This window comes from Bombus fervidus, chromosome 17 (genome assembly GCF_041682495.2).
Source record: "Bombus fervidus isolate BK054 chromosome 17, iyBomFerv1, whole genome shotgun sequence".
Lineage (NCBI taxonomy): Eukaryota > Metazoa > Arthropoda > Insecta > Hymenoptera > Apidae > Bombus > Bombus fervidus.
In genome coordinates, this window is record NC_091533.1 from 8,748,034 (window position 1) to 8,820,122 (window position 72,089).

Below are 72,089 nucleotides of genomic sequence, written 5' to 3' on the forward strand. Positions count from 1 at the left end.
ATGATTAATAATTAGATTGCAGACCTTATGCATTCGTAGGAAATGTATATAATGCAAAAATATACAAAACATTCAAAATGTCGATGACAATATTTAGGGGATGAAAGAAGTCCTCATATCCATATATACATAAAAATATGAATTTACATAAGCTATCGTAAATTATACGCAGATTTGAAATTTTGTAATCTGTTATAATCTCTATATTAGAAAAGATCCCAGTCATAAAATTTTTAATCATGAAACGCACTCACATTGGAACGTTGTTCTTAGCGAGCTGTTATAATTCATAAAATACCAACTATATGTAACTGCTATTGGAACAGTTAAAAATTTAAGGTAAGGCCAAGAACGTTTTTCATCATGGAAAATGTTTTCATTGTAACAGTAAATGGAAAAATATACGAGTACCAGTAATAATAATGCCATCGTCGTAGTCATCACTGTTGTCGCCGTCATCGACAACATATATGTATATATATATATTGTATATGTATATAATATGTAAGTTATATACTCTAACATTATTATATTATGCTTAGCAAATATTTTGTTTGAAGATTTTTTACCTAAAATCCACGTGGCAACAAATAACCAAGTTCCTTAATTACTTTCATTGTTCTGGCGGTTGAACTCTCGTACAAAGTCCAGGAAGAATAGAAATTAAAATATCTAACCTCAAAAATACTTAGTAAAGTAAAATCTATTTTCTTCCGAAAGTATCGCGTTTTACTAGTCATTCGAATTAATTCGCTAAGAAGTTACACTTAACAAGAACTAAAATCTTAAAAAAAAAGAAGACAATTTGAGACTATAACACAGAAGGAGCTCAGAATTAACGAGTTTTAAATAAATTAGAAATGCTGACTGACAGAAATACATAGTTAATCATATTCTGCGTTACGACTCGAAACAGTCAGAATGGAAAACATGGAATATCTCTAATTATTCATTAAATATTAATCGACGACTTCGTGGAAGAGGTTCGCCGCCATTTTAAAGATCGCTTAACTAAATTCTAACTCTCTAGTCGGTGTCACCTAAATGATTAAAAAAAAATGACAAATGATACGAGATAAACATTGAAAAAATGATAGAGGAATGAAAAGGAATTACTATACAATATACGAATACATATTAATAATACGAATTATGTGGCTTCTTTTTTGCTGCGCCGTGCGGACCAACGCAAGATGGATGACGTGATTTCAATTCTCTCTCTCTCTTTCTCTCTCTCTCTCTCTCCCCCCCCCCCTTATATTAGGAACAATGCACTTGAGAACATGAACAAATAACAAATGTATGGAAAGAAATATACAATATGAAAACATGAACGTTTGATGAAATCATGAAATATGAACATGATGTATCGAGTGATTCACATACTTATGACTGAAAAATCGATTCCGAGCAGATCAACCATCACTTAATAGGCAATATTATTTTGTTTTATGTCTACTAAACGAGTATATGATTGTTGATCGAATGAACGGGAGAATACTTGAGGTAAAAAGTATTTTGAAAAATTTCAATGCAGTCTTGGCGCTCTGATGTCTTTGTGCAATAAAACTTTGGTGAGAAATTAATGATATTAAATCGATGACACATGAGGCGACATTAAAAAGTGAGAAAAGAGCCGCCCTTGACAGTGGACTGCCATCGTAGGTACTTTATGATGTATAATATTGTGTGTACATGTATATCTCGTGTACGTGTATACGTGTATTTATACTTAATTGTAGTACTGTAAGTCATGTGTTATATATATATGTATCTGCGCGCGCGAAGGTCCTTACGTCGATAAAAGACACTATAACATTATATATGTACATTAACATGCGTATAGAGCTATTTCTGGGGACAAAAGGAAAGAAATAAAATAAGTGAATAAAGTAGAACTTGAGGATTCATCCGTCTCGAATAAGCGAACCATAACGCAATAAGTGATTTCAGTAGAGAAGAGAGTAATCTTGAAAGAGAGATTTTTAGGCTAATTGTTTGTTAATTTAAGGTAATCCTCGTGGTAAACGCTGATGAACGAATGCAGGGTCTTTGGTTTCGAGACGCACCGCGTCTCCTTAAGGTAATGGCACTACGACTTGCACGTAAGTTACTGGGAAATAACCCGTACGACCGTTCAGGCTACCCTCGAACCAGTTCTCGTCAATCTTCTTGGTCAAAGTGATCGTATCGTTTTCCTGAAATATAATACCATTGTAATATATAACCATTGAAATATATAACCATTGTTAGATACATTACTTGTTTAAAAACATTTTTTTTTTACATTTGAACAATTTTTCTAAACCTAATAGCTTCGGAGATATTCCGTCAAATATGTTCCCAACATCCAACCTCGGGAGTTGTTTTCACTTTTTCAATATGAATATCAGTACATAAAAAAGATATGTGTCAAATACTTTTTCAAGAAATACATCATATTACATAAGTTTCATTAAAATCTGTGATTTACACTTGAGAATGTTTCCATGTTAGTTCACTTTTATTTTCAATGCCTCAATTACGATAATAAAAAATTAAGTTACAAAATATTTACTTAAATACATTTACCAATTCAGATTACTCAAACACAAAAAGAATCAAAAATAGAAAATTGTGTTATATTTACTTTAAAGCCGAGTTCTCCAGGATTTTCTGCCTCGAAATCGTACAAAGCTGTGCAGCAAGGTTGTCTTGTCATCGGAGTCCTGGCTGGCGATTTGCTCGGAGATGGTAAGGGCGAAGCTGGAAACCACCAAGAATTTTAGAATTATATTAGATACAAATAGATAATGCAACAAAATATTAGGCTTGCTGTAACAGTTTTAAATTAGAGCACTACAGTATCTAACACAGTATCTAAATAATTTGAATTTTATCTTCAATAAAATAAAACATAATGCAAAACTAAATGTATGATAATATCTGATGATCAACTTAAACAGCTGTTTTCGCTAAAATCTAGATAAAATTATGAAGTACAGTGAATCACATTAATATTTAAATACAATAACGTCTGACATTTATATATGCAGTAAAAATTAAATTAGAAAATTAGATTTCTATTGGTTCTAAGCAGACTTTTTATATAATTTTTATAGAGAAATCTACAACAATCCAATAAATATTATATTATTAAAAAAATGATAGTAAACAACATAATGACCTTGACATTCAAGTTTTATTGTGAATCACTATATCTTATAAAATTAAGAAAAACAAAGTATTCCATAACAGCACACACAAAAAGAAATGTACAACCATTACATAAGCATGCATGTATATACCTAATGATCGTTAAATGGCTAAATTAGAATACATCGATAGAAGATACACAAGAAGCAAAATAGTAATTACTTTCTTGCCCTGTTTGCGGTGCACGAAAAGCGATAGAATTGAAATTGAATAATTAATCGATCGATCGAAATCTACGATAGGAGAAACCAACCCCATGCAAAATTTACCATTGGCAGATTGTGGCGGGTTTCCGGCTGGAAATAGCTCGAGCTGCGAGCGCTTCCCATCCCCATGAATCGGAGACCCGGCTCGACTTGCCCCTACATTGTGTCAAAAGGACAGACATTCAGGTATACGAGAGTATACACATAGAACAGTCGGATAACGCGTGTTAATGTAATGTGTCAAAGATGAGTTTCGTGAAATTACGTTAGTGAGTCAATATATACATAGTTCATACTTGCGTACAATTATTTCTCAAACTATCAAAAATACAAAAAAGTTATCGCTTAGCTTGGAAACAGTAAAATAAAATGCATTTAAGGTGATAGGTAAGTAATCGTGTTAAATGTTTAATTAAGTGAAGCAATAATAATAAGTGAAGCAATTTCACCTTTTATCACCTTTAAATATATATATATATATATATATATATATAGAATAACTTTCTAGAATTTGAAAAAACGAAATGCTAAAGCCAGAGACATTATATAATATTATTTATCAAAATTAACATGAAACTGGAGGAAAATTTCTGTTATTCAATTTGTTAGTTCTATTACAATCTCGATGAAACCATAATAAAAAAAAAGATTAATCTCCATATTGAAGTTCAAATATGATTTCATCGACTTTTATATCTTACTATTATGTCATATTTTAGTGTGTATGTAATATATTCCTTTGTGTGCAGAAGATAACAAAAATTTAATGTCCATTTGACAGTCAGAGAAATGGCGAGGGAAACTCAATCAGGAAAGAGTACAATGTATATGACTATAGAGTATAGTTGCAGGACACGTAGAAATGTTGCATGACAGAGGAAACAAGAAACAAACAGCCAATCCACCCGCAAGAGTCATTATCTTGGATGTGAACATATGTGTGAATGTGTTTTACCGTGGAAGGAGAAGTTCCCACCGTTCATAGCATCCGATGTAGGTAATGCATCGACGTGTAAATCGGCCAATGTCTTCGGAATAAATTCCATTTTTGGTTTGTTCGCTGCCTCGTCTTTCCTGTGATTAAAGATAAAAATATAATAGCATAATCATTACAAAATTATTGCGGATAATAAGTGAAAGATTATTTCATAGCATAAAATAATGATATTAGGAACCTTAAAACTATAGAAATTAAAAAAAATTTATATAATAAAGTAAAAGATGTATAGATATTGTTAATAAAGACTACCACAGTGCGATTCTACATCTTTGGATCGATAGAGATTCGTTAAAGAAGTTGCTACAAAATTGGCTTTAACTTCGAATTCCAAACCTCCACTGATCCAGAGGTATAATGTCGCATTGTGATGATCTGACACTTATATTCTATATATTTTCTTGTAAAGAATCATAAAAAATAAAAGATGTTCTAAGTCTGGTGAGATACATATACTGTATCAGTACATACTTCTCCAAAAGTGTCTCTGTTAATGTTCTTAGAATCTCAGTACACTGCTGATGATACTCCAGGAGACCTTCACTAAATGTTGCCAACTGTGCCACTTGTTCAACCTAAGGAAAAAGTAATGAAAGCAACAATATAGCAATATAACAATGATAAGCAAACGTCCTTAAGTTTTTATCATGTTAATTGCTCAATTCTTCCATGAAGGATTTGATACCTCTCTATATAAGAACTTGTTCAAGTGAAAATTAATACACATTCAATTAGGTTTTTACTTACATCATTTTCCAAAAGGTTGAACATGCCCAATTGTGCCAGATGGAGACTCTCTGCAAATTTCTCTTCTGCTTGACGAATCTCGTCGTCTGAAACGTGAGAACCTGCTCGCAAAGTTTGCGCCGGTGAAGGTATTAAAAATTGTACTACAGGGTTGCTTAAATGCCTACGTTTGATATATTATAAGATATACACACAACAAGGAGTAAAAGTTAGCGAAATTAAACCATACGAAACGCCTAAGTGCTTTGATCGTGTACATTCCTTCTTTCTCGAAACAAGCATTTATAATACAGATATTGAAATTTCGCTAGAAAATATATACAGAATAAGTACAACACATTCAACATTCGCAGTATCTTTAGTGCACTTCTGAATATATTTATATTTGTTATACTTAGTATTTTTGATATAATCATCTGAAAGGATTGTGAATTACTGTGATATAAATCTACATACATCTATTTTAGAAAAAAAATATACAAAGATACATCAAAGATGAAAAAAAAAAGATCATAACCTGGATTGTTATTTATATGAATATAATGTAACGTAATGATTATGGATTTAAAGGGAAATAATTAAAGTGTTGATTATTCTATATGTTTCTAAAAAAAGCAACTAAATCTAAAAATTTGAAATAAAGTGAGGAATTTAATAACTATTGCACATAGGGAAATCACGTACCAGTGTATGGTGAAGAAGACTTCACTGGACTTCCAAAATGAGGACTGGCTGATCTTTTTCCAGTTGCTAATTATTAAGAATGCAGACAAACAAACGGAAAACAAATATTTTTCTCTCATACTAAACTGAAAAACTTAATGATTGATAATTTGCAAATAAATATGGACCCTCATACGCATTAAGATCATCTGCAATAAATGATCCGCATTTTAACTTGATGAAACACCCCATATAAACAAATAAAAAATTATCATGGTAACATCAACCAACTATAATTTATCTATGACAAAGTGCACATGCAGCAGAACGTGCGAATGGAATGCCTGTAAACTAAGACAATGAACTGAAAATGAAGGAAGAACACGCATAAATCATTTAATAAAGCTGCATTTCTTGTCCGATTTTAGATTTTATCTTTACATGTTCTTTATTTTTAGATAGAGTGACCCATAAAACTATTTGAATATTTATAGAAATCTTCTATGAATGTATTATGTGTGTTACACAGAACTGTTTGAAATTGCATTAATACTGTAGTGAGATATGGCTATCATAACACAGAACTTTTATCTGTCATATATTAAAATATTCCTTCTTAGTCATAAATTGTTATTACCATATAAAATATAACATGATGAAATTAAATCTATTTAATTAGTAAGTAAATGCAATAATAAATAAAATGACGTGTAAATACTTTGTGTAGCCACTGTACATCTGTTTTATATTTACCAACGTAAATCATGATACTTTTATCTTACTACAATACCAATGAAATTTCAAAATATGTTACAAGTATAGTATATCCATAAGAGGTTTTCAGAAGTGTTTGAACGCTTTTGTCAGCCACTCTACGTGCGTATAATTGCAAACGACACGCATCGAGTTTTTGTACAAGGACATGATGTATGTACAAGGTGTGCAAGGACACAATGTGCACGGCCCCAATGTGTTGTGCTTAAATAAATCAATAAATATCGCATAGAGAGAGAGAGAGAGAGAGAGAGAGATAAAGTCAACTCGCGACCAAGTATACCTTTCGCTTGACGTCTCCGCTTGCAATCGAAGTCCAGCCTTCGTCCCTGAAGCTTTTTCCGGTGATGCTGAAAACAAAAAGGGATATCAATTCCCGTTCACGAATACATGCACTTTTCCCCTCTTTCTTTCTTTCTGTCTCGTCGCGTATTCTTGTCGCGTTAAACTGGGACAACGCTACTCAACGAGTCAAGAAGAAAAGCCAACTTTTTTTAGTAACCAACCTACCATCACTTCTTTCAAGTCTTTGGTCTGCAAATGATGCAGAGGCTCCAGGAAGTTTTGCTTAATGTTGTCGTCCAGAGAATATTTCACGTCCGCCATCTGCTTCATCGCCTCGCCCATTTCAACCAGAGCCTGAGCTGTGAACAGAAATTAGGAAAGATTAATGAGCCGAATGTTTGCTTGTACTTAGATGCATAATTTATGTGTCTGTTTTACTAGTTTCTTCGTTAGGTATGCAGTTACGAAAGTTATGGGTTGAGATGCGAATGTCCTCCGAAAGTTAAAGTAGCGGCACAGCTTTTTGGTGATAGGAAGTGAATATGAATGTTTTAAAATAACAATTAATTATTAATTAAGTCTAACTATATGAACTGAACAGACGTACCGAAAATACTATCCTCTCCCAATTTCTTTCCATAAGTAAGCATGCAATCGCCGAGAACACCTTCTGGTTGGGGGTAAGTAGAGGCTTTTGCCTGACCGCTGAGCTTACTGATGCCCTTGACCGCGGCCATCTTCGCTCTTGCAGTTGGATTTGGCTGAAGGAACTCTTTCGTTTTCATTTGTAACTCCTCCACCAGCTCATACGTGACATCCGTTTTCTACGATCAAAATTATGTCATACTGTACGCTCGGTTAAATGATATTACATTATCAAATTTCTATTTTTATTTCGTTTTCTTATTTTCTTTTTCCTAAATTCTATTTCTAAATAATATTTCAAAGTACATAAGGAGTTCATTTATTTGAAATAAAAGAGACGCGAACAAATTTCATCAGGAAGGTTTCATTGGCGAGAAGATTGATCGAAGGTTAAAGGCGATGCAACAAGAACACCTTCCGGAAACCTTAAAAATGTAGAAATGTATACTCACCCTCTCCATATCCATGAAGTCGACGTCGAGCTTGGTTCCTTCCGCTCCGCCCATCTTCTCTGTCATGTACTGGAAATACAAATTTCATTAGAATTAAATAATAAGATTAAACATTATAATTTTACCCTTCAAATAGTACTGTTGGATTGTGTATATATAACTATTATAACTTATGTTAGATTACTGAAACTTAGCATATCTAATTTTATTTTATATTTTACATTCTTCAAATTAAGTAATCTAATTCCAAATTGTTATGGTTGCCAGTGATCCAATAATACCAGTTAAGAGTTAAGTACGGTCGATCCGTGGTAATTTGAAAATCGTGAAAAGATTACATTTTGTTTATTCAGGAAGCCTTCAAATTCATGAAACATGAAAACCTTAAAATCTGCAGGTACACGCGAAAATAGCAAATAATTCTTTCCATTGTTGTTTTTCGAACTGAAGGCCACAAGAATAATTTTAAAATTCTATGTTTCTAACTCTACCCTCTTACATTAAATTTTTCTGGGATTAAATATATGTTTTTACGGATACAGATGAGCCTTTATAACTCAAAAACATCTACAAGATTACAGATTTGTCCATTATAAAATTTATATGAATGAAAAATGTCTCATATCATGATAAATCTTTAGCGTTTTTTATAATAATTCATAATAAAAGAGATCGTAATGCAAAAGCATGAATGGACGAGCGTAACTATTTTTCCGAAAGTAATGCTTGGTTTTACAGTAAATAATTAAAGGGTAAGACTCTTAGAATACGTCTGCTATAATCAAGAGGTGTGCTTGGAACCTATAAATAACGGTGTAACGCAGAGTTACTTAAATAAATGCAAAGTACTTTTGCATTTATCGTTACTGAAATAAATGCAAAGTACATTTGACTTACATGCGACCATCACTGCAAATTATTAATTTCACAATAAATAATGTCGACTACTAATTACTGATAAATGAAATTTAAATAAGTTATGAAACACATTCCTTTAATGTCTTTATTAGAGAAATTTTTATTGTTTTTAACTCTATGTGTGAGAGATTGAATACTTGAAATTTTATAATTTAGTAATTTTTTAATAGATAAATTAATAACGAGTTTTTCATAAACTTAATAAAGTTTCGCGATCTTCGTCTTCTCTCGGTCTTGTTTCCTTATAATTACGTATATTACGTAAATATTCTCTGACATATTTAATAAAATTTTTCTTTTTTATTATCTTCATTTTATGAATGTTTACTACACTTTTATTTACACTTTTATTATATAATGAATTATTTAATGTATTATATAATAAATTACATAATAACCGGCAACATTAATGCATATCATATATGTATACTCATTATTGCACATTTTTGTTAAATGTATAAACGAACATTTCATTAAAAACAAAAAGACCACTTTTGAACTGATTATAATTATGCAGAAACTGATTATTATTTGCGCATATTTTTAATTTCTTGAATAATACTCGTTAATTTACTAAATAATACAAGAGAATTTATATTACTTATTTTTTGTAAAAATCATAAATTTTTTACTCTTGTAAGTTTAACACAATGTCAATCAATTCCTTATTATTTTCAAACGATTATTTTTATTTTCATAATTTATTAATTTCGGAAAAAAATTAAAAAAACAAATTTTTGTATTATTTCCTATCTTTTTAACGCTGCTTTAATAAGTAGTATAATTTCTACTTTAATTATCACGCTCTCTTTCATATTTTCTCTATTAATTATGTTTCAGGAAATTGATTGTACATAAACGAGCCGGATAAGTTGGTTAAATGAATTTCTAAAGCAATAACAAAGTTATGAAGAACAATAATTATCTTCTTCATGATACACTTAAAACTGCATTTAAAATCTTCATAATGTGTCTCCAATCATATCTGAAACCTCAGTGATGTACTTTACAATTTGTTAAACTTAGTTGATTTAATTTAGTTTAGTTTAGTCTGTTTAATTTTCAAACTGTAACTTTCGTATCAATTTTCTGCTTAAAATTGTAACTGGTTAGAAAAAGCAGTTGGATTTATAAAAATTACATTTAGCATATTTTTTTATACCTATCACTTTATTAAATTATTATCAAGTATATAATATTTTTGTTAAAAGCTTTATTATTCTTGACGTAACGCAAACTTATCTCTACTAATCAGAAATAGTGAAAGTAGGAAGAGTGAGGTCATTTTTCGTTTCGATCAGTTGAATGATCCGCAATTCGTATTTTTGACTAGCACACTAAATATTTAACATTATCTAACAGGAACATTTTCAGTTTGTAACCGTTCACTAAAAAATAAATACTCATTGTTTTGTTTTTCTCGTATTTTCATATCTCGTATTATATAGACATGCTTTTCGTCTTATTCGATTTTTGCTTGTTAAATTCACCTTTGCCATTTGAGGAAAAGGAAGTACGTCAATTTAATCGCGCGATAGATTTCAATAGATTTCAATCTCTCCCTTTTTATTATTGTGTTCTGTTGCTCGCAACGTTATACATTTGAATATGCAAGTTTATGTTAATATTATTCAAGAACTTTTGTTCGATAATAAAAACAATGGAGATATTTATATTATACAGATACGATACAAAATGTATTTGTATAATATGACGACTAGATAAATCTAAAATGGAAACAGTTATATCAATAACTCGTACAGTATAGACTTCGATTATGTAATGAATTAATAGTTTCAAATATCTTTGTTTAATATTAATTATTGATTATTATGGCGGTGATAATTGCATGATAAAAATGGTTGAATATCGGTTGAGAGTTCCTTCGTACTAGTTGCCAAGAGTTCAGAGGTATACATCACTTTAGATCAATTGACCACGGGTATTATTGATCCGGAGAGCCTATCGTTTCTGGCAGCGGTATTTTCTTCCCTTTTCAAACATCTTACCATACTATATATATATATATATTGCCCTCGCCTCTGACCTACGGATGTCTCTCGTCCATAGGAAATCTCGTTTCATCTTTCAAGATCATCTCGGTTTACGAGCAATTAACCAACATTGACCAATCGACTATCACTATATATGTGCTCGAGATTTCTACGATGCTCTCTTTTATGGCGACAGACGGGCCAGTTTCCGGTTTACCCATCATATCCGGCCTACAAATGAGCTTTCTAGAGCGGTTATATCTTTTTATCCCTTAAATGTATCGTTTCAAAGTTGGACATTATGGAAGTGAGCTATTTTATATTTTTATATTTATCCAAATGATTATATAAATATAATTTCTATTTCATTCGTTAACTACTTCATTTATTTTAATCCATCTAAAAATTCAAGAAGATTTTCTTAATAAATACATTTCCTTGGACTTCTCTCTTACTTTGCATATATGAATAAAGATTACCACGGTGGCTTAATTCTTTTCATTTGAGAAACACGCAAGTAATTTCAATGAAACGGGAACGTATGAATGAGGATTGCAAACATTACTACGCGCCCTTTCGCAATAGCAAGCAAAATATTCTACACATCTTTTCTCGGGGAAGATGAATCGTCTACAATGTTTGAAACGCGAAATGAAAGCAATTCATTTTACATAATAACAACGAATATCGCATCGCGAACCCACCCACAATCTCTCTTTCTCTTCTCGTTTTTGTTCAGCTCTGTTTAATTCGAAATTATCTTCATTCACTATTTCATATAATGAATATAATAGAATTTTAAACAATATCGCGAGAATGTTGTTAATCACATGTGTACTTTAATTCTTTTCCTATTGAACAATTCATGATTTATAGGTAGCATTTCTATTCGTGTATTTTTATATGTAAAATTCATTTGCATAATGAATAAGTTAAAAGTCTCTCATTTTTATGAAGTTCTCCCGAGATAACTCTGGAAATAAATAATATCGTATCTATGTTTGCTAGAAGTCTAAAAAGCTAAAACTACTTTATCGTTATTAACTTTTAATCTTATAATTATAAAATCTCCCGGTTTAAAGCTAAGTTGAAAATCGTTTATTTCTACTAAGTGATCGCGTAACTTAATATAGCAAATCTAAGATAATCGCGAATATCGAGTCGTCTGTATTTGAGTCGCAAGTTACAGACGAGAGCAACACTATGGCGGGATCCTTGAAAAGTGTAAAAGCCAAGCAACACGATTATTTGACGAAGGTCCCATACGACCGTGACCTATATTTAACAGTGACCCACTTGTAGAGCGGCATCACGAAGAGAAACATAGGTAGCGCACCGTTGCCGATTACACGTTGTCCTAGAGTAAATCTGACCCACATCCGGTAGTTGCAATATCACATGCTGTTTGATTCGAATTTATGCACCGATTATATTGTAATGCTCGCGACGTTACAACTGCCGATGAAATATTCTGAGAATGGTTACCATGAAAATCCGGTTTGAAGGAATTATTCGGTAAATACAGTTACTCGTGTTAAACCTTTCCTTACAGCGCACATGGCTACGAATGTGGCTTTTGTACGTTTATTGTTAAACAGTTATTTTTTAGAATTAGGATACAATATAAATAACGTTAAGCTAACGTACAAATTTCAAATAGTAAAGAATAACAAAAAATAAAAACAGATAACTTGTAATTTTTCAACTCCGCTTATGAAATTTCATTTGTTTTGTTATCAAGTTTGTTACTGTAGTGCACGGATAAGTTCTTATTGATACTAGCAGCTTATAACTTGCCATTTTAAAATAGTATTAATAATATTTCGATCGTGCGCAAACGAGTTCATTTCTTATAAATCTTCTTCGTTTATGAAGGACGAAAAACGTTGACGTTAAGTACGAAAAAATCTTCCTCGTATCCTGCATTAACCTTCTCTATAAGGCGCACATGGCTGCGAGTATATTTCCTCTACTCGGTACGAATATTCACTTTGGATAAAAAAAGGGTTAGGATAAGATAAAAATGTAACCTCGACCATTGAAGAAATTAACAGATGTACAGATAGCTGATTTATTCCAATGTGTTTCCTCGAAAGAACTACATTATTAATACGTAATCAAACACAAAATCAAAACAATAATTTCAGATGTAATTAGAACCGAGCATATTATTATTTGAGCACCGACTATAATCGGCATTAGTAGTTCTTTACTCTCAAATTTTCGAACTTCTTTCAAATTATTCTCAAACTTCTGAATTTTTGTCAAATTATTTTCAAATTTTTCACTTTCCCTTAAATTATTATTTTACAATTGATAATGATGATGAGACACCATGATAAGATTATTTTAATCTCTAATTAACACGTACATTCTATCAAACATATTACCAAGTGCTTAGTTAATTTACTTAATGCGTTGCACATACATACATACAAGCAAATTAAAATGATATTTCCGGAAATTGATTATAAAGATGATTTCCTAATTTTTAATATAATAAAATTTCATATCTCTCTAAGCTGGTTAATATATAACATAACACAATTATGAATTAAAATATAATTATAACTTAGTTTTACATATTTCATGTTTATAAAGGGCAAGTGAGCATCTATTACCAATAGCACTTGCTAACGCAATTATTATTACCTATATGCGATACTTTGAATAAATCTATAATTCATGCAACATTTACGTTACACCGTTTCTATAATATTCGTAGTTAAAATATTCGTAGCTAAAATTTTAAATGTAACTGCTACGAAATCAATTACGTAAAACCCAAAACTAAATAATTGTTACACGCATATCAAAATTAATACGTAAAGCTATGTTATATCTATAATAAAAGTAAACATTTTATAAATTTTACATAATTTATACCATACCTAATATTTTAGATTGTTTATTTCTAAAAGAGGATCATTGGAATTCTTTTCATATTCCTTTTATTACAAGCATTTGATTCTTTAACGCAACAAATAAACCATTATATAGTTCCTGATTTTTTAATTATAAAAATAATACTTTGATGTTTGTAATTAGTATATAAAAAAATAAACTGACAAACCTAAATTATTTAAGATTACAGGATAATTTTATTTTGCAATTTTTTATAGTATATTTAAAATTATTCTTTTTTTTTTTTTTGTTGGTCATTAAGAACAATAAGTGAGTAATAAACAGTAACTCTAAAAGTTAATTAATACATTGACGAAAACCGTGCCATGATGAACTTTCAGAACTGCGACTTCAAAAGGATAAAAATACATTTGCGCCCTTGGTTGGCGAATATAAATTTTCATGAATCGGATATTGTCCTTCTATAATTGAAATAAAAGTCGTTCTTGCAACCTCGAGTATCATTTCCCAGACTCGTTTAAAAAGCCGGTAAATTTGAATTAAGCTCTTCCCCGTATAAAATACACGGAGAACCTCATTGAAACCGTCCGCTATTTGCATTACTTCATAGAACAATCTTGCCATAAATTCTTTCTTTCTTTATACGCTATACATATGTATAACAAAATAATTACATTCATCTGTTTCACGATATAACGATTTCAATCAATTTTTCAATGAATATTTTCTTTGTAATTACACAACAATAAATTGTTTGACATTGAGACACTGAGAAAAAAACTGTATACAAATTGTTCTATAATAGGTAGTGACTGCAACTGAAAATACCATAATGTAAATATGTAAATACAGTAGTACTTCATCTATTTAAATATACCTATGAATATCACTCATTGCAAAGCAAATCCTTTTATATAGTATAATTTGCAATTATTAAAATTTTATAATTTTTCAAAAATTATATAAGATTATATTTGTCCAATTATGTCTTTGCAATACTTTTCCTGGTTTGAGAAAGTTTATCTTTAACCATGTACAACTATGAACACGTTTCTCATCTCGAATTTAATAAGTGTCAGCCTAAATAAGAATTAATTGTTCCACTCAAGGAGCATTGTGACGAACGAGACCCCTGTTCACGGGTCAAAACACTGTACTAATGGTTGGAACGTCGATCGATATGAAATCGTAATTATTCTTAGTTACTTTCTCTATGGCCATACTTTACCTTTATTTAATATTGATCTTTTACGATTACGAACTAGAGGTTTAACGAATTAATTCATATTAATGTTGTATATTTGAAAAATGAAAAATGACAATAATAAGCTTCGAGAAGAGAGAATCAAACTCAAGTGGAGCCTAATGATATAACAGAGAGAAATCGATATTCAAAAGTAAATTACCTCGAATATTTATTCGTTTTTAATCGTCAATGAAGAGAAACTTAGCAAGTATAAGTAAAATAATATCGTAATTATGCGAAGAAATAGAAAAGGGAGAAGTTTATTAGAAAAGGACAAATATAAATTATTGTCGATAGTAAACCAGGCAAATTGAGTTTCAGGAAAGAAATAAATATTGTATTTCGATTTGCGTTAAAAATTCTACATTTTTTATCTGTTAGCTGAATTGAATTCAGTCAGCAATATTAGTTTAACTTCATCAAATTTCCACATTAAAAATGTTAAAAACGAATTTTATGAAAATTTAAATATTTCTGATGTAGAAGTTCAATAAAGTTAAACTAATGTATGCTTTTGATCTTTGTGAATGTATTTTTAATATTATTATTATTAATAAAATATACTAATAATATTTAATTCAAGTACTTCTATAAAATATTTCGTTGAACGTGAACGTATACAGAATTATTTTACGATAAAACCATGTATAACGGTAAAACTAATTATCGACAAGGACTATCTGATAAGCAGTTTAGGATATCGGTAAATTGATCATTAAGGAACGATATAACGATACAAATTGCACTGCAAGACTAATTTAATGTACTGATTGTTATGTTCTTCGTATTGTTCCCAGGACAACTTGCTTCTTTCAGTTTTCTGTTAAAAGCGATTAAGAATCAATAAATTACATATTATGAATGCATGAAATAAATTGTATAATTGGTCGTAGATGATCTTTCAATTCTATAAAAGAGTATTTTCTTTTATCCTAATGAATAACTTTAATGAGATATATTCCGTGGTATTATTTCAAGTTGAAACTTTATAATAATAATTTATTATATTATGGTAAACATATAAAATATAGTATTATTATATAAATAACTAACATAATATTATTTAAGCAAAAATTGAATATTTGAAGTTACAATGAATATAAATAAAAATTAAATCTAAAAGATTATTATGTTTTGGAATTTTTCAAAAAGAAAATAGTTTAAAATTCTTTTATTAATTATATTAATTATATCAATTGTATGTTGTTAACGTAGTTGTATGATCTTATTTATTAACTAAAAATTGAGTAAAACTTTTTCTTTTTCTAATGTTTACATATAACTAATGCTTCTATGGACAGTTTTCATAAACGATTTGTTCCAGTGGAACAAATTGTTAAAAGTACTTTGTAAAATATTATCGAGAATTAAAGCGAAAATAGCATTTGAACCTGCATTTGAAACCTCAATAGTGCATTTTAAAATCTATCCGTGCCGTTAGTTACCGCATTACAATCAATTTACACTTCGTTCGATAATTATATAAGATGAAACTTTGTTGCATTGTACACGGAATAATCATTATCGTCCACGGACAATCCATATATTTTCACGAATATCACTCTGACTTATTACAAAACTATAAAGCAATAGGAAAGGAAAAAGTGATGATCCAATAATTCGAAAATATGTTTAATGTATACTTTATGACCAAAAATTATACTTCAAGAATTGAATATAAAAAATACAAAAAATACAAAATACAAATATACAAAATACAAATATATATATATATATTTATTTATTTATTAAGATATATTAATTTATTTATATATTAATAATTTATTTAATTTATTTATATTCTACTCATCTCTTTGTCATTGTAATACCGAAATATACAATGTCTTCGAAATCATAATACGTGCATAATAATGATTTATCAAACGGTGAAATGCAATTGAAATTGCAGCGTGACCTAGTAAAAGTCAGCGATATACGTGCGACTACAAAGGGACAACGGTGATTCCCCGGTGGCGAAGTAAGCTTGAAAATCTGGCCTCAAAAAACTCAACGAATCTCGGTCAGTTAACCATGCGTAGGCGAGGATAACGCGACTTCGCCTCTCATATTCATAGTATACCGTAATTACATTACAAGAGACATTGAACACCGACACATAAGTAACATGCTATTCCATAGATTCCAAAAGTGTGGATCGCGAAATGATTTTTAATGGATAGCGTTAAATATCAGCATATAGAATAATTAACATCCCTTCTACACGAAAAACAATTATTCGTTATCCTTTATCTCTCATTATTATTTGAAACAATCAAATATTTAGTAAATAAATTATTTAGAAATAATTTACATTTCAAATACGATTTTGGAACGTTATTTGCAAATGGTTTTATTTTCAAATAAACTTTCTTGTTATTTTATTTAGTGTAAATACTTGATCTTTTCGTCTATTATTTCTTTTCTAAGTAAAAAGTAACCAATCCTGATTCTAAATCGGTCATTGGTGGTCCGCGTATTAAAACAGAACTGCTAATTATGATAATATGTTCAACTGACTCCATTGCGTGTTTAGTGCTGTACAAAATTGGGAACCTATGCTAAAGACTTGAAATTGTCTAATTTGTAACATTGTAACGTAGAATTCTGTTTAATATTTGGATATATTAAATTTTACGTTCAATTTTTCATTCCACGGTATTTTACTACGTTATTAAATTATAAAGTTCCCGTTCGTTTCATGAAAATTACGTTTGTAATAAAATTCGCGTTGATAAAAGATCTCCGATAAGGATTCACGAAACGTAATAAAAATTTCAACATTGAAACCGATCATGACTGCTGATTATAGTACAATGAGATATAGAATGTTATAATAAAGTGGTTAACAAAAACAAAATTCATGTACAAGTTAACTAAACATGTTAAAACTCTATTTTCTTGAAAACAAGGCCTTAGATTCGAAAAAATTATATGTATTCTATATTTTTCACTTATTTTTTCACGTGGAATAACCTCTTGCTGGTTATGTTTACTCGTACACAGACGATAAATAAACAAATTCACGTTATTCAGCAAACTTTCAAATTCGATTTTATCGAAAATGAAGTGGAATATGAAAAAATTTTATTGTCTATTCCTGATTTATTTTTTCACATAGAATCACCCCCCTTATTGATTGCACCATGAGAAATGCGATATAAACAAATATTAAATAAAGTTATACACTCACCTGATTTGCTTTGTTAATCTGTTTTTTTAACCCTGCGAACGCCATGGCGCTGATGATGATACTTCTATTCTTTCTATAAGCAGGAAGCCTGCAAGCAGAAAAAAGAGAAAAAAGGATAATCGATGTGTGTGTGCCGCGAAACGATCGCAGCAAATTTTCGAAAAACGAAGAGAGGAAGGGTTTGAATTTATGACTGGTCGGTTGGTTGCTCGCCAAATCCGGCCATCCACGGACGGATGATTTTCAATGTTATCGATCGACCACGTTTTCCAGCATCCTGACTTACGTCTGATGTAATAAACACCGACACACATGTACACGCTAATCCTTTCGAATATTTCATACACGTGTATACAGAATCAGTGTGACGAAAAAATTTCATCAGAAATGATTAAAAAATTACGAAAATAATTAAACGAGGGTATTCTGTTTTAAAATACCTACCACGTTTCAGATATTCTTTAAGATTTTTTTTCAAGAAATTGGAACACTTTCTGCATTGGCTTTTTGTATATATGTTTAGTAATGTTTGAGGAATATTCACGGATTTTTTCAAGTGAAAATTCTAAACAATCCTATTGCATTTCAATCATTTTTAACTTAATTGTATTCTTCTGGTGCTAAAAGATATCTCAAGTTTGAACAAAATACAAAAAGAATATTATTATCTTAAGATAAACATCTTCTAAAAGAATAAAGAAATCTTTTCTTTTTACTGAGATGAAAGCAAGTTTGAAATAATAAAATAAAAATTCATGGATGAAACTGATTGTATACTAGTGATAGCATCAAATTTAATATTATATGTACATATGTAACATATAAATCCTATAAATAATCTCATAAAATTCGAATGGTACTTGTAACATACAACGTTTCATTAATTCTACTTGCCAAATATTCGATCCTCGCAAGCTGGCTTCGAACCCTGGAACGAGTACTCGAAACGAATAGTTCAATATCAGCAATCGAATTACGAGAATTAGAAAGGCATTATCATCTTGTTGAATTTTTCTAAAAAAGGAAAAATCTATAGAACTGTAGATGATATCTACAGGAATTCGTATAAATTTTATTTGAACGTTTTGTACTTGTAAGTATTTAAAAAATGACTTTAAGCGATTGGAGAATTTGCGGGAAGGCGCTCGTATAGTTTCGAATCTATTCGATCAGTGTTCGATTCTACTTGGAACTACTCCATTATTTTTATTTGTTAAAGTACTTGTAGAAGATGCGAATTTGATGCGTTTAGATTCGAGTCTAGTTGAAAGTAGTTTCTTTCGAAATACTTATATGTAGAGTGTTCGAACCTCATTGATCAATGTTTGAACATACTTGTAATGTATACTTTCCAATATTGCATATATTTGTATGGATATGAAAATATAATAATAACTGTATCATAATATATTCATCATTTTATAAAACAATTACTATTTTGAAGAAACTGATACATAGAAAATGGAACAAAGGAACAATTTAGAAATATAATGATCACAGAAATAAACTTACATGATATAAAATTGGAACTAAATATAAATTCATAAGTACTAGCACACTTTCGAAAATATAAGTAAATCTGAAAGGCCTATTATCTGTTTAATTAGACAATTAATACCAGATTGTACCAAAAGTTCATACTGAATGTTAAGAAAAATTTATCTAGAATTTTCTAGAATATTTTTTTACCATCTGTAGTTTTACGAAATGAGTGTTGGCATGAAAAATTGTTCGTCTTGACTAATAAATCCCATCACATAGCTTTTATAGCCTTCTGGTGTATTTCATTTCTTATCTATTTCTTTTGAATAAGATTTATAAAGACCATGATAAACAATAACGAGACTCTGCCATATTTGTTGAATGAGACAGACAGAGGTGAACATGCTAGTGTCACGGATCAAATTTCTGTTTCGCACGTGTTACGCCAGATGCGATGGTTCTTGCGAGATTCCTCATAGTCTGGGCGCCAAGACCTATCCATTGTTACACTGACCCGCAACAGGCCTAAGGAGATACCATAAACCGAATCTGTTCAGTTTCATTTCTCTTCACATAAACATTTTCGGTTTACAGATGGTCCTCGTGTTTGTTGCACGCTCTTACCTATTACGGAGAAAGCAGGTGTCTGGCGAGATAACAGACTTTTCCCATGAACAAGGATGCCCATATCTGGTTTTCTTTGTCTTTACAACTTCATTTATTAACCAATGGGCATCGCGGATCATTATCCTCACTTTTCTACCGAAAAGTGTGGACGACGAATCCGCGTTCTGAGTTTAAAAGGGCACACCCACACCGAGCTTTCTTCCTTTATGGTACGAGACAGGTCCGCACAGTTCTTCTTGCGATCTTTTGTAATAAAAAACCTAACTGTGACAAATAAACTCGATTTTATACTGAACCTTTTGTAATCACTTAAAAATTACGCGACACTAGCTACGATTCAACACTTCTTGGACATACAAATCTCAACGTTGTCTCACTTCAAAAAAGAAAGTTGTTTCATTAACAAATTTTCGACATTTCTCTTTAATTCTCGTTAACTAAAAACTATCCAACTAAAAACAATATTTGTTCGAACGTTCCACTATTCCATAGAAATTCATATAATAGAAACGCTATCAACTTTTTGTACAACCTAATACACTTATACAGAGTTCGAATCTAATCGATGAATGTGCTACTCGCGGTGTGTTCGGGCTCATCGCTAATCTTGACGCAAATTTTCATAGAAAATTACATCATACGTTTTAATCCTAGCAAGATTCTTATAAGGCCTTTCCGTCATGGAGCAAAGACTCCAAAAATAGAGTGTCACGTTCATAAAGAGGAATTAACGAGTGGCGTCCCTCTTAATAAACCGCGCGATTCTTCGAGGAGGACAGAACAAGTGTCAGACGAATAAGGGCAAAGGTTGCATTGGAGGGAAAAGGATTCACCTATGCATTTAATAACGGGCTAATAATGACTGCTAACGGTTAACATCAAGAATAATACAAGTGTACACTGATGTTACATAGAACTAAATTCCCTTTCAATTGACTCGGTGCTGACATGACAGCGCTGGTCTCCGCTTTATGTTCACCTTTATTTGTGACAGTGTTAAAAACACCCAAAATTCTATCCATTTAGCTAAAATCTAGCATTTTTCTCGTCTCTCAAGATATGTAGAAATATGTCAAAAATATGTCTCTTTTACTATCCTCCATCTTATAAGTAAAGCTATGTCATACAATGTGTTCCGAAATAATAATTAATATTAAAATTAAAATACGAAAAGTTAATACTATATATTTGAAATCGAATGAAGGGAACTTCAGTTTTCTGAGATTTTAGTTACACAGGACATTCGCAATCTGGAAGTTAACCATCATGATAACGTTGAAAACACGAAGAAAGCAATAAAATATGTTCTCAACTATCCGCAAGCAAAATTGGTCAGAAAATGACCAATGAGCCAAAATTCGTGCAAAGAGCATCAAGGAAACCAAACGACTGGCGATTGCTCTAAACTCTAAACATTCCAGAATAATTTGTTTCCTTTCCACAAATAAAAGACACTCGGACCAAAGAAGCAACGTATATCGAGTATAATACACGGACTAACAGATAGATCGAACTTCTGAGGGATTCTTAGCAGATGCAGATGCAACGATAGAGCAGACATCTCACCTTATACACGTCCTTGTGGCACTTTTAAAACCGTTGATGATCTGTGCCGTGGATAGTCCACAACTGAGGAAATCGCGATGAACACGCAAGTGAAAACTCTAGGAGCCTAAAGCGTAGAGATCCGCGTGGACCGCGATCACCACGAGCACCAACGACTCGTACGTAGTTGGTTTTGCACACTGCGCTTCCGACTCGAGGGGTAGTTTTCAACGCGACGATCGATACACGGCGACTAAAATCAGTCTGTCTCTCTCAAACCAACATGATAGAGTATATCGCATTCTCCATCTCTTTCTACTTCCCCCACTCTTTCACGCGCACGCTTGCCAACTCCCTCTACCCTCACTCTCATGCCTTCCCTTTCCACGCATTATCTATTCTTGTCTCATGCACAAAAATTACATGAATATCTCTGTTCAACATTCGCTACATCGTATCCCCACTACTTGTCTCGTTTGCGATTCCTACTTCCACTTTGTCGTAATTGTCTCAAGCTTTTGTATTTACTGCACTTTCCCTTATTCCCTTTTCGTTCCTTCCTTCAACCTGTTTTCTCATCTCCGTGGGTTTTCATAGACTTCCAATGGGTTCCAAGTGCACACGCTTTTTTTCTTTCTACAGCTTTTTCTGCAAGCCGCTGTGTGTCGCTAGATTTACACCCACGCACCGTCTAATCGCAACCCCTTACGGGATCAGCCACGCATGTTTGTCGCTTGCGAAGGCAACAAAGGAAAGTAGCGTTGAGGATCGTGGAAAGAAAGCGAAGAATGGTGTTCATTTTGACTCGATTTATTAATTCCATGCAGAGTAATGTTAGGTATAAATTAGATTAGGTTATGTTTGATCGCTTATAAAACAGACAGAGTAGAAAGACATTGGAAATAATAGACAGAAAACAAAAAACGATGTTTCTGTGGAATTAATAGAGTAATACTGGATAAAAATTAAGTTAGGTTAGGTTTGACCCTTTGTGAAATAAAGAGAATAGGAAAGTAACATTGAAGATCGCATAGGTTTGTAGGTAAGTTACACAAAAAAACATATTAACAATATCTATTTACATTGTATTTTGAAAATCATTGCTAATCAGTCCCGTATTAATATTTAGGTTTAAGCAGAAATTCTGTTCGTAAGTCCTGGGACTGTACAGAATAAAAACACTATGTGAAGTATTGTATTCCGAATCATTGTTCATTAAAAATCGTTTAATCTTTTGGCAATAATAGTTGAAAGACGAAAATTGATAAATAAAGAAACTAAAACAAACATGATGACAATGAAAATAACTTTTACTTATATTATCACGAGAAATATAGACTAAACCACTTAAATGAAGATAGTATATAGTGTGTAAGATATAGTGTGTGTGTTTAATAAACATATTGGACATATGGCAATTACACTGTCTGGAATGAAATCATCCGAAATACTGGATGATTTTCAATATTATCGTTTTTAGTTTAGATCCCGGGTTAGTATTATATAATATATACGGTTTATCCAGCCAAAGGACTAAAATCGAGAACAGATTTAATTTGCCGTTAATTTGAGTGCTATATTTAAACTTTTGAATTTTACTTTTGTTACTTTATGTTCATTGTGAAGACATTTAAAAAATATAATTTTATTTACACAATTTGTTACATAAACTAAAAAGTTATAGACCTAGAGTCATAAGTATATCATTTTGTACGAATTTCCCATATTTGTCTGATGGGAATTTCAACTTTGGTTAACTTTGAAGATTATTAATGAAGGTTATACGGCATAACATATGTCGAAAATAAGCGACAGAAATAACAAGTCAACTAATTGAATACGAACCTCTACTTAGAACGATTTTATCGAGCAGAAAATACATGTAGCTTACAAGTTTTTGTTAGATTTGGCGCTGTTTCTTATTGATCCAGTTTGAACATTCGTCGAGGTATAATATCTTCCTTGCATATATTTGCCCATATTTACTATATTTTCTTCCTTTCTGTTTTTTCCTCAACTATATAAGTGATGTAAATCAATGTGAATCTCCTACTGCGTATGGGATACCTCAGAATAAGATTTTGAAAAACGTGTAAGAAGTTGTTGTTGAGAGCTTTTATTATTTGGGTAGATAGAAAAAATTTATTATAGAAAAATGGCATATTGTAAGATACAATTCAACGTTTACTTCGATACGAGAATTTGACGTTTTTGCTTTCCAAAAAACAATAATATCTTATTACAATTCTTATGGTTTAGAATTTTTGAAATCTTTTTATGAACGGGTTATTGACTCGAAACTTCGCGCCATCACATTATATACCTACAACACTAGTTTTGGCTTTCCTCCTACTCAGAATGTCGCGGAAAAGAGAAATTCACTACAAAATGTTCGATTCCAATTATTAAGTAACAAAAAATTACGAAAATGCGGAAAAATTGATCTTTAGTTTTTGAAACATTGCCGTTCTTTTCCGTTTTTATAATATAGCGAAATTTTTATTTTACAACTCGTTTCTATTTTTCGTTATCAAATACTATGCTAGATCATACTTTGATATTTACACTTCTTTTGTAAGAGATAATTTAAAATATTTTGCTAAAATTTTTTAAACAAACCAATCATTTCCAAAAATTATAAAACTGAATCTATAATTTCAATTATCGCTAATCTATTATAGTGATTAATGTAACTATATATAATCAATGAGAAGTAAACAAATATTAACAAGATTTTTGACACTCAATGAACAAGTTTGAGCAATTATATTGTTAAAAATACATTCCAAATAAAAACCACAGGAAAAAATGTGATAAATCCATTTTTGTTAGTTTTTTAATTTGATAATATTTAGTAGCTAAAAGAATATATTTTAATATTAAATAGACGAAAACGAAATAATTATATACAAACCCATGAAAAAACCTAATATCTATTTAATTTCAATTAATCTTTCTCGTATGTCTATAACGCAATACGCATTATTGGTGTTCTTCGTTAGGACCGACACTAGCACCTTGGGAATTCAAAGGATTTTACATGAAAAGGTCACGGTGTTACATGCAACGAAAGGGGCGCGAGAAAATATATTTGTTTGAAAACTCATGACTCCCATTGGCAAAGAAAGGGCAAAGAAGCGATACGAAATATTTTTATCGCAGTCCTAAATGAATATTTATCATGATATTTATCGTGAACTCATTCTTCGAATTACTATTACCTTAATATAACAACAATAATTATAATTTCGGTTACAAAATAAAATAAAAGTATCATCTATAAGTGAGGAAATTAAATGTTAAAATTTCGTAAATCTCAGACATTTGGTCAGCGAAGAATCATAAGAGAAATACGATTAGGTCATGGTACTGTTATCATTCGATAACATTCTGTCGCTTTGTACGCCCCCTATACTGAGTATGCATCCGCTATACAAACCACCCCCACGCGGGCCTCTTGAAAATAGTTCTAAAAATATATGCCGGTTCAGCAGGAGACAATATTAATCTACCAAAATTGAAATTACTCATACTTTCATTTTTCTAGAGCAGCTTTTCATTATGAACTCTCTTTAACGTTCGTAAAATAAACACGGAAAAGGAAACAATGATATCGCAACGAAGCGTGAAATATCTGCAATTTTCTGTTAATTCTTTGTGTTCAAATAACATTTTTCTATTTTGTTAAAAATATAACTCCACGATCATGAATTTTATTTTAAAAAATTGAATACCATCTTCTTATTATGGAATTGATTTGTTTACAATTGTATCAACCATATAACGTTATCATTCTATCATCAATATGGTATAAATATAAATGTTGTTAGGGCACGATATTCATTTTATAATTCATTTCTTTGCAAAGATTATAAAGAAATTAATTATAAAGAAAAACCTAATCTATCTACAATATTTGTATTTATTTTATCTCTTGTGATTGTCGCTTTACTAAGTAAACAATAAATATGTATACAGATTAAAAAACAAACCTATGTTATGTCACTTGTAACAATTTATCATTTATCAAAATCTATGCTAACAAAGATAAACCTGTACTTATCTATAATTAATTCCATTGAAAGATCTAGAATTGTACAAAAGTAATACATAGCGAATTTTCAATTCATATATACGAATATTCATGCCAACGTATCATAGTTTTCTTTTTTTTACTAATGGCCCTTTAATATAAAAAACATTGTGATGGCTATTTTGATAAATGGCCTCCTTATATTGATTTTAGAAGTGGGATACTAATGATAAAAAGGTTAATGTTAAAAAATATAAAGAGTTTACATAAAAAGAATGAAATGAATGACATTTGTTTTTGCCCAATGAAAATTCCAAAAGCGAGAGCTACAGAGTGTCCTAGTAATCAATCGGCAAGGGAAGGATTCTACATGAAAAAAAGATTCGAAAACATAGAACAAGTTTTGTTCACGTAACGTTTCGTTTCCGAGAAAATGGAATTTGAAAATTTATCAAGTGCTAGATAAATTCTTAACTAAGCACATACAAACTCTATTTTCTTGAAAACGAAACCTTTACGACGACATTTTATTCTACACTTTTTACTTATCTATGCATACAGGATAATGTCCTGCTGATTGTCTATTTGTACCCAGTCATTAATTAGCCAAATTACATATACGAACCAAATCTCCAAATTTGATTTTATCGAAAAGGAAATACTATATGAACAAATTTTAATCTATATTTTTAATTCATTTTTCATGTGGAATCGCCTTCATGCCGATTGTACATTATTACTGGAACATCCTGTATATACTTTGAATGCACATCGTATACTACGATCATCAACAAATATTAAGTCATTCATAATTAATCAGTTATTAGCGACTAGAAAGTATATTTCTACATGTATAATGTACTTACTTACACATGTACATATCTTGTTATTAGATATTCAGCGTGAAAACTATTTTATAGAGCTAATAACATTGTCAATGTTTTTGTTGTAATTAAAAAAAATACATTGACTTGTATATAATTTTTTTACAATTTAATCTTGCGTGTTTTGTGTATTGTCTGCAATTTAAATATTTCACCGAAATTTAAAACAATAATAACAATGATACCACGCCATCAATCATAGATGTTACTGTAAGTAACCAAAAATGAACATGGCGTCTACTTAACATTTGTTTTCGCTTTAAACCTATTTTGTAATTTATGAAGTCGCAATATCATCATACACGTGTTTATTGAATTGTTTATTGAATGTACAAAAAAGGGATAAAATCAATGAATATGTCAAACAAGTACACCGACCAATCGAATATTATATACAGTACATCCGTGTATTGAATAAAGATACTGATTCAAACATTCTTTTGCACAAAACATAAAAATTAGTTATTTTAAGGATAATAATGAATGTAATTTGTTTTAGAGTACTCACCTTGCCTCAATTTAGTGAGAACAGAGAACTATTTGAAACTGGAAATGAGCAAACCCCCTGCTACGATTTGACATAGACGACAGCTGTTTGTAGTTTGCAGCAGCAACGCTAGATTGCTCTTAATCATAATCATCAAGAAGCGGGAAAAATTATGAATTAAAGATGCCTATTTCTACTTAAATATTGTCTTATATATATTACGAAATTTAATAATTTTTGGAATAGAACAAATATGATTATAGTACTATTACATTCTTAACTGTAGATTATTAGATTATTAGAATATAATTCTTCATAATTAATTGCTATAATTATACTATGTAAAATGTAGTATTTTGTAATAATTTGAGTAAACCTGCTCAAAATCAAACTATTTGTATATGAAAGCCTTTCTTTCCCTTGTAATAAGTAGAATTTAGGTATGGCATTATCTTATTGCAAGAAGACTTCAATTATTAGAATTTATATATATATATATATATATATACTTTAAACAAATGAATAAGATAGAATTTTGAAATGTCAAGTCTTTTATTATCAACATTATTAGTACAGTGAAACAGCTAATATAATACAATAAAATAGTGCCGTTTTATAATAGAGCGCCGTAAAGCTTTTTTTTACACGTAGTGTGGCGTTTAACATAATATTTTGTTTTTCTTCTCTTTCAATTAGACTTTCTCCTTTTTCATAAAGATACGTAAAGTTTAAGTTCTTTATCAATTTCTGGGTGAAGAGTTAACATCAATTGATTGAACTGGTTATCTCCAATTAATCTGCGTAAAGTAAGTAACTGAAATAAAAACAAAGATTTTTAATATATAACAAATACATAATTGAATTAGGAGGTTTCTAGCATATAATAGTTACATAATTGTAACTAAAAGTGAACTATCTCTTTACCTGATTTTGTAATGTATCTTTCAAAGATATACTAGGCAAAGGATCGCTAAAATCAAGTCTTCTTTTTCGCTGTTCGTGTTTATTTCCATATTCTTCATCGTCATGCTGAGATGGACTAGACTGTCCACTAATTGACAAAGATCTAAAATAAGTAAAAATGCTAACCTTTATAGCAGTATGATTTTTTATTGCAATTATATGTTTGTACGAATAATTTCTACGTACTCAATGGCATACCCAATATTTTCGCATCTTATGTCGTCAAGTTTGGTGATGTCATTGAGAGTTCCAACGATGTTAGATATTATTAGTGGAAAATAATGAAGAACGCAGGGAGGACTATCAGGTCCAAGAAGTGAACAAAGTGCAAGAGCTAACAATTTACGTCTTTCTAGTAGAGGAATATATGGCATTCGATTAACCCATATACGTATTATTTCTCCCAATACAACTTCTTCTCTAACTTCGTTTCCACCCATTTTTCTGGTTAATTCGCTTATTACCTAAACGATTATTTTAATGCTTACACAAATTATATTAACAAATTGACAAATACATATATACAATATATGAAATGTTAATACCTGTATAAAAATATCTTTGTAAAACCATAAAACTCTTGCCACGATAGATAAATACATAGTCATCGTCATTGTAACTTCTTCTTCCTTATACATATTTCTATCAAAATTCAAATAAATATTAATGTATATAACTTGTTATAATATACTGAAGCAACTATACTCACTCAAATATAGTTATTAAAACAGGTTTAATAAGTTCTGCACCTTGCCGAGGTGAAGCACATAAACATAGTTCAAACACTGTCATTATCATTACAACTCCTTCCGAGTTCAAATCTCCTAAAAGTGACCTAAGTGTTTCGATTATAATCGCTCCTCTTTGACTTAAAAATTCTTGGGGACTTAATATTACATATGCTTGAACTATATACAAACATAATTTTAAATGTTCAAATGATTTTTCTGAAAAATATAAAGATCATCAAGTTTTCTGAATGTTTATAAGAATCATTATCAAATATAATTATTTACTAACCTAATACAGCAGGCAAATTTTTAGCTAGTTCCATTATAGCCAATGTTGGCGCAGCTGCATTTTGCAGTAAAGCTAACCATAACCGCAAGCCATCTTCTAACAAATAAACGTGACAATTTTGATTGACGTCACAACTTAATGCAATAACACCTACTACTAGTGGTTCTATAAGGACGCTTTCAGAACCTAAAGCCTAAACAATAATTCAAATATTATCTATTACTTAAGATTTTCAATAAAATCATTGAGTTATATATTTGATTTATCAATATCAAGATGAATAATTTGATTTATATTAATATAGTTTAATTCATTAAACAATATAAAAAAAAATGTACCTTTTCCAGATGTACAAGTGTTGAAATTATAGCACATCTTAGCATATTATGTTCTTCACATTCTTGCCAAAGTGCTGGCAAATATGAACTGAGGGCTCCAACAAGTGGGTTTATTTCACTACCAGCACGTTCAATCATAAATGATAATACGTATAACACATACATCTGAAAATTATTTAAAATATGTTTTTGCGAACTACAATATTTTGAAAGTAACATATAACAGTATATACATATATACCTTGGTATCACATTCTTTTACTTCTTTTAAAAGGGAAAATAACAAAGAGAATGCTGGTTCTAGATATGGCGAGAATTCTTCCGGATTAAATTGAAAATCATCTATCGCAAGTTTTAAAGCATCGCTTGCTGCTAAACGAACACCCAGATCTTCTTCAGGACTCAAAACTTCAACCATAAGTTTGTATAATTCTGGTCTTAATTCTGTACTTAACTTAACAGCTGCAATTTTGTTACAATACAAAATTATTACATAATAAATCCTACTTGTTTAAAAAGCTGCACTTTACTTACTTGTCCAGCGCCCAATAAGCCAACATACTCGTCTTCTAATTATTCTATAATTGTTACTTCGAATTTTCAACTCTTCTTTTAAGGTAGTTGAAAACCATTGATCAAAATTTACCTAATAAATAGAAGCGTGATAAACTGGATGACTGACTATTTACACTGATTTTTTTGTGATATTTTGTTCTTACCTCATCGTATAAATCAAATGCAGCCAAGCCAACTGCATTATATACTGCATCTTTTACTAGAATAGCATGCAAATTATTCGGGTCAACTGGTTGATGATGTCTTTGCATTAATTCAACTAAAACTGGTACAAGAACTTCTCCAAAATGATGGAAAATTACTACAAACAGACACTCCGTACAAGGCTAAAGAAAATAAAATATTAATTATAAAGTAAATAAAAATGTACAATTTTACAATTATAATTCATTTATAAATATTTGTAAATAGTCGGCTATAAAATATTTACCCTTAAACTATATTTCCATGATTCACCGCCATCATCGACAACTGAAAACAGTATAAATAAAAAATATAAAACATTGTATGTACACATATATATATATATTCATATATGTATGTATGTATACAAATATTTACCAAAACTTTCTGGATCTGTATCCCATAATTCCAATTCAGCAGGTGTTAGAAGAAAATAATGTGTTACAAGCCTTGAACAAATTTCAGCTAATGTTTCAGGTGTAAAAAATTCTTGTCTCAATTGATTTGCTCTCAATGTTAACGGATTTTTCGTATCTGTATTAACAAATTTTCAAGCTTAATAAATCACACCCATAAATTTACAAAATACCATTATTCGTCATATATACCTTTGAGAACTTTAGCTGGTTTATAGTATGTAGATAATAAAATGCCTTTCATTAAATTTAAACACTGTATAACAAATCTTTCAAAAGCTAGGGCTTGACCAGCTTCAGTGAAACAATAAAAAACAGAAAATTCTAATGATGTTGGTATTAGTTCTACATAACAAAATGGATGCATTTCTAATACTCCTATTAATACTTTAGTTAAATGAATTATAAATTTATCACATACGTCCATCTGTATACCTCTTGAAATTAATGTTTTTCCTAAAATTATATAAAAATCATTATTAAAAGAGACAAATATATAACTGATATTAAGGGTAGTATCAGAGGAGAAATATACTAACGACATTCAAGACAAGTTCTTGCACGTTCAAAAACAATTTCTAAGAATGACATAGCATCATGGGATTCTGAAGGCTTATTAAACCCATTTACAATAAGTGTTCTAAGAATTCTCAATAGAAGTAACGCTTTTTCCAAAGCTTCCTGTATCTGATTTGTGTCTGCTCCATTTGATGCCATTATAAGAAAAGATTCTGTGTAAGTATTCCACACATTCAGAATAAAACTGAACACACTACTGGTTAATTCTTGGAAGAGTCGTCTGTCAGGAACTAAACGTTTAGAGGCTAAACACTTAACAACATGATGTAATATTAACAGTGCCCGATGCTGGGCCAAAGGATTTTGTCCTCTTATAACATCCAATAAGGTTGGAATTAATGAACGCCATTCTCTAGGCCAATCATATCTGCACAATATTATTTCGTTTAACTTATTTTATGAATCAGAGAGAAAAATAAACATAAATTATTTAATCAATATCAATTACCTTGCAATTTTAGCAATGAGAGCTGCCAATTGGATAGCTAACTGATTTACAGGTTCTTCAAAGTTTACTATTAAACGTTGTCTAAGAAATTCCTTTTCGTCATCTGCAATTCCACTGTAGTAATAATGCATGTTATTTAATTGTTAATTTACATTTAGATGTTAATACTATTAGTAAAATTTGATTGCGTTAAAGAGTACTTACTTTGGAGCATTCTTTCTCCAATATTTATCAACACCATTTTTGAAACATAAAATAGCCATCCATCTAATATTAATACTCAAGGAATGATTAGAAAACACATTCTGAAATAATTATTAATATTTTACTCACAATATAATAATTACACTTTCGTTAGTAATAAAAATAAATAACCTAAAATAATCTTACATATATAAGCAAATAGTTTATGCTTATATATGCTAATTAAAATAAAAATTATCAGGAATAAATTTTTGCCTTCTTACAATCTAATCAAATTTATTTTACATTTATTTATGCAACTTACATATAACGCAGTGTAGAATCCCCTTTCAGTTTCCCATTGTTTTAGAGTTTGTTCAGCTGGTTTCAAAATAGTGGGATCCTGACTACCCGCTTGTTGAAGGATTTCTATCACTGCGACATCCATCTTCCTACAAAAAATTAATATATTCAATGTTTTACATTAAATTCAAATAGCTCATTGTTGTTTGTTTTCCTCTGAAAAGATTGACTAAACTTAACTTTTTTCGGAAATATCTATGTATTAAATCAATACATGACGAAAATCATCAAAGACACTCTACATCAAAATGTCACACACGCCCGCAAGTCGGCATTTCAGAACGCTGCCCCCCTCCTGCTCTCGTCTCTTTCTACAAAATGACAGTTATTGTTATAGTGTAAACCACCTTATTACACGTAAAACGCGATTCTAGTCTAGATTTACTTATCCATTATTCATATATCGTCATAAGGTACGATCAACCGATTATGATAATGTTATTTATTCATGTACTTAAGCAAAAATTCCAATTTTTCCAAAAAACTATCCCAGAACTAAAAACTAGTTCTTTCTAATAGATAACAATATAAATAATACTTTTGATAGAATATGTTTCAATATTTACTTATCTTTTAAAAATAAAGAAACAATAATGTTTCTTCTTGCATTTATGTATTTTCTATGTAATAAAGTATGTACATACACATTAGTGATTTTAAATATTTGAAAGAAATGTTATTAATTTTCTTCACATCTGTTTGTCAGAGAAATGTAATTCATTGATGAATTAATTTACTACTAAAAATTTAAGTTATAATTTCTATGAAAACATAAGTATTAATATGATTTGTTTACAGATTTACGAGGAGTTTGTTTATTGCTATTTTCACTTTAAACTTTCATTGGACTTAAACCGGATATCCGGTGTACGCACTCTACTACGCACTCAGTGTCCGTTTGTGCGATATACGGTCTTTCTGTTTATAGCTCGCTGCATTGCTTGATACTTGTCACAATGAAAGTACGTATCCAATAATAATTTCAAAATCTAACAAATATTACAAACAGTTACTATAAAAATTTATATATTGAAATGCTATAAATAATTTTAGATATATATAATTTATGAAATATTCGTTTATCTGCATACTTAACCAATATTAAAATATGACTTATTTTATTTATCTTCGACATAAATAGCATCAAGCAAGTTATATCCAAATGTAGAATACTTAACCCCTTATCCTACAATATCGTGTGAGACATGGTATGTCTATCGGGCCAAATATAAATAACACGTGTGACAGACATGGTAAGTCGTTCGGAACAAAAGTAAATATGTGTGAGAGACGTGGTACGTTCTTCGGGCTACACGCGACAAATATTTACTAATTTTCTTGGCCGCATTCTGATATGCAGAAACTATTTGCTTATATATGAAAAATATTAGAAAGGTACCCTAAAAAATGTCTTCAAAAAGAATATTAAGCGTTGTTGAGGACATTGAAAATTCAGCTAACATTGCAAAAAGTGATTTGATAGATATTTTAAATAGTGATAGTGACAGTAGTGATATTTCACTTCCTGTACGAAAACGTTGTAAGCGACTGATTATTGAAGATGATACCGACGATAAAGACCACAGTAATCATCAACAATCAGAGCTATGGATCTGGAAAGAAGAAACTAATGATCCAAAAATCTGGAACTATACAGCGATTCCTGGCATAAAAGTGACAATTTTGAGTCAGTTAGGTGAAAACAAAAAAGAATTAGACTTTTTTAATGTAATATTTGATAATATATTTTGGGAAAATATTATCACGGAGACGAATCGATATGCAAACCAAATAATGAATAATGAAAATAGAAGACTAAAAATAGATAAAAGTTGGTTTCCTGTAGACTGTGGTGAAATCAAAATATATTTTGCAATATGTATAATAATGACTGAAGTTAAAAAATCAACAATTCAAATGAATTGGCCTAAGAAAACATTTATAGAAACTCCATTTTTCAGAAAAACAATGCCATTCAAAAGATTTCTGCAAATAACTAAATGTTTGCATTTTGCAGATAACAATTCAGCTAACGATACAGATAAATTATGTAAAATAAAACCTGTGATAAATTTTTTGAATCAAAGATTTAAAGAAGTATATACAATGCAAGAGAACATTACTATCGATGAATCATTGATGAAATATAAGGGACGCTTATCCTATAAACAATTTAATCCATCAGAAGGAATAAGATTTGGTATAAAATTTTATAAATCATGTGAGTCAACATCAGGTTATTGCTATAACCTTAAAATATACACTGGTAGTGATAAAATAAATTCTGGTGACAATGCATCTGAAAGTGTTGTCAAAGAGCTATCACAGTCAATGTTACAGGACATAGTTTATATTTAAACAACTGTTCACCAAAACGGTTTAAAACTTTCATTAACAATAAAACTAATGTTGTTGGAACAATGTACTCGAACAGAAATAATATGCCAAAAGATTTCTGTAAAGTAAAATTAAAGAAGGGTGAATATATAATGAGAAGTTGGAATGGAATGCTGGCATTAAAAAAGTTTTCTTTTATCTCTTTGATATTGCTCTGCTTAACTCGTACATTTTATTCAACAAAATAAGTACTAACAAAAAACAGACTTATGCTGAATATAGAATTGAAATAGCTCAATCATTACTAAAAAATGTACCATTACCAGAGTATAAACGAAAAGGACGATTATCGAACGGAGATTTACCAGAGAGACTGCAAGGGAAACATTGGGGTCATTTTCCCAAGCATATGGATTCAACACCATCGAAATTAAAGCCATCAAGAGTCTGTAAAGTTTGCACAAAATATAAAAAACGTAGTGAAACAACGTGGGAATGCAAAAGATGTCAAGTTGCATTACATGTACCAATATGCTTTGAAAGGTACCACACAATTGAAGATTATTAAATTTTTGTAAATTTTATCAAGACGTTCATAATTTAAAATACATGTTTCTTTAGAAGTTGTAATAAAAATGTTATTGATTTATTATTGACTTCAAGATAATAAATCTTCCTTGTTCAATGATCAGTTAGTAGTATTTATTTATCAAATATCCTGCAAAATAAAATTAATTGTGCCTTACACATGCATTTACAAAAAGACATGAACCATTTGCACAATTTCGAACACTCAGCCAAACCATGAAATGGTTCGGCATGTGACTGACCTTGTTGTTTATGGCACGCACTATTGAAATTTAAATCATAAGGCAAGAGGCTAAATTTTCTTTATATAGAGCATTAAGATTTACAATTTTCATTATTATACTATGAAAGTAAGCATAACCTCATTAAAATGTTTTAGACGTTTAATCTATATTTCACTGTACAAGTATAAACGGCCGACCTTTGTGAATATACTTTATGGCTATTATCAAGCAAAAAATAAATATAAGTCAATTGAAGCCTTATTACTAGGTGATATATCTACTGTTATTTTATAGCATAGTAATCACGAGTTTCTTACTATTGCCCTTGTATTTTGAATTTTTGTTTTAACTCTTTAATAAAGCTTTATATGGCTATGTATATATAACATTTATTTGATTATGTACATTGAATAAATTGACAAAGGCTGTTAAATCTTTGCATATGCTGTATGATATTTATGTGTTTTCTAGTTGAACGTATCATATCCTGCAACAGGATGTCAGAAACTGTTTGAAATCTCCGATGAGCATAAGCTGAGAATTTTTTATGAAAAGCGTATGGGCGCAGAAGTAGAGGCTGATGCTCTCGGTAACGAATGGAAGGGATATGTCGTTCGTATCTCTGGCGGCAATGATAAACAAGGATTTCCTATGAAACAGGGCGTTTTGACTAATGGTAATACAAGCATTTTCTATTTTAATTTCGCTTGTAACAGCTTTATGTGTTTATGCATTTTATAGATTTGGTATAATGCATTGATTTTAATATTTTAAAAATTCCTGTAACTAGGGCGCGTACGTTTACTGCTCTCAAAAGGACATTCATGCTACAGACCTAGACGTGATGGTGAGCGTAAACGTAAATCTGTCCGTGGATGCATCGTCGATTCCAACCTTTCAGTACTCGCTCTCGTCATTGTCAAAAAAGGAGAAAAGGTATTAATTTGACTGTACTTTCTACCCATGTTTCAGGGTGTATCTTAGAATTGACTTATTATTTTACAATACTATCGTAAACATGGAAGATTAAATATCATTTCTTGATTTGAAAAACTGTGTTCTATAATTTACACTTTGTTTCAGTGTACAGTGAAGCATTTAATGTATAAGTTGATTAAATTCTTACAGGATATCCCAGATTTAACTGACAAGGAAGTCCCACGCCGTTTAGGACCCAAGAGAGCAAGCAAAATTCGCAAGCTATTTAATTTATCCAAGGAAGATGATGTCCGTCGATTCGTTGTGAAACGACCAATTCAAAAAGAAGGCAAACCACAGCGGTCAAAAGCCCCTAAAATTCAACGTCTTATTACCCCACTTACACTCCAGGTTTGTACATATATGTATCTGTATTATATTGTTGTTTTGTTTTGGTTAAAACTTTTCCAAGAGTTTATAATAAAATAAAAATATTTTTATATAGAGAAAGAGACATAGACTGGCTCTAAAGAGGAGGCGTTCTTTGGCTCGCAAGCAACAAGCAGCAGAGTATGCGAAGCTATTAGCACAACGGCAAAAGGAAGCTAAGAATAGGCGTCAAGAAGAACTAAAACGAAGACGTAGCGCTTCTATGCGAGATTCTAAGTCATCCAGTCAATCTGCACCTACCATTCAAAAGTAAAAGACTGTAATGTATGGTCTAATAAAATATGAAACTAATAAATTGTGTATAAATATGTTGTAATACTTTGTTGGCCTTATTTATATGTTCCATATTTGTAATATTCATTTATTCACTATTATACTCATTTAAACTTATTTAGCATATACGCAAGGTAGTGGCTTATCATTTTAATTAACTAATAATTTTTAAAGATTCTGAAATGATTTAGGCCAAGTTATAGTGTTTAGCAAAATTAATGGTAATTTTAAAATTATTTTTAGTTTAAGATGAATATCGAATTTAATTTCTTAACATTATACTAAAGTTTAGTTCTAGCAGATTCTAAATTTATTAAATTCAGTAGAACTTTTTACTCCATGTTTATAGTAAAATAATCTTTTGTCTGATACTTTTTGTTTTAATTCCACATACATTTTTTATATAAAGGCATCACAATATATTCCATATCCTATTTGATTTTCTGTAATGAACCTAACTCTTCCATTTCGAATAATATATACAGAGATACATATGTAGATTATAGATAAAGTATGTATAATCTGTATATTGAAGCTTTAGCAGCCAAATAATATTTATGTTTACTGCCTCATCTCATTGGATAGTCACTATATATAAGCATAATCTACATAACCTCATTATTTGTACACTAAGATAACAATTTTGTTGATGTTATCGTTGATTGATTAATGAAAAGTCTAGTATGAATTTAATTTTTAATTTTCTTAGTTACTCGTAAATATTGTTGACGATATAATTTAAAATTTTAATAAAGTACAAAATAATGATTTAATCATTCTATTATAACCATACGTATGACCAAATCATATGTATGAATAGAACTGAAAATATGTTAATAAAAACAATTTATTGCTCTCCTTTCTCTTTCTACAAAATATCAGTTATTATCATAGTGTAAACCAACTTATTACGCGTAAAACGCGATTCTACTCTCGATTTATTTATCCATTATTCATATATCGTCATATACGATCAATCTACTATAATGCTATTTACTCATGTACTCAAGCAAAAATTCCAATTTTTCCAAAGAAAACACTAGTTCTTTCTAATAGTATAAATAAGACTTTTGATAAAATATTTGGATATTTATTTATCTTTTAAAAATAAAGAAACAATAACGTTTCTTGTATTTATATATTTTCTATGTAATGTACAGTGGTTTTAAATATTTGAAGGAAGTATTATTAATTTTCTTCACTACTGTCTGTTAAAGAAATATAATTCGTTGATGAACTAATTTAGCATTAGAAATTTAAGTTATTATTACTATATTAAACATAAATATTAATATGATTTGTTTACAGATTTGTAGAGTTTATTTATTGTTATTTTCACTGTAATATTTCATTGGACTTAAACCGGATATCCGGTTTACGCACTAACAGTACGTACGCAGTGTTCGTTAATGCGACATCCGATCTTTCTGTTTATAGCTCGCAGTGCTGTTTTATACTTGTCGAAATGAAGGTACGTATCCAGTAATAATTTCAGAATCTAATAAATATTGCAAACAATTACTATACAAATTTATCTATTGAAATGTTATAAATAATTTTAGATATATATAATTTATGAAACATTCGTTTATCTGTATACTTAAGCAATATTAAAATATGACTCATTTAACTTTGACAGTATAAACAACACCAAGCCAACAGGTCGTACTCAAACGATGAATACTTAAATTTTTTTCAGAGCATTGAAACTTATAATTTTCATTATTATACTATGAAAGTAAGCATAACCTCATTAAAATGTTTTAGACGTTTAACCTATATTTCACTGTACAAGTATAAACGGCCGACCTTTGTGAATATACTTTATGGCTATTATCAAGCAAAAAATAAATATAAGTCAATTGAAGCCTTATTACTAGGTGATATATCTACTGTTATTTTATAGCATAGTAATCACGAGTTTCTTACTATTGCCCTTGTATTTTGAATTTTTGTTTTAACTCTTTAATAAAGCTTTATATGGCTATGTATATATAACATTTATTTGATTATGTACATTGAATAAATTGACAAAGGCTGTTAAATCTTTGCATATGCTGTATGATATTTATGTGTTTTCTAGTTGAACGTATCATATCCTGCAACAGGATGTCAGAAACTGTTTGAAATCTCCGATGAGCATAAGCTGAGAATTTTTTATGAAAAGCGTATGGGCGCAGAAGTAGAGGCTGATGCTCTCGGTAACGAATAGAAGAGATATGTCGTTCGTATCTCTGGTGGCAATGATAAACAAGGATTTCCTATGAAACAGGGCATACTGACTAATGGTAATACAAGCATTTTCTATTTTAATTTCGCTTGTAACAGTTTTATGTGTATGCATTTTATAGATTTGGTATAATGCATTGATTTTAATATTTTAAAAATTCCTGTAACTAGGGCGCGTACGTTTACTGCTCTCAAAAGGACATTCATGCTACAGACCTAGACGTGATGGTGAGCGTAAAAGTAAATCTGTCCATAGATGCATCGTCGATTCCAATCTCTCAGTACTCGCTCTCGTCATTGTCAAAAAGGAGAAAAGGTATTAATTTGACTGTACTTTCTATCCATTATCCATGTTTCAGGGTGTATCTTAGAATTGACTTATTATCTTACGATACTATTGTAAACATGGAAGATTAAATATCGTTTCTTTATTTGGGGAACTGTGTTATGTAATTTACACGTTTTCTCAGTGTACAAGCGATACATTAAAAGTCAACATATCTATGGATGTAAAGATCAGTGAGTTATTATTAACACGTTCACGCCGGCGCTTACCCCTGGTGGCTTGCGCTCGAGTCTCACATCAAGCGTTGTAGACCTTACTCACAATTGAATGTTTTATCAGATGGTGTGTACCATCAAAAATGTAGTTCGTTTAGTAACTAGAAAAAATCGTCATTTGAAATATTTGAAAATTACATGGAAATTTAACGTCTATTAAATAAAAAGAAGTAGGATTTATTTTATTTCATCTCAATATTATAAACATATAAAACAAAAATTCGATAGTAAACACAGCAATTCAATATTATAAACTTAACTTAATTGTTTATATATTTCTATGCAATTTTCAAAAGCATTTGAAACAAAGTGCTGGCTGGCCCTCATAACGATTGCAATATATCGTTATTTTTTTAGTTTTTTTCGTGGCATAATCTCTAACTTTTTTTTTATATAAGCATTTATAGCATTCCTTACATCTTTTTCTTGATTTTCTTACAGATCCTTTATGTGAATGAAGAAAATGTGAACCATTTTGTGAAGGTATTTGCTTTTCAATAGCCATATCTGCAATGTGGTGACTATTGGTCAAAGATGAACAATAATTTTTTCTCTAAATTGCAAAATATTAATATCTTTATTACATCGTCTTTGATATATGTACCATGGAATTATGAGGCAAAAATCTCATATTAATTGTATAATAATTTTGTTGTGCCATTTAACTGTTTTCCATAAACAACTATAGTATGATGTCATTTGATAGGATAAGTCAGCACCCTTTTTTGCATTATTATAAAAAAAGAACATCAGGCTCTAGTCAATCATTTTTTCCTTAAATAATTGTACACTTGTGATTCTTGGAAGTAGTTAACATATAAACTGGTTTTTTGTTCATTTAAAAAATTTAACTCCGCCACGATTTTCAAAACTCACAATGTGACCCCGTTTTTATTTTTGGATCATCTGTGGCGGTAGAAATTTTTTGTTCATATTTACAGTACCACAAATAAACGTTCTTTTCTGCAAATGTTCTTCAACCAAAGGGACACTTGTATAATAGCTATCTATAAATTGCATGTAGCCATCAAATAATAATCCATATGAGCGCTGCCTCACGGTGAGAAATACAAGTAGCAGCGCCCACGTGAACGTGTTAAAGAACATTTTTAATTTGCTAAGAAGCATTTAATGTATAAATTGATTAAATTCTTACAGGATATCCCAGAATTAACTGACAAGGAAGTCCCACGCCGTTTAGGACCCAAGAGAGCGAGCAAAATTCGCAAGCTGTTTAATTTACCCAAGGAAGATTTCTGTCGATTCGTTGTGAAACGACCAATTTAAAACGAAAGCAAACCACAGCGATCGGAATTCTAAAATTCAACGTCTTATTACTCCACTTACACTTCAGGTTTGTACATATATGTATTTATATTATATTGTTGTTTTGTTTCAGTTAAAATTTTAAATGTTTCAGTTAAAATAAAAGTATGGAGTTTATAATAAAATAAAAATATGTTTATATAGAGAAACAGGCATAGGCTGGCTGTAAAGAGGAGGCGTTGCGTGGCTCGCAAGCAACAAGCAGCAGAGTATGCGAAGCTATTAGCACAACGGCAAAAGGAAGCTAAGAATAGGCGTCAAGAAGAACTAAAACGAAGACGTAGCGCTTCTATGCGAGATTCTAAGTCATCCAGTCAATCTGCACCTACCATTCAAAAGTAAAAGACTGTAATGACACGGTCCGATACAATATGAAGTAAATAAATTGTATATAAATATGTTGTATATAAACCTATTAAATGTAAGTTGTAATAAACCTCATAAATATTTATATTTTTGTTTTAATATTTTGTTGGCCTCACATATGTTCCATATTCGTAATGTTTATATATTTACTATTATACTCATCTAAATTTATATAACATATACGTAATCATTATAAGTAATTAGTAATTTAAATAAAGTAATACTATAAACCGTAGTACTATATAACGTAATACGTTATAACTTTATATTATATAATGTGATACGTTATGTCGAAATACTATGTAGAGGACTTGTGTAGAGTATGTTTGATCGTGAGATTTATTAGACGAGATTGCTCGTTGTTGAAATCGTCGAATATATTTAAATTAAATAAATAAATTAGTATACAGACAATATTCACTGTGACGCTCGTATAGTGTATGAAAGTCGCAAAGTAAGATAGCTAATAAATACTCGATAAATAACTCGTTGATAACTCTAGATAACTGTGCGACAACTGACACTTTTTGGTCGCGTCCGTATATTTATCCTCGTCGAAGGAGAGTCGGAAAATTTAAATTCGTCTTTGTTCGATGGTTGCACGTAGCGGCGACATTGTTTTGCTCGGAGTTTACTTATTACGATCTTGATACTCCGAGGCAAAACAACATGATTTGAATTGTCCTCTAACTCCTGTGCCGCTACAACTACATAACGTAATACGTTATAACGTTATACTATAAGACGTAAGGCGTTATAAAGTAATACTATATAATGTAATACTCCATAATATAATACGTTATAACGTATTGCTATATAACGTAATACTATATAACGTAATACAATATAAGGTAACACGTTATAATTATCAGATCCCGCGCCCCGCGCGATCCGTAGCGCGAAAGTAAAATTGATAATTTCTTTCAAATCAAGGTAATTTAAAACGTTTATTTGAAACCGTGTTTACAGTATTTGAAGTGAAAGGCAGTTAAAGCTGTTAAAAGTTATATCTTGCGAAAACTTATCTATGTTTTTATAACGATATTAAGACAACTTAAATTGTAAACAAAGTCGGCAATTTGAACAAATGTTGGGATCTTCCAAATAATTTTCAAATGAAGGACCCCGACGTTTTTTCATCCCCGACAGATATAAATAAATGTAGCGACTCGAAGTCAGTAACAATAATTACCGTTCGTCTATCGAATAATAATATTACCGTTCGTCTATCGAATATTAATTAATTACGCTCATCAACCGACTAATTACCATTTGAAGAGATTGTTATCATTTTGTGTCGGTCCCGAGAGATGTACGGAGCCCCGGTGTGGGCGGACGATTTGATGACGAGTCGCCGCAGCATCCTGCTTCTAAGGATGCTGCACAGGGTGATCGCTATCAGAACTGTCAGGGGATACCGAACGGTGTCCCGCGCGTCGGCGACTGTTTTGGCCGCGTCTCCTCCGTGGGAGCTCTGGGCTTTGGTACTCAAGCGGAGATATTCCCACATGAGAGTGCTGGACTCGGGGGAGAACGCGGCCGAGCAGGCGGCCTCAGACGATCCGGGAACCGCCGAGGAGGATGTGTGGGACCGGTGGCGGTCACAGCTGATCAACGAGGGAGGCGAACATCGAGGCGTGGAGGCGTTCTCCCAAGTTAGGAGACATGGAGGAGCCGCCGCGGTCTCTTGCTGAACTACAGGATGACCCAGGTGCTCACGGGACACGGCGTGTTCGGCGAGTACCTGATGAAAATCGTAAGCTGGACTTCTGTATGGCGTGAGAGCTGCCCCGTTACAACCTGCGTCTCGTCATAGGCAAGAAATTGACCTCCTCGGCGATCTTAGAAGCGATGCTGAGCGGGCCGCAGAAATACGAGGCAGTTCGTCTCTTCTGCGAACGAGTTATGCTCGTAAAGGAACGGGCAGAAAGGGAGAGAATACGAAACTCTCACCCTTGTAGGGTAACGCCATGGAGGAGGATGGCGCACGGGCGACACAGGGTCGCTCCACCAACACCACCATTACGACTAACAGAGGGGATGGGGCCAGGAGCAATGGCCTCCACTGGTGCCAATACATTAGTATCGGCTCGAACAAGGGGTCGCGGGGAATCCACTGGTAGTAATTCACAAAAACCGAGAACACGGAGCATTCTTGTCATACGCGTAGACAAGCCGTCGTGGAGTTTTAGTCGGTAAGAGACCGACACTCCTCTGCTGCTGCCCGCAGCGGCGGAGTGTCCATGAGGATTTCTCTACATACAAAAAAGAAGTTATCACTTTGTCTATCGAAGAGTTCGGTATCCTTTTGTCAACCGAAGAATCTTCATTTTGTCAACCGAAGAAATTTTATCCCTCAGTGTGTCAATCAATTGTCAATATCGAAATCGAGGAAGATTGGAAAAAATCATTACAAATTGTTAATTTACTTTCGAACAACTTTAATCCTTTTCCGTGTCAGTATTCCCGCATATAACAGGTTAGCAGAAATTAGAATTGATTGCCAGATACATTAAACGTCAGTAAACGATACCTTCGCGTCGGCAACTAAATAAAATGTAACAATAACTTTATACTATATAACAGTTTATACTACATAACATAATACTATATAATGAAATAACGTAATATTATATAACGCAAAACGTTACAACGTAGCACTATATAACATAAAACATCATAACGTCATATTATATAACGTAATAAGATATAACGTTATACGTTATAACGAAATATATATAACGATATAAGTCTTAGCGTAATACTATATAATATTATAGGTTATAATGTAGTACTATATAAAGTAATATCATATAACGTTGTAAATTACAACCTAATACCATACAGCGTTATACGTTATAACGTAATACTATATAACGTTATAGGTTATAAAGTAATAACGTAACATATAACGCTATATAGTAATACGATATGACGTTATATAGCATTATGTTGCTACGTATAACGTGATACAGTATTACAGATTTAAATATAACATTATATAGTATTACGCTATAATGTAGAACGTTACATAGTAATGCGTTATAACGTATAACGTAATATAGTGGTACGGTCTAACGTACAATGTTATATAGTATTACTCTATAAGGTACAACGCTACATAGTATTATAGTAGAACGTAAAACGTTATATAGTATTACGTTATAACGAATAACGTAATATGGTACAACGTTATTACAAATAACATTATATAGTATTACGTTGTTACGTATAACCTTATATATTATTACGCTATAATGTATAAAGCTAAATAGTATTACGTTATATCGTATAAGGTTTAGGAATATTAAGGTTTAGGTATATTATTACGGTACAACGTATAACGTTATATAGTACAATGTTATCACATATAACATTGTATACTATAAGGCTTTAACGTATAAAGTTATATAGTACAACGGTATCACGAATAACGTTATACAGTACAACGTTATAACATATAACATTATATAGTATCACGCTATAACGTATGACGTTATTTAGTATTATAGAATAACGTATAACGTTATATAGTATGACGTTATACGGACTAACGTTATATAGTATTACGTTATAACGTAGAACCTTATATAGTATCACGCTGTAACGAATAACATTCTATACTATTACGTGATACCGCATAATGTTATATAGAATTACGTTAGAAAGCATACAGTTATGTAGCGGTACAGTACAACCTCCAACGTTATATAGTATCTCGCTGTAACGTACAACGCTATATAGTATCACTGTATAACGTACAACGTTATATAGTATTACGAGATAATGTATAACATTATACAGTATTTCATTTTAACGTATAACGTTATATATTATTACGCAATAACGTATAGCGGTATATAGTGTTACGTTATATCGTACAACGTTATATAGTATTACGTTATAACGTAACACGATATATACTATTACGTTTTACCGTATAACGTTATATAGTACAACGGTATAAGCTATAACGTTGTAAAGTATCACCGCAATAACGTATAACGTTATTTAGTATTACGTTAATACGTACAACGCTATATAGTATCACGGTATAACGTACAACTTTATATAGTAATACGTTATAAGGATTAACATTATATAGTATTGCGTTATAACGTACAACGTTATATTCTATTACGTTATATCGGCTAATGTTATATAGTACTACGGTATAACGTATAACGTTATATAGTACCACGCTAGAATGTATAACGTTATATAGCATCACGTTATAACGTAGAACCATATATAATATCACGCTACAACGAATAACGTTCTATACTATTACGTTATACCGTTTAACGTTAAATAGTATAACGTTATAACTTATAACGTTGTATAGTATTATGATATAAAGTACAGTGCTATAGAGTATTACGTTATAACGTACAATGTTCTATAGTATCACGTTATAACGTTCAACGTTATATAGTAACACGTTATAAAGTATAACATCATACAGTATTAAGTTATAACGTATAACGTTATATAGAATTACGATATAACGTACAATGTTATATAGTATTACGATATAACATACATTGTTATATAGTATTATGTTATAACGGACAATGCTATATAGTATCACGTTATAGGGAATAACGTTATATTGTATAAGGTTATAACGTATAACGTTACATTGTAATATGACATAACTTACAATGTTATATAGTATTATGTTATAACGTACAATGATATATAGTATCACGTTATAATGTTCAACGCTATATAGTATCACGTTATAAGGTATAACCTTATATAGAATTGCGATATAACGTACAATGTTAACTAGTACAACGATATAACATACATTGTTATATAGTATCACGTTATAACGTACAATGTTATATAGTATCACGTTATAACGTACAATGTTATATAGTAATACTTTATAACGTATAAGGTTACATAGTATTGCGATATGACGTATAACGTTATATAGTATCACGTTATAACGTATAACGTTATATAGTATCACGTTGTAACATATAACGTTATATAGTATTACCTTATAACGTATAACGTTATATAGTATTACGATATAACGTACAATGTTATATAGATATTACGTTACAACGCATCACGTTATATAGTATCACGATATAACGTACAATGTTACATAGTATTACGTTATAACGCATCACGTTATATAGTATTACGATATAACGAACAATGTTAGATAGTACTACGTTATAACGCATCACGTTATGTAGTATTACGCTATAACGTATAATGCTATATAGTATGACGTTATAACGTATAACGTTATGTAGTATTACCATATAACGTACAATGTTATATAGTATCACGATATAACGTACAATGTTACATAGTATTACGTTATGACGTATAACGTTAAATAGTATTACGATATAATGAACAATGTTATATTGTATTACGATATAACGTACTACGTTATACACTATTAGAGTATAACGCATAAGTCTATATAGTATCACGTTAGAACGTATAACGGTATGTAGTATTACGTTATAACGTATAACATTATATAGTATTACGAAATAACGTGCAATGTTTTACCGTATCACGTTATAACGTATAACGTGAAATGGTATTACGATATAATGAACAATGTTATATTGTATTACGATATAACGTACTACGTTATATATTGTTACAGTATAACGCATAACGCTATATAGTATCACGTTATAACGTATAACGTTATGCAGTATTACGTTATAACGTATAACGTTATGTAGTATCACGTTATAACGTACAATGTTATATAGTATCACGTTATAACGTACAATGTTATATAGTATCACGTTATAACGTACAATGTTATATAGTATCACGTTATAACGTACAATGTTATATAGTATTACTTTATAACGTATAAGGTTATATACTATTACGTTATGACGTATAACGTTATATAGTATCACGTTATTACTTATAACGTTATATAGTATCACGTTGTAACGTTCAACGTTATATAGTAACACGTTATAAAGTATAACGTCATACAGTATTAAGATATAACGAATAACGCTATATAGAATTACGATATAACGTATAATGTTATATAGTATTACGATATAACATACATTGTTATATAGTATTACGTTATAACGTACAATGTTATATAGTATTACGATATAACGTACAATGTTATATAGTATTACGTTATAACGTATAACGTTATATAGTATTACGTTTTAATGTAGAACGTTAAATAGTCATACGATATAATGAACAAGGTTAAATTGTATTACGTTATAACGTTTAACGTTATGTAGTATTACGATATAACTAACAATGTTATATAGTATCACGTTATAATGTATAACGTTATATAGTATTAAATTACAACGTATAGCGATATATTGTATTACGGTATAACGTACAATGTTATCAAGTGTTACGTTATAACATACAATGCTATATAGTATTACGTTTTAATGTAGAACGTTAAATAGTCATACGATATAATGAACAAGGTTAAATTGTATTACGTTATAACGTTTAACGTTATGTAGTATTACGATATAACTAACAAAGTTATATAGTATCACGTTATAATGTATAACGTTATATAGTATTAAATTATAACGTATAACGATATATTGTATTACGGTATAACGTACAATGTTATATATTATTACGTTATAACGTATAACGTTATATAGTATTACGTTTTAATGTAGAACGTTAAATAGTCATACGATATAATGAACAAGGTTAAATTGTATTACGTTATAACGTTTAACGTTATGTAGTATTACGATATAACTAACAATGTTATATAGTATCACGTTATAATGTATAACGTTATATAGTATTAAATTATAACGTATAACGATATATTGTATTACGGTATAACGTAGAATGTTATCAAGTATTATGTTATAACGTACAATGCCATATGGTATTACGCTATAACGTATAACGTTATGTAGTATTACGTTATAACGTATAACGTTATATAGTATTACGATAAAACGTACAATGTTATATAGTACTACGTTATAACGTATAACGTCAAATAGTATTACGATATAACGAACAAGGTTGTATTATGTTGTAACGTATAACGTCATATAGTATCACGTTATAACGTTCAAGGTTATATAGTATCTCGCTATAAAGTATAACGTTATGTAGTATTACCATATAACGTACAATGTTATATAGTATCACGATATAACGTACAATGTTACATAGTATTACGTTATGACGTATAACGTTAAATAGTATTACGATATAATGAACAATGTTATATTGTATTACGATATAACGTACTACGTTATACACTATTAGAGTATAACGCATAAGTCTATATAGTATCACGTTAGAACGTATAACGGTATGTAGTATTACGTTATAACGTATAACATTATATAGTATTACGAAATAACGTGCAATGTTTTACCGTATCACGTTATAACGTATAACGTGAAATGGTATTACGATATAATGAACAATGTTATATTGTATTACGATATAACGTACTACGTTATATATTGTTACAGTATAACGCATAACGCTATATAGTATCACGTTATAACGTATAACGTTATGCAGTATTACGTTATAACGTATAACGTTATGTAGTATCACGTTATAACGTACAATGTTATATAGTATCACGTTATAACGTACAATGTTATATAGTATCCCGTTATAACGTACAATGTTATATAGTATTACTTTATAACGTATAAGGTTATATACTATTACGTTATGACGTATAACGTTATATAGTATCACGTTATTACTTATAACGTTATATAGTATCACGTTGTAACGTTCAACGTTATATAGTAACACGTTATAAAGTATAACGTCATACAGTATTAAGATATAACGAATAACGCTATATAGAATTACGATATAACGTATAATGTTATATAGTATTACGATATAACATACATTGTTATATAGTATTACGTTATAACGTACAATGTTATATAGTATTACGATATAACGTACAATGTTATATAGTACTACGTTATAACGTATAACGTTATATAGTATTACGTTTTAATGTAGAACGTTAAATAGTCATACGATATAATGAACAAGGTTAAATTGTATTACGTTATAACGTTTAACGTTATGTAGTATTACGATATAACTAACAATGTTATATAGTATCACGTTATAATGTATAACGTTATATAGTATTAAATTACAACGTATAGCGATATATTGTATTACGGTATAACGTACAATGTTATCAAGTGTTACGTTATAACATACAATGCTATATAGTATTACGTTTTAATGTAGAACGTTAAATAGTCATACGATATAATGAACAAGGTTAAATTGTATTACGTTATAACGTTTAACGTTATGTAGTATTACGATATAACTAACAAAGTTATATAGTATCACGTTATAATGTATAACGTTATATAGTATTAAATTATAACGTATAACGATATATTGTATTACGGTATAACGTACAATGTTATATATTATTACGTTATAACGTATAACGTTATATAGTATTACGTTTTAATGTAGAACGTTAAATAGTCATACGATATAATGAACAAGGTTAAATTGTATTACGTTATAACGTTTAACGTTATGTAGTATTACGATATAACTAACAATGTTATATAGTATCACGTTATAATGTATAACGTTATATAGTATTAAATTATAACGTATAACGATATATTGTATTACGGTATAACGTAGAATGTTATCAAGTATTATGTTATAACGTACAATGTTATATAGTACTACGTTATAACGTATAACGTCAAATAGTATTACGATATAACGAACAAGGTTATATTGTATTATGTTGTAACGTATAACGTCATATAGTATCACGTTATAACGTTCAAGGTTATATAGTGTCTCGCTATAAAGTATAACGTTATGTAGTATTACGTTATAACGTACAATGTTATATAGTATCCAGTTATAACGTATAACGTTATGTAGTATTAAATTACAACGTATAACGATATATTGTATTACGGTATTACGTACAATGTTATCAAGTGTTACGTTATAACATACAATGCTATATGGTATTACGTTATAACGTATAACGTTATGTAGTATTACGTTATAACGTATAACGTTATATAGTATTACGATATATCGAATAACGTTATGTCGTATTACGTTATATCCTATAACGTTATATAGTATTACGATATAACGTATAACTTGATGTAGTATTACGTTATATCGTATGACGTTATATAATATTACGATATAAAGTACAATGTTATATCGTACTACGTTATAACGCATAACGTTATATAGTATTAAGTTATGACGTACAATGTTATATAGTATCCAGTTATAACGTATAACGTTATATAGTATTAAATTAGAACGTATAACGATATATAGTATTACGGTATAACGTACAATGTTATCAAGCATTATGTTATAACGTACAATGCTATATGGTATTACGTTATAACGTATAACGTTATGTAGTATTACGTTATAACGTATAACGTTTTATAGTATTACGATATAATGTATAACGTTATGTAGTATTACGTTATAACATATAACGGTAAATAGTATTACGATATAATGAACAAGGTTAAATTGTAGTACGTTATAACGTATAACGTTAAATAGTATCACGATGTAACGTACAATATTATATAGTATTGTGTTATGACGTATAACGTTATATAGTATTACGTTATAACGTACAATGTTATATAATATCCAGTTATAACGTACAACGTTACATGGTATGAAATTACAACGTATAACGATATATTGCATTACGGTATAACGTACAATGTTATCAAGTATTACGTTATAACGTACAATGCTATATGGTATTACGTTATAACGTATAACGTTATGTAGTATTACGTTATAACGTATAACGTTATATAGTATTACGATATAACGTATAACGTTATGTAGCGTAACGTTATATCGTATAACGTTATATAGCATTACGATATAACGTACAATGTTATATCGTACTACATTATAGCGTTTAACGTTATATAGTATTAAGTTATGACGTACAATGTTATATAGTATCCAGTTATAACGTATAACGTTATATAGTATTAAATGACAACGTATAACGATATATTGTATTACGGTATAACGTACAATGTTATATAGTATTCAGTTATAACAAACAATGCTATATGGTATTACGTTATGACGTATAACGTTATGTAGTATTACGTTATAACGTATAACGTTATATAGTATAACGTCCTAATGTATAACGTTATGTAGTATTACGTTATATCGTATAACGTTATATTGTATTACGATGTAACGTACAATGTTATCAAGTGTTACGTTATAACATACAATGCTATATGGTATTACGTTATAACGTATAACGTTATATAGTATTACGATATAACGTATAACGTTATGTAGTATTACGTTATATCGTATGACGTTATATAGTATTACGATATAACGTACAATGTTATATCGTACTACGTTAGAACGAATAACGTTATACAGTATTAAGTTATGACGTACAATGTTATATAGTATCCAGTTAGAACGTATAACATTATATAGTGTTAAATTACAACGTATAACGATATATTGTATTACATTATAACGTACAATGTTATCAAGTATTACGTTATAACGTACAATGCTATATGGTATTACGTTATAACGTATAACGTTATGTAGTATTACGTTATAACGTATAACGTTATATAGTATTGCGATATAACGTAAAACGTTATGTAGTATTACGTTGTATCGTATAACGTTATATAGTATTACGATATAACGTACAATGTGATATAGTATTACGTTATAACGTATAACGTTATATAGTATTACGATATAACGTATAACGTTATGTAGCATTACGTTATATCGTATAACGTTATATAGTATTACGATATAACGTACAATGTTATATCGTACTACGTTATAGTGTATAACGTTATATAGTATTAAGTTATGACGTACAATGTTATATAGTATCCAGTTATAACGTATAAAGTTATACAGTATTAAATTACAACGTATAACGATATATTGTATTACGGTATAACGTACAATGTTATCATGTATTACGTTATAACGTACTATGCTATATGGTATTACGTTATAACGTATAACGTTATGTAGTATTACGTTATAACGTATAACGTTATATAGTATTACGATATAACGTATAACGTTATGTAGTAATACGTTATATCGTATAACGTTATATAGTATTACGATATAACGTACAATGTTATATCGTAATACGTAATAACGTATAACGTTATATAGTATTAAGTTATGACGTACAATGTTATATAGTATCCAGTTATAACGTATAACGTTATATGGTATTAAATTAGAACGTATAACGATATATTGTATTACGTGATAACGTACAATGTTATCAAGTATTACGTTATAACGTACAATGCTATATGGTATTACGTTATAACGTATAACGTTATGTAGTATTACGTTATAACGTATAACGTTATATAGTATTACGACATAACGTATAACGTTATGTAGTATTACGTTATATCGGTTAACGTTATATAGTATTACGATATAACGTACAATGATATATAGTATTACGTTATAACGTATAACGTTATATAGTATTACGATTTAATGTAGAACGTTAAATAGTATTACGATGTAATGAACAAGTTTAAATTGTATTACGTTATAACGTATAACGTTATATAGTATTACGATGTAACGTACAATGTTATATAGTATTGTGTTATAACGTATAACGTTAAATATTATTACGATATAGTGAACAATGTTATATTGTATTACGATATAACGTACTACGTTATACACTATTAGAGTATAACGCATAAGTCTATATAGTATCACGTTAGAACGTATAACGTTATATAGTATCACGTTGTAACATATAACGTTATATAGTATTACCTTATAACGTATAACGTTATATAGTATTAAGATTTAACGTACAATGTTATATAGATATTACGTTACAACGCATCACGTTATATAGTATCACGATATAACGTACAATGTTACATAGTATTACGTTATAACGCATCACGTTATATAGTATTACGATATAACGAACAATGTTAGATAGTACTACGTTATAACGCATCACGTTATGTAGTATTACGCTATAACGTATAATGCTATATAGTATGACGTTATAACGTATAACGTTATGTAGTATTACCATATAACGTACAATGTTATATAGTATCACGATATAACGTACAATGTTACATAGTATTATGTTATGACGTATAACGTTAAATAGTATTACGATATAATGAACAATGTTATATTGTATTACGATATAACGTACTACGTTATACACTATTAGAGTATAACGCATAAGTCTATATAGTATCACGTTAGAACGTATAACGGTATGTAGTATTACGTTATAACGTATAACATTATATAGTATTACGAAATAACGTGCAATGTTTTACCGTATCACGTTATAACGTATAACGTGAAATGGTATTACGATATAATGAACAATGTTATATTGTATTACGATATATATTGTTACTACGTTATATATTGTTACAGTATAACGCATAACGCTATATAGTATCACGTTATAACGTATAACGTTATGCAGTATTACGTTATAACGTATAACGTTATGTAGTATCACGTTATAACGTACAATGTTATATAGTATCACGTTATAACGTACAATGTTATATAGTATTACTTTATAACGTATAAGGTTATATACTATTACGTTATGACGTATAACGTTATATAGTATCACGTTATTACTTATAACGTTATATAGTATCACGTTGTAACGTTCAGCGTTATATAGTAACACGTTATAAAGTATAACGTCATACAGTATTAAGATATAACGAATAACGCTATATAGAATTACGATATAACGTATAATGTTATATAGTATTACGATATAACATACATTGTTATATAGTATTACGTTATAACGTACAATGTTATATAGTATCACGTTATAGGGAATAATGATATCTTGTATTAGGATATAACGTATAACGTGATATAGAATTACGATATAACGTACAATGTTATATTGTATTACGTTATAACGTACAATGTTATATAGAAATACGTTAGAACGAATAACATTATATAGTATTAAGTTATAACGTATAATGTTATATAGAATTACGATATAACGTACAATGTTATATAATATTACGATATATCATACATTGTTATAGAGTATTACGTTATAACGTACAAAGTTATATAGTATCACGTTATAGGGAATAATATTACATTGTATTAGGTTACAACGTATAACGTTATATAGAATTACGATATAACGTACAATGATATATACTATTACGATATAACTTACATTGTTATATAGTATTACGATATAACATACATTGTTATATAGTATTACGTTATAACGTTCAATGTTATATAGTATCAAGTCATAATGTATAACGTTATATAGTATTAAGTTATAAACTATAACGTTATATAGTATTACGATTTAACGTACATTGTTATAGAGTGTTACGTTATAACGTACAATGTTATATAGTATCACGTTATAAGGAATAACGTTATATTGTATTAGGTTATAACGTATAATGTTATATAGGATTCTGAAATAACGTACATTGTTATATAGTATTACGTTATAACGTACAATGATATTTAGTGTCAAGTCATAACGTATAACGTTATATAGTATTACGATAAAACGTACAATGTTATATAGTATCACGTTATAATGTATAACGTTATATAGTATTAAATTATAACGTATAACCATATATTGTATTACGGTATGACGTACAATGTTATCAAGTATTACGTTAGAACGTACAATGCCATATGGTATTACGCTATAACGTATAACGTTATTTAGTATTACGTTATAACGTATAACGTTTTATAGTACTACGATATAATGTATAACGTTATGTAGTATTACGTTATAACGTATAACAGTAAATAGTATTACGATAGAATGAACAAGGTTAAATTGTAGTACGTTATAACGTATAACGTTAAATAGTATCACGATGTAACGTACAATATTATATAGTATTGTGTTATGACGTATAACGTTATATAGTATTACGTTATAACGTACAATGTTATATAATATCCAGTTATAACGTACAACGTTACATAGTATGAAATTACAACGTATAACGATATATTGCATTACGGTATAACGTACAATGTTATCAAGTATTACGTTATAACGTACAATGCTATATGGCATTACGTTATAACGTATAACGTTATGTAGTATTACGTTATAACGTATAACGTTATATAGTATTACGATATAACGTATAACGTTATGTAGCGTAACGTTATATCGTATAACGTTATATAGTATTACGATATAACGTACAATGTTATATCGTACTACGTTATAGCGTTTAACGTTATATAGTATTAAGTTATGACGTACAATGTTATATAGTATCCAGTTATAACGTATAACGTTATATAGTATTAAATGACAACGTATAACGATATATTGTATTACGGTATAACGTACAATGTTATATAGTATTCAGTTATAACAAACAATGCTATATGGTATTACGTTATGACGTATAACGTTATGTAGTATTACGTTATAACGTATAACGTTATGTAGTATTGCGATATAACGTAAAACGTTATGTAGTATTACGTTATATCGTATAACGTTATATAGTATTACGGTATAACGTACAATGTTATCAAGTATTATGTTATAACGTACAATGCTATATGGTATTACGTTATAACGTATAACGTTATGTAGTATTGCGATATAACGTAAAACGTTATGTAGTATTACGTTATATCGTATAACGTTATATAGTATTACGGTATAACGTACAATGTTATCAAGTATTATGTTATAACGTACAATGCTATATGGTATTACGTTATAACGTATAACGTTATGTAGTATTACGTTATAACGTTTAACGTTATATAGTATTAAGTTATGACGTACAATGTTATATAGTATCCAGTTATAACATATAACGTTATATAGTATTAAATGACAACGTATAACGATATATTGTATTACGGTATAACGTACAATGTTATATAGTATTCAGTTATAACAAACAATGCTATATGGTATTACGTTATGACGTAAAACGTTATGTAGTATTACGTTATATCGTATAACGTTATATAGTATTACGGTATAACGTACAATGTTATCAAGTATTATGTTATAACGTACAATGCTATATGGTATTACGTTATAACGTATAACGTTATGTAGTATTGCGTTATAACGCACAATGTTATATAGTATCCAGATATAACGTATAACGTTATATAGTATTAAATTACAACGTATAACGATATATTGTATTACGGTATAACGTACAATGTTATCAAGTATTACGTTATAACGTACAATGCAATATGGTATTACGTTATAACGTATAACGTTATGTAGTATTACGTTATAACGTATAACGTTATATAGTATTGCGATATAACGTAAAACGTTATGTAGTATTACGTTGTATCGTATAACGTTATATAGTATTACGATATAACGTACAATGTGATATAGTATTACGTTATAACGTATAACGTTATATAGTATTACGATATAACTTATAACGTTATGTAGCATTACGTTATATCGTATAACGTTATATGGTATTAAATTAGAACGTATAACGATATATTGTATTACGTGATAACGTACAATGTTATCAAGTATTACGTTATAACGTACAATGCTATATGGTATTACGTTATAACGTATAACGTTATGTAGTATTACGTTATAACGTATAACGTTATATAGTATTACGACATAACGTATAACGTTATGTAGTATTACGTTATATCGGTTAACGTTATATAGTATTACGATATAACGTACAATGATATATAGTATTACGTTATAACGTATAACGTTATATAGTATTACGATTTAATGTAGAACGTTAAATAGTACTACGATGTAATGAACAAGTTTAAATTGTATTACGTTATAACGTATAACGTTATATAGTATTACGATGTAACGTACAATGTTATATAGTATTGTGTTATAACGTATAACGTTACATAGTATTACGTTATAACGTACTATGTTATATAGTATCCAGTTATAACGTATAACGTTATATAGTATTAAATTACAACGTATAGCGATATATTGTATTACGGTATAACGTACAATGTTATCAAGTATTATGTTATAACGTACAATGCTATATGGTATTACGTTATAACGTATAACGTTATGTAGTATTACGTTATAACGTACAATGCTATATGGTATTACGTTATAACGTATAACGTTATGTAGTATTACGTTATAACGTATAACGTTATGTAGTATTACGATATAACGTAAAACGTTATGTAGTATTACGTTATATCGTATAACGTTATATAGTATTACGGTATAACGTACAATGTTATCAAGTATTATGTTATAACGTACAATGCTATATGGTATTACGTTATAACGTATAACGTTATGTAGTATTACGTTGTATCGTATAACGTTATATAGTATTACGATATAACGTACAATGTGATATAGTATTACGTTATAACGTATAACGTTATGTAGTATTACGTTATAACGTACAATGCTATATGGTATTACGTTATAACGTATAACGTTATGTAGTATTACGTTATAACGTATAACGTTATGTAGTATTACGATATAACGTAAAACGTTATGTAGTATTACGTTATATCGTATAACGTTATATAGTATTACGGTATAACGTACAATGTTATCAAGTATTATGTTATAACGTACAATGCTATATGGTATTACGTTATAACGTATAACGTTATGTAGTATTACGTTGTATCGTATAACGTTATATAGTATTACGGTATAACGTACAATGTTATCAAGTATTATGTTATAACGTACAATGCTATATGGTATTACGTTATAACGTATAACGTTATGTAGTATTACGTTATAACGTATAACGTTATATAGTATTACGATGTAACGTACAATGTTATATAGTATTGTGTTATAACGTATAACGTTACATAGTATTACGTTATAACGTACTATGTTATATAGTATCCAGTTATAACGTATAACGTTATATAGTATTAAATTACAACGTATAGCGATATATTGTATTACGGTATAACGTACAATGTTACCAAGTATTATGTTATAACGTACAATGCTATATGGTATTACGTTATAACGTATAACGTTATGTAGTATTACGTTATAACGTACAATGCTATATGGTATTACGTTATAACGTATAACGTTATGTAGTATTACGTTATAACGTATAACGTTATGTAGTATTACGATATAACGTAAAACGTTATGTAGTATTACGTTATATCGTATAACGTTATATAGTATTACGGTATAACGTACAATGTTATCAAGTATTATGTTATAACGTACAATGCTATATGGTATTACGTTATAACGTATAACGTTATGTAGTATTACGTTATAACGTATAACGTTATATAGTATTAAATTACAACGTATAGCGATATATTGTATTACGGTATAACGTACAATGTTATCAAGTATTACGTTATAACGTACAATGCAATATGGTATTACGTTATAACGTATAACGTTATGTACTATTGCGTGATAACGCACAATGTTATATAGTATCCGGATATAACGTATAACGTTATATAGTATTAAATTACAACGTATAACGATATATTGTATTACAGTATAACGTACAATGTTATCAAGTATTACGATATAACGTACAATGCAATATGGTATTACGTTATAACGTATAACGTTATGTAGTATTACGTTATAACGTATAACGTTATATAGTATTGCGATATAACGTAAAACGTTATGTAGTATTACGTTGTATCGTATAACGTTATATAGTATTACAATATAACGTACAATGTGATATAGTATTACGTTATAACGTATAACGTTATATAGTATTACGATATAACGTATAACGTTATGTAGCATTACGTTATATCGTATAACGTTATATAGTATTACGATATAACGTACAATGTTATATCGTACTACGTTATAGCGTATAACGTTATATAGTATTAAGTTATGACGTACAATGTTATATAGTATCCAGTTATAACGTATAAAGTTATATAGTATTAAATTACAACGTATAACGATATATTGTATTACGGTATAACGTACAATGTTATCATGTATTACGTTATAACGTACTATGCTATATGGTATTACGTTATTACGTATAACGTTATGTAGTATTACGTTATAACGTATAACGTTATATAGTATTACGATATAACGTATAACGTATAACGTTATGTAGTAATACGTTATATCGTATAACGTTATATAGTATTACGATATAACGTACAATGTTATATCGTAATACGTTATAACGTATAACGTTATATAGTATTAAGTTATGACGTACAATGTTATATAGTATCCAGTTATAACGTATAACGTTATATGGTATTAAATTAGAACGTATAACGATATATTGTATTACGTGATAACGTACAATGTCATCAAGTATTACGTTATAACGTACAATGCTATATGGTATTACGTTATAACGTATAACGTTATGTAGTATTACGTTATAACGTATAACGTTATATAGTATTACGACATAACGTATAACGTTATGTAGTATTACGTTATATCGGTTAACGTTATATAGTATTACGATATAACGTACAATGATATATAGTATTACGTTATAACGTATAACGTTATATAGTATTACGATTTAATGTAGAACGTTAAATAGTATTACGATGTAATGAACAAGTTTAAATTGTATTACGTTATAACGTATAACGTTATATAGTATTACGATGTAACGTACAATGTTATATAGTATTGTGTTATAACGTATAACGTTACATAGTATTACGTTATAACGTACTATGTTATATAGTATCCAGTTATAACGTATAACGTTATATAGTATTAAATTACAACGTATAGCGATATATTGTATTACGGTATAACGTACAATGTTATCAAGTATTATGTTATAACGTACAATGCTATATGGTATTACGTTATAACGTATAACGTTATGTAGTATTACGTTATAACGTATAACGTTATATAGTATTACGATATAACGTAAAACGTTATGTAGTATTACGTTATATCGTATAACGTTATATAGTATTACGATATAACGTACAATGTGATATAGAATTACGTTATAACGTATAACGTTATATAGTATTACGTTCTAATGTATAACGTTATGTAGTATTACGTTATAGAGTATAACGTTATATTGTATTACGATATAACGTACAATGTTATATAGTATTACGTTATAACGTATAACGTTATATAGAATTAAGTTATGACGTACAACGTAATGTAGTATCCAGTTATAACGTATACCGTTATATAGTATTAAATTACAACGTATAACGATATATTGTATTACGGTATAACGTACAATGTTATCAAGTATTACGTTATAACGTACAATGCTATATGGTAACCAGTTATAACGTATAACGTTATATAGTATTAAATTAGCACGTATAACGATATACTGTTTTACGGTATAACGTACAATGTTATCAAGTTTTACGTTATAACGTACAATGTTATATAGTATTAGGTTATAACGTATAACGTCAAATAGTATTACGTTATAACGTATAACGTTATATAGTATTACGATATAATGTATAACGTTATGTAGTATTACGTTATAACTTATAACGTTAAATAGTATTACGATATAATGAACAAGGTTAAATTGTATTACGTTATAACGTATAACGTTATATAGTATTATGATGTAACGTACAATATTATATAGTATTGTGTTATGACGTATAACGTTATATAGTATTACGTTATAACGTACAATGTTATATAGTATCCAGTTATAACGTATAACGTTATATAGTATTAAATTACAACGTATAGCGATATATTGTATTACGATATAACGTACACTGTTATATAGTACTACGTTATAACGTATAACGTTACATAGAATTAAGTTATGACGTACAATGTTTTATAGTATCCAGTTATAACGTATAACGTTATATAGTGTTAAATTACATCGCATAACGATATATTGTGTTACATTATAACGTACAATGTTATCAAGTATTACGTTATCACGGACAATGCTATATGGTATTACGTTATAACGTATAACGTTATGTAGTATAACGTTATAACGTATAACGTTATATAGTATTACGATATAACGTAAAACGTTATGTAGTATTACGTTATATCGTATAACGTTATATAGTATTAGGATATAACGTACAATGTGATATAGTATTACGTTATAACGTACAATGTTATCAAGTATTACGTTATAACGTACAATGCTATATGGTATCCAGTTATAACGTATAACGTTATATAGTATTAAATTAGCACGTATAACGATATACTGTTTTACGGTATAACGTACAATGTTATCAAGTTTTACGTTATAACGTACAATGTTATATAGTATTAGGTTATAACCTATAACGTCAAATAGTATTACGTTATAACGTATAACGTTATATAGTATTACGATATAATGTATAACGTTATGTAGTATTACGTTATAACTTATAACGTTAAATAGTATTACGATATAATGAACAAGGTTAAATTGTATTACGTTATAACGTATAACGTTATATAGTATTACGATGTAACGTACAATATTATATAGTATTGTGTTATGACGTATAACGTTATATAGTATTACGTTATAACGTACAATGTTATATAGTATCCAGTTATAACGTATAACGATATATAGTATTAAATTACAACGTATAGCGATATATTGTATTACGATATAACGTACACTGTTATATAGTACTACGTTATAACGTATAACGTTACATAGAATTAAGTTATGACGTACAATGTTATATAGTATCCAGTTATAACGTATAAAGTTATACAGTATTAAATTACAACGTATAACGATATATTGTATTACGGTATAACGTACAATGTTATCAAGTATTACGTTATCACGGACAATGCTATATGGTATTACGTTATAACGTATAACGTTATGTAGTATTACGTTATAACGTATAACGTTATATAGTATTACGATATAACGTAAAACGTTATGTAGTATTACGTTATATCGTATAACGTTATATAGTATTAGGATATAACGTACAATGTGATATAGTATTACGTTATAACGTATAACGTTATATAGTATTAAGTTATGACGTACAATGTTATATAGTATCCAGTGATAACGTATAACGTTATATAGAATTAAATGAGAACGTATAACGATATATTGTTTTACGGTATAACGTACAATGTTATCAAGTTTTACGTTATAACGTACAATGTTATATAGTATTAGGTTATAACGTATAACGTCAAATAGTATTACGTTATAACGTATAACGTTATATAGTATTACGATATAATGTATAACGTTATGTAGTATTACGTTATAACTTATAACGTTAAATAGTATTACGATATAATGAACAAGGTTAAATTGTATTACGTTATAACGTATAACGTTATATAGTATTACGATGTAACGTACAATATTATATAGTATTGTGTTATGACGTATAACGTTATATAGTATTACGTTATAACGTACAATGTTATATAGTATCCAGTTATAACGTATAAAGTTATATAGTATTAAATTACAACGCAAAGCGATATATTATATTACGGTATAACGTTCAATGTTATCAAGTATTACGTTATAACGAAAATGCTATACGGTATTACGTTTTAACGTATAACATTAGGTAGTATTACGTTATAACGTATAGCGTTATATAGTATTACGATATAATGTATAACGTTATGTAGTATTACGTTATATCCTATAACGTTATATAGTATTACGATATAACGTACACTGTTATATAGTACTACGTTATAACGTATAACGTTATATAGTATTACGTTCTAATGTATAACGTTATGTAGTATTACGTTATATCGTATAACGTTAAATAGTATTACGATATAATGAACAAGGTTAAATTGTATTACGTTATAACGTATAACGTTATATAGTATTACGATGTAACGTACAATATTATATAGTATTGAGTTATGACGTATAACGTTACATAGAATTAAGTTATGACGTACAATGTTATATAGTATCCAGTTATAACGTATAACGTTATATAGTCTTAAATTACAACGTATAACGATGTATTGTATTACATTATAACGTACAATGTTATCAAGTATTACGTTATAACGTACAATGCTATATGGTATTACGTTATAACGTATAACGTTATGTAGTATTACGTTATAACGTATAACGTTATATAGTATTACGATATAACGTAAAACGTTATGTAGTATTACGTTATATCGTATAACGTTATATAGTATTGCGATATAACGTACAATGTGAAATAGTATTACGTTATAACGTATAACGTTATATAGTATTACTTTCTAATGTATAACGTTATGTAGTATTACGTTATATCGTATAAAGTTATATAGTATTACGATATAACGTACAATGTTATATCGTACTACGTTATAGCGTATAACGTTATATAGTATTAAGTTATGACGTACAATGTTATATAGTATCCAGTTATAACGTGTAACGTTATATAGTATTAAATTACAACGTATAGCGATATATTGTATTACGGTATAACGTACAATGTTATCAAGTATTACGTTATAACGAAAATGCTATACGGTATTACGTTATAACGTATAACGTTAGGGAGTATTACGTTATAACGTATAACGTTATATAGTATTACGATATAATGTGTAACGTTATGTAGTATTACGTTATATCCTATAACGTTATATAGTATTACGATATAACGTACACTGTTATATAGTACTACGTTATAACGTATAACGTTATATAGAATTAAGTTATGACGTACAATGTTATATAGTATCCAGTTATAACGTATAACGTTATATAGTGTTAAATTACAACGTATAACGATATATTGTATTACATTATAAGGTACAATGTTATCAAGTATTACGTTAAAACGTACAATGTGATATAGTATTACGTTATAACGTATAACGTTATATAGTATTAAATTACAACGTATAGCGATATATTGTATTACGGTATAACGTACAATGTTATCAAGTATTACGATATAACGTACAATGTTATATAGTATTACGTTATAACGTATAACGTTATACAGAATTAAGTTATGACGTACAACGTAATATAGTATCCAGTTATAACGTATAACGTTATATAGTATTAAATTACAACGTATAACAATATATTGTATTACGGTATAACGTACAATGTTATCAAGTATCATGTTATAACGTACAATGCTATATGGTATTACGTTATAACGTATAACGTTACGTAGTATTACGTTATATCGGTTAACGTTATATAGTATTACGATATAACGTACAATGATATATAGTATTACGTTATAACGTATAACGTTATGTAGTATTACGTTATAACGTATAACGTTTTATAGTATTACTATATAATGTATAACGTTATGTAGTATTACGTTATAACGTATAACGTTAAATAGTATTACGATATAATGAACAAGTTTAAATTGTATTACGTTATAACGTATAACGTTATATAGTATTACGATGTAACGTACAATGTTATATAGTATTGTGTTATGACGTATGACGTTATATAGTATTACGTTATAACGTACAATGTTATATAGTATCCAGTTATAACGTATAACATTATATAGTATTAAATTACAACCTATAGCGATATATTGTATTACGGTATAACGTACAATGTTATCAAGTATTACGTTATAACGAAAATGCTATACGGTATTACGTTATAACGTATAACGTTATGTAGTATTACGTTATAACGTATAACGTTACATAGTATTACTATATAACGTATAACGTTATGTAGTAATACGTTATATCGTATAACGTTATATAGTATTACGATATAACGTACAATGGTATATCGTACCACGTCATAACGTATAACGTTATATAGTATTAAGTTATGACGTACAATGTTATATAGTATCCAGTTATAACGTATAACGTTATATAGTATTAAATTAGAACGTATAACGATATATTGTATTACGGGATAACGCACAATGTTATCAAGTATTACGTTATGACGTACAATGCTATATGGTATTACGTTATAACGTATAACGTTATGTAGTATTACGTTATAACGTATAACGTTATATAGTATTACGACATAACGAATAACGTTATGTAGTATTACCTTATATCGTATAACGTTATATAGTGTTACGATATAACGTACAATGTTATATCGTAATACGTTATAACGTATAACGTTATATAGTATTACGTTTTAATGTAGAACGTTAAATAGTATTACGATATAATGAACAAGTTTAAATAGTATTACGTTATAACGTATAACGTTATATAGTAATACGTTGTAACGTACAATGTTATATAGTATTGCGTTATAACGTATAACGTTACATAGTATTACGTTATAACATACTATGTTATATAGTATCCAGTTATAACGTATAACGTTATATAGTATTAAATTACAACGTATAGCGATATATTGTATTACGGTATAACGTACAATGTTATCAAGTATTACGTTATAACATACAATGCTATATGGTATTACGTTATAACGTATAACGTTATGTAGTATTACGTTATAACGTATAACGTTATATAGTATTACGATATAACGTATAACGTTATGTAGTATTACGTCATATCCTATAACGTTATATAGTATTACGATACAACGAACAATGTTATATAGTCTTACGTTATAACGTATAACGTCAAATAGTATTACGATGTAACGTACAGTATTATATAGTATTGTGTTATGACGTATAACGTTATATAGTATTAAATTAGAACGTATAACGATATATTGTATTACGGTATTACTTAGAGAGTTATCAAGTATTACGTTATAACGTACAATGCAATATGGTATTACGTTATAACGTATAACGTTATGTAGTATTACGTTATAATGTATAACGTTATATAGTATTACGATATAACGTATAACGTTATGTAGTATTACGTTATACCGTATGACGTTATATAGTATTACGATATAACGTACAATGTTATATCGTACTACGTTAGAACGTATAACGTTATATAGTATTAAGTTATGACGTACAATGTTATATATTATTGTGTTTTGACGAATAACGTTATATAGTATTACGTTATAACGTACAATGTTGTATAGTATCCAGTTATAACGTTTAACGTTATATAGTATTAAATTACAACGTATAACGATATATTGTATTACGTTATAACGTATAACGTCAAATAGTATTACCATGTAACGTACAATATCATATAGTACTGTGTTATGACGTATAACGTTATATAGTATTAAGTTATGACGTACAATGTTATATAGTATTGTGTTATGACGTATAACGTTATTAAGTTTTATGTTATAACGTACAATGTTATATAGTATTAGGTTATAACGTGTAACGTTAAATAGTATTACGTTGTAACGTATAACGTTATATAGTATTACGATATAACGTATAACGTTATGTAGTATTACGTTATATCGGTTAACGTTATATAGTATTACGTTATAGCGTACTGTGTTATATAGTATCCAGTAATAACGTATAACGTTATATAGTATTAAATTACAACGTATAACGATATATTGTATTACGGTATAACGTTCAATGTTATCAAGTATTATGTTATAAAGTACAATGCTATATGGTATTACGTTATAACGTATAACGTTATGTAGTATTACGTTATAACGTATAACGTTATATAGTATTACGTTATAACGTATAACGTTATGTAGTATTACGTTATAACGTATAACGTTTTATAGTATTACGATATAACGTATAACGTTATGTAGTATTACGTTATACCGTATGACGTTATATAGTATTACGATATAACGTACAATGTTATATCGTACTACGTTAGAACGTATAACGTTATATAGTATTAAGTTATGACGTACAATGTTATATATTATTGTGTTATGACGTATAACGTTATATAGTATTACGTTATAACGTACAATGTTGTATAGTATCCAGTTATAACGTATAACGTTATGTAGTATTAAATTACAACGTATAACGATATATTGTATTACGGTATAACGTAGAATGTTATCAAGTATTACGTTATAACGTACAATGCAATATGGTATTACGTTATAACGTATAACGTTATGTAGTATTACGTTATAACGCACAATGTTATATAGTATCCAGATATAACGTATAACGTTATATAGTATTAAATTACAACGTATAACGATATATTGTATTGCGGTATAACGTACAATGTTATCAAGTATTACGTTATAACGTACAATGCAATATGGTATTACGTTATAACGTATAACGTTATGTAGTAGTGCGTCATATCCTATAACGTTATAGAGTATTACGATATAACGTACAATGTTATATAGTATTACGGTATAACATATAACGTCAAATAGTATTACGATGTAACGTACAATATCATATAGTATTGTGTTATGACGTATAACGTTATATAGTATTACGTTATAACGCACAATGTTATATAGTATCCAGTTATAACGTATAACGTTATAAAGTATTAAATTACAACGTATAACGATATATTGTATTACGGTATAACATACAATGTTATCAAGTATTTCGTTATAACGTACAATGCAATATGGTATTACGTTATAACGTATAACGTTATGTAGTATTACGTTATAACGTATAACGTTATATAGTATTACGATATAACGTATAACGTTATGTAGTATTACGTTATAACGTATAACGTTATATAGTATTACGATATAACGTATACCGTTATGTAGTATTATGTTATATCGTTTAACGTTATATAGTATTTCGTTATAACGTACAATGCAATATGGTATTACGTTATAACGTATAACGTTATGTAGTATTACGTTATAACATATAACGTTATATAGTGTTATGTTTTAATGTAGAACGTTAAATAGTATTACGATATAATGAACAAGGTTAAATTGTATTACGTTATAACGTATAACGTTATATAGTATTACGATGTAACGTACAATGTTATATAGTATTGTGTTATAACGTATAACGTTACATAGTATTACGATATGACGTACTATGTTATATTGTATCCAGTTATAACGTATAACGTTATATTGTATTTAATTACAACGTATAGCGATATATTGTATTACGGTATAACGTACAATGTTATCCAGTATTACGTTATAACATACAATGCTATATGGTAATACGTTAGAACGTATAACGTTATGTAGTATTACGTTATAACGTATAACGTTATGTAGTATTACGATATAACGTATAACGTTATGTAGTAGTGCGTCATATCCTATAACGTTATATAGCAATACGATATAACGTACAATGTTATATAGTATTACGTTATAACATATAACGTCAAATAGTATTACGATGTATCGTACAATATCATATAGTATTGTGTTATGACGTATAACGTTATATAATATTACGTTATAACGTACAATGTTATATAGTATTACGATGTAACGTACAATATTATATAGTATTGTGTTATAACGTATAACGTTATATAGTATTAAATTACAACGTATAGCGATATATTGTATTACGGTATAACGTACAATGTTATCAAGTATTACGTTATAACGAAAATGCTATACGGTATTACGTTATAACGTATACCGTTATGTAGTATTATGTTATATCGTTTAACGTTATATAGTATTACGATATAACGTACAATGATAAATAGTATTACGTTATAACGTATAACGTTATATAGTATTACGTTTTAATGTAGAACGTTAAATAGTATTACGATATAATGAACAAGGTTAAATTGTATTACGTTACAACGTATAACGTTATGTAGTATTACGATAGAACGTACAATATTATATAGTATTGTGTTATGACGTATAACGTTATATAGTATTACGTTATAACGCACAATGTTATATAGTATCCAGATATAACGTAGAAAGTTATATAGTATTAAATTAATACGTATAACGATATATTGTATTACGGTATAACGTACAATGTTATCAAGTATTACGTTATAACGTACAATGCAATATGGTATTACGTTATAACGTATAACGTTATGTAGTATTACGTTATAACGCACAATGTTATATAGTATTCAGATATAACGTATAACGTTATATAGTATTAAATTACAACGTATAACGATGTATTGTATTGCGGTATAACGTACATTGTTATCAAGTATTACGTTATAACGTACAATGCAATATGGTATTACGTTATAACGTATAACGTTATGTAGTATTACGTTATAACGTATAACGTTATATAGTATTACGATATAACGTATAACGTTATGTAGTATTACGTTATATCGTATGACGTTATATAGTATTACGATATAAAGTACAATGTTATATCGTACTACCTTATATCGTATAACGTTATATAGTATTAAGTTATGACGTACAATGTTATATAGTATCCAGTTATAACGTATAACGTTATCAAGTATTAAAATAGAACGAATAATGATATATTGTATTACGGTATAACGTACAATGTTATCAAGTTTTACGTTATAACGTACAATGTTATATAGTACTAGGTTATAACGTATAACGTCGAATAGTATTACGTTATAACGTATAACGTTATGTAGTATTGCGTTATAACGCACAATGTTATATAGTATCCAGTTATAACGTATAACGTTATATAGTATTAAATTACAGCGTATAGCGATATATTGTATTACGGTATAACGTACAATGTTATCAAGTATTACGTTATAACATACAATGCTATATGGTATTACGTTATAACGTATAACGTTATGTAGTATTACGTTATAACGTATAACGTTATATAGTATTACGATATAACGTATAACGTTGTGTAGTATTACGTTATAACGTATAACGTTATATAGTACTGCGATATAACGTATAACGTTATGTAGTATTATGTTATATCGGTTAACGTTATATAGTATTACGATATAACGTACAATGATATATAGTATTACGTTATAACGTATAACGTTATATAGTATTACGTTTTAATGTAGAACGTTAATTAGTATTACGATATAATGAACAAGGTTAAATTGTATTACGTTATAACGTATAACGTTATATAGTATTACGATAGAACGTACAATGTTATATAGTATCCAGTTATAACGTATAAAGTTATATAGTATTAAATTACAACGTATAACGATATATTGTATTACGGTATAACGTACAATGTTATCAAGTATTACGTTATAACGTACAATGCAATATGGTATTACGTTATAACGTATAACGTTATGTAGTATTGCGTTATAACGCACAATGTTATATAGTATTCAGATATAACGTATAACGGTACATAGTATTAAATTACAACGTATAACGATATATTGTTTTACGGTATAACGTACAATGTTATCAAGTTTTACGTTATAACGTAGAATGTTATATAGTATTAGGTTATAACGTATAACGTCAAAGAGTATTACGTTATAACGTATAACGTTATGTAGTATTGCGTTATAACGCACAATGTTATATAGTATCCAGTTATAACGTATAACGTTATATAGTATGAAATTACAGCGTATAGCGATATATTGTATTACGGTATAACGTACAATGTTATCAAGTATTACGTTATAACATACAATGCTATATGGTATTACGTTATAACGTACAATGCAATATGGTATTACGTTTTAACGTATAACGTTATGTAGTATTACGTTATAACGTATAACGTTATATAGTATTACGATATAACGTATAACGGTATGTAGTATTACGTTATATCGTATGACGTTATATAGTATTACGATATAAAGTACAATGTTATATCGTACTACGTTATAACGTATAACGTTATATAGTATTAAGTTATGACGTACAATGTTATATAGTATCCAGTTATAACGTATAACGTTGTATAGTATTAAATTAGAACGTATAACGATATATTGTTTTACGGTATAACGTACAATGTTATCAAGTTTTACGTTATAACGTACAATGTTATATAGTATTAGGTTATAACGTATAACGTCAAAGAGTATTACGTTATAACGTATAACGTTATGTAGTATTTCGTTATAACGCACAGTGTTATATAGTATCCAGATATAACGTATAACGTTATATAGTATTAAATTACAACGTATAACGATATATTGTATTGCGGTATAACGTACAATGTTATCAAGTATTACGTTATAACGTACAATGCAATATGGTATTACGTTATAACGTATAACGTTATGTAGTATTACGTTATAACGTATAACGTTATATAGTATTACGATATAACGTATAACGGTATGTAGTATTACGTTATATCGTATGACGTTATATAGTATTACGATATAAAGTACAATGTTATATCGTACTACGTTATAACGCATAACGTTATATAGTATTAAGTTATGACGTACAATGTTATATAGTATCCAGTTATAACGTATAACGTTATATAGTATTAAATTAGAACGTATAACGATATATTGTTTTACGGTATAACGTACAATGTTATCAAGTATTACGTTATAACGAAAATGCTATATGGTGTTAC

General features: G+C 29.1%; 3 protein-coding genes and 1 pseudogene across 16 annotated transcripts; 2 read left to right on the plus strand and 2 right to left on the minus strand.

Annotated features, from left to right (window-relative positions):
- Nucleotides 1–354: 354 nt before the first annotated feature.
- Endoa (SH3 domain containing GRB2 like, endophilin-A) lies at nt 355–27,362 on the minus strand. Of its 10 annotated transcripts, none has more exons than XM_072020679.1 (13): nt 27,257–27,362; nt 18,178–18,265; nt 7,965–8,033; nt 7,475–7,691; nt 7,093–7,226; nt 6,866–6,932; nt 5,830–5,895; nt 5,146–5,231; nt 4,870–4,973; nt 4,357–4,475; nt 3,465–3,557; nt 2,630–2,745; nt 355–2,198 (listed from the first exon to the last, which is right to left on the minus strand). In XM_072020679.1, the coding sequence occupies exons 2-13, from the start codon at nt 18,220–18,222 to the stop codon at nt 2,079–2,081; spliced, it is 1,236 nt and encodes a 411-aa protein (XP_071876780.1). In that variant the 5' UTR covers nt 18,223–18,265; nt 27,257–27,362; the 3' UTR covers nt 355–2,078. The 10 variants fall into 10 exon arrangements, with proteins under 10 accessions (XP_071876780.1, XP_071876781.1, XP_071876778.1 ...); XM_072020680.1 differs by having other exon boundaries at nt 4,378–4,475; nt 5,146–5,246; XM_072020677.1 differs by having other exon boundaries at nt 5,146–5,246.
- A 406-nt stretch (nt 27,363–27,768) lies between these two features.
- Impbeta11 (importin beta11) lies at nt 27,769–32,636 on the minus strand. Of its 3 annotated transcripts, none has more exons than XM_072020465.1 (18): nt 32,485–32,636; nt 32,267–32,393; nt 31,963–32,063; nt 31,759–31,872; nt 31,271–31,677; nt 30,924–31,187; nt 30,694–30,849; nt 30,563–30,603; nt 30,276–30,458; nt 30,091–30,202; nt 29,798–30,018; nt 29,557–29,721; nt 29,219–29,411; nt 28,908–29,145; nt 28,744–28,840; nt 28,385–28,662; nt 28,160–28,286; nt 27,769–28,049 (listed from the first exon to the last, which is right to left on the minus strand). In XM_072020465.1, the coding sequence occupies exons 2-18, from the start codon at nt 32,387–32,389 to the stop codon at nt 27,945–27,947; spliced, it is 2,925 nt and encodes a 974-aa protein (XP_071876566.1). In that variant the 5' UTR covers nt 32,390–32,393; nt 32,485–32,636; the 3' UTR covers nt 27,769–27,944. The 3 variants fall into 3 exon arrangements, with proteins under 3 accessions (XP_071876566.1, XP_071876565.1, XP_071876568.1); XM_072020464.1 differs by having other exon boundaries at nt 28,160–28,301; XM_072020467.1 differs by lacking the exon at nt 32,485–32,636 and having other exon boundaries at nt 28,160–28,301; nt 31,759–31,861.
- Nucleotides 32,637–33,112: 476 nt separating this feature from the next.
- On the plus strand, nt 33,113–37,129 carry LOC139996238 (small ribosomal subunit protein eS6-like). 3 transcript variants are annotated; one of them, XM_072020469.1, is made up of 5 exons: nt 33,113–33,266; nt 35,925–36,129; nt 36,244–36,389; nt 36,582–36,782; nt 36,877–37,129. In XM_072020469.1, exons 1-5 carry the CDS (start codon nt 33,261–33,263, stop codon nt 37,072–37,074), a joined length of 756 nt encoding a protein of 251 aa, XP_071876570.1. In that variant the 5' UTR covers nt 33,113–33,260; the 3' UTR covers nt 37,075–37,129. The 3 variants fall into 3 exon arrangements, with proteins under 3 accessions (XP_071876570.1, XP_071876572.1, XP_071876571.1); XM_072020471.1 differs by lacking the exon at nt 33,113–33,266 and adding an exon at nt 33,534–33,557; XM_072020470.1 differs by lacking the exon at nt 33,113–33,266 and adding an exon at nt 35,556–35,579.
- A 2,309-nt stretch (nt 37,130–39,438) lies between these two features.
- Nucleotides 39,439–41,608, plus strand: LOC139996239 (small ribosomal subunit protein eS6-like; annotated as a pseudogene).
- The last annotated feature ends 30,481 nt before the right edge of the window (nt 41,609–72,089 follow it).

What these genes read in the sequence shown, in the direction of transcription:
- Endoa (XM_072020677.1), bottom strand. Translation starts at nt 18,222, where the DNA reads ATGGCGTTCGCAGGGTTAAAAAAACAGATTAACAAAGCAAATCAG. An exon ending in GTCTTCTTCACCATACACTG is followed by an intron (nt 5,247 to 5,829) that starts GTACGTGATTTC and finishes CTTTGCGAGCAG; the next exon opens with GTTCTCACGTTTCAGACGAC. An exon ending in TGGGAACTTCTCCTTCCACG is followed by an intron (nt 3,558 to 4,356) that starts GTAAAACACATT and finishes GACACAATGTAG; the next exon opens with GGGCAAGTCGAGCCGGGTCT.
- Impbeta11 (XM_072020464.1), bottom strand. Translation starts at nt 32,389, where the DNA reads ATGGATGTCGCAGTGATAGAAATCCTTCAACAAGCGGGTAGTCAGGAT. An exon ending in AAGAACTTGTCTTGAATGTC is followed by an intron (nt 31,188 to 31,270) that starts GTTAGTATATTT and finishes ATATAATTTTAG; the next exon opens with GAAAAACATTAATTTCAAGA. An exon ending in TAAAAGAATGTGATACCAAG is followed by an intron (nt 29,722 to 29,797) that starts GTATATATGTAT and finishes AATAATTTTCAG; the next exon opens with ATGTATGTGTTATACGTATT.
- LOC139996238 (XM_072020469.1), top strand. An exon ending in ACAGGGCGTTTTGACTAATG is followed by an intron (nt 36,130 to 36,243) that starts GTAATACAAGCA and finishes TCCTGTAACTAG; the next exon opens with GGCGCGTACGTTTACTGCTC. An exon ending in TTACCCCACTTACACTCCAG is followed by an intron (nt 36,783 to 36,876) that starts GTTTGTACATAT and finishes ATTTTTATATAG; the next exon opens with AGAAAGAGACATAGACTGGC.